A 67,285-nucleotide genomic window follows, 5' to 3' on the forward strand; every position below is an offset into this window, starting at 1 on the left:
TATTGCACATACAACATTTTATAACAGCATAGGTACGGAACTGGAAATACAGTAAATTTGTGTTATATTTCCATGCATACTTTTTGCCATTCATATTGTACATGAGCATAGGAATGGCGGCCATTTTGAATTGAAAATGATCTTTCAATACCAAATGAAACTATATGAAATGAAAATTTTCTTGCAAATGCACATGGAGTAACTCTAGGAACAGAAATGTACAAAGTTTGGTGGAATAATTGGTCACAGAATGCACATTATTGTGATTATCACGGCCAAATTAGCATATTTGGCGGCCATTTTGGATTTTTGCATTTTGCCGAAAATGCTCAAGGTTATGCGAGTGGCATCAATCGGATTTGGAATCAGCACCCTCGAATTGACAAGAAACCATCAAAAAACATTGTATGTATAAAAAAACAAGGTTAGGTGCCTTCTAGCCTGGACTAGTAGCTCCCCTTGTCATGCAAGGTGATTTTTTTAAAGCTTTTGCAATTAGAGAATTCGGATCTGACATGGCGTTCAATTATGTTCTCTTTTCCAAAAAGCGCCCTTAGTTTTATCACGAGAGCGTCTTTCAACTGTCTACCTTCAGGTGATGATCTCCACAGATGGGGAGAGAAATTGAATTCACGTTGTTATTTGTGTGGTAATCATGAAACGCTTTTCCACATATTGAACAATTGTAAAGAGCAAGAGGGCGGTGGTCCGGAATCGCTCCCCTACTGGAAGGCTGTGAAAATCGTCGTTTCTTGCCATCTTCTAGAACTCTCTGCAGATTGTCCTGATCACAATGTGATAATACTGTATATCTCAATCTTTTGCCACACATGGGGAGTAACATCAACCACTGCATGGTATGGAATTTTGATACCGTTTGTACTTCTCCATAACCTCCGAGAACCTGTAATGAGACTCTTGCTACACTGTTGTCCCACATACTACGATTGGTGTTTCCTTTACACGTTCTGTACGGATTTCGCGTTCATTATTGCCATGCATGCACAGACGCTAGTACTGTGTAGGGGATCTACCCATTGTCGGCAAGACCTAGATATGTGCAGCATCAAAACATAATTCGTGAGTTCTTTCAGAAAATTCCATAAATCTACTTTGACTTGGTATTCTCCACGACAGGCGCGCCGGAAGCAGTTTTGGATTGGGGGGGGGGGGCAAATATTGGAGGGGGCTCACGATAGACCATACATATGTTACACAATATATACACATACACACACACACACACACACACACACATATATGTATATATATATATATATATATATATATGTGTGTGTGTGTGTGTGTGTGCGTGTGTATATATATATATATATATATATATATAAAGTGGCGTACGATGGGTCGAAACATTGGGGGTGGGCACCTTGTGGAAAAGTAATTTTGACGGTGTGTATGCTGGTGCATGTGTGCGTGCGCAATAATGGGTCTACAATACATTACGGAATTTGATACATTCAACAACGCAGTCATTGAGCAACATTGTAAGTTTTCCTTACATGGATTATGGAATGACGGTGTGAAACGACAAATTATATACTGTCAGCAACATCAGGAGAATTGCATAACAATAAAATGCGAGCGAGCGGAGCGAGAGAGCTTGAAAATTTTGGCATTTTACAGTCCAAAACTGCCGTTTGTAGCTATATCTTTCGCTTTGGAAATTAAGGGGGGGGCATCGGGCGCAACTGCTGGCAATTACTGGCGGCAACATTAGGAGAATGGCATAACCATTCAATGCGAGCGAGCGAAGCGAGCGAGCTTGAAAATTTTGACATTCTACAGTCCCCAAACTGGCGTTTGTAGCTATATCTTTCGCTTTAGAAATTAATGGGGGCGCATCGGGCGCAACTGCTGGCAATTACTGGCAGCAACATTAGGAGAATGGCATAACCATTCAATGCGAGCGAGCGAAGCGAGCGAGCTTGAAAATTTTGACATTCTACAATCCCCAAACTGGCGTTTGTAGCTGTATCTTTCGCTTTGGAAATTAATGGGGGGCGCATCAGGCGCAACTGCTGGCAATTACTGGCAGCAACATTAGGAGAATGGCATAATGATTCAATGCGAGTAAGCGAAGCGAGCGAGCTTGAAAATTTTGACATTCTACAGTACAAAAACTGCCGTTGTAGCTATATTTTTCGCTTTGGAAATTAAGGGGGAGGCGCACCGGGCTCAACTGCTGGCAATTACTGGCTGCAACGTTAGGAAAATGGCATAACGAATAAATTTGACGATTAATTTTGACATTTTACAGTCCCCAAACTGCCGTTTGTAGCTATATTTTTTTTTTCGCTTTGGAAATTAAGGGGGGCGACCCAGGCACAACTGCTGGCAATTACTGGCAGCAACATCAGGAGAATGGCATAGCGATTGAATGCGAGCGAGCGGAGCGAGCGAGTTTGGAAATTTTGACATTTTACAGTCCAAAAACTGCCGTTTGTAGCTATGTTTTTTCGCGTTTATTCATTTATATACATATCTATCTTATTTCATCTATTTTTATTTATTTGTTTATTCATTCTTTTTTTTTTTTGGGAGGGGGGCTTTTTGGGGGGGCAAAAATGCGTTTTGCCCCCCCACTTTTTGGATTGGGGGGGGGGGGGGCGGCCGCCCCCCCTGCCCCCCCACTTCCGGCGCCTATGCTCCACGATACACCATGGCTTCAAAGAAATTGATTGCATCTATTCTGAAAGAACTATTGGAAAGCACAGAATTTCTTGATGCTATTACTGAACACCTTGCTGAAGCAGTGGAAAGATCAGTGGAAAAGAAACTGGAGGAAATTGTGGAAAGAATAAAAAAACAAGATGAATGCTTGTCGCGACTTGAAAAGTCTTTGAAAAAGACAGACAAGATATGCAGTGACCTGCAAACACAAGTAAATGACTCGTGGCACAAAATCACTGAGCGGTGTGAACTTCTGGAAGCTTCTGTTGTGGACCTCTCAGCGAGTGAAAGCCAAGCAAACAAGAAAATCCAGTCACTCGAGAAAGCTCTGGACTCCAAGTGCAATATGATCAACATGCTTCAAACAACTGTGAATGACCTTGAGCAGTACTCAAGAAGAAATTGCTTAAGGATCTTTGGTGTTCCTCAACGCCCCAACGAAAGTACAGACCAGGTTGTTCTTGATGTTGCCAAAAGGATTGGAGTGGATCTCAGTGTCGCAGACATTGATCGCAGCCACCGAGTCGGCAAGCAACCCACTGGTGATAGGAGCAGAGGAATCATCTTGAAACTTTCCTAATACCGAGCTCGGCAGAAGTTGATACTGCATCGTCGCAAGCTGAAAGGAAGTGGAATCACCATCCACGAAGACCTTACTTCCAGGAATCGCGATCTGCTTCTGGAGGCCCAAGGACATGAGAAAGTGACAACAGCTTGGACTGTAGATGGTCGCGTCTCTGTCCTGATCCCTGCAAGCAATGGAAGATCTACCAAACGACTGATAAAGTGCAAAGACGATCTCACAAAACTATGATTTGAAAAAATGCATAACACTGCAGGTACCTATTCATGTATTTGATCTGTATATTTTTGAGTTTGAAATACACCATGTAGTGTATGTTATGCCATGCTTTTTATACCCCCGCCAAACGAAGTTTGAAGGGGGTATATAGGAATCAGTGGACGGTCGGGCGGGCGGGCGGTAGGGCGGTCGGTCGGGCGGTCGGTCCGTTGCAAATCTTGCGTCGCGAACTACTTCCTCAGTTTTCAACCGATTCCCATAAAACTTGGCACAGATGTGTGCCTTGGGTTGTAGATATGCAAGACGTATTTTTTGACAGTACCCAAAAGTGCGTTGCCATGGTAACGGCATATTATGGGCAAAAATGGTTACAAATCTATCGTCACGAACTCCTCCCACAGTTTTTGATCAATTTTTATGAAATTAGGTACAGATGTTCATCTGAATATGTTAATGTGCAAGACACATATTTCCACAGTGGCAAAAAGTGCGTTGCCATGGTAATGGCATGTTATTGGTAAAATATAGGGCAAAATGCTTCATGGCAAAACTGCTTCATCAGTGTTCTTCCAATTCTCATGGAATTCATATTGAATGTTTGTCTTAGGATATAGGTCAGCATGACACATTTCTTGACAGTGACAAAAAGTATGTTGCCATGGTAACAGCTCACATATTATGAGCCAAAATGATGGAAAATTTTGTGTTGCAAACTACTTCCTCAGTTTTTGCCCAATTTCCATGAAACTTGGTACAGATGTGTGTCTTTGGTTGTAGATGTGCAAGACGCATTTTTCGACAGTACCCGAAAGTACGTTGCCATGGTAACGACATATCAATGGCAGAAGATCAAGGAAAGATCTTACGGATTTAACTACTTCCTCAGTTTTTTGACCAAAGCTTATGAAATGTTGTTTTGACCAAAGCTTATGAAATGTTGTTTGGCGGGGGTATAACCAGTCGCTGTAGCGACATTTCTAGTTTTTTTTTTCTCTCTCTTTCTTTCTTTTCAAAATCTTTCTTCCTCTCCATTTTCCCCCCTCGTTCTATATAGCTTTATACAGATGTAATATATGGCTACAGTGGGCAAAGTATGCTGAGTAGATTTTCTGTGTGTTCCTTTTTTCAACAAACATGCCATGAAATATAATTGTTAATGATCATTAAACTGCCTTCATAGCCTCCCCGTGGCTTTTTTTCTTTTAGATATTTGCTTTGGGTATTTCTTGATATCTATAATGTATCATTGTGAATCCTTGTGACTCATTATTTTTAATCTGTGTGTTTTATGTGTAGTGTATTAGGTAAATGTCTGAATATCAAACTCAAACTTATTTTGATTCTGTCAATAGTGATGTCAGTAATGGTATAGGATTGTCTGAATATTTATCTCCATTTGATAAAAGTGAAGAAAAAGAAGGGTCTGATCAGTCTTTTTACACTTATAACCAGTTCAATACAGATATATCTGATGTTTTTTATCATGAAAATATTTATAGCAGATTTTCAAGCATTCATTTTAACTGTAGGAGTATGCGTAAAAATTTTGATAATTTGCAGTCCACACTTGATATGCTAAGGATGCAGTTTTCCACAATAGCTGTCACAGAAACCTGGCTATATGAGAGTGACTCTTTATTTGATATTGAAAATTATACATTTTTAGCTAAAGGAAGAAGAAATAAACGAGGAGGTGGTGTTGGAATATACATTAATAAAAAATTATCATTTATACCTAGAACAGATTTGGATACTAATGAACCATATATAGAATCATTATTTATTGAATTCAAGACTCAATGTCATAATGTTATAGTAGGTTTGGTTTGGTATGGTTTATTAAATGAAATGTTCTCGCAGCCAAAAGGCTGAATTGCAACATTTGTTCACACAATACATAGTTGATTAAAAAAAGAAAGTATTTACAATTTTCAAATCATTCATCACTATTTAAAGAATAACAATTAACATCATTTACAACATTATTCATTATAAAGTATACATACATTCACTACATTCAACACACTGTACGTGACGAATAAACATAAACTGATTACAAGGGACCCATGCGGTTACTTCCTTTTCTTACATTGTGTTCACATCTTTCCCCTCCCTCTCTCTCACAAACGCACACGCACGCGCAGACACAGGTACACTCATAAACACATACACACAATCATCTCTTCATCACATCCAATAAGTGACTCTCACACACATAAACACATACAGACACTACAAATTCTCATTCTCCCACCACACGGCATTACTGATTATAAGTGTACATTCGTCACACTTAAACTGCGTTTTGATCACATAATGTTTACAAACAGTCAAATGTACAATGTAATAAATGTTTACAAATATTGATCGGAGTACAACAAAATTATAGATTCTGCATCACAAAATAATCTGATGCGGTGTGATATCATAAAATATACCTAATATACTCTCATATACTCTCATAATATATCTCCGGGAATTAAAAACAGTATCAAATGAACAAATTCAAATTATCAACAGTTACCACTGAAAAAAAAAAAGATGGCTGCGCAAACCTGTTGAAAGGTTGTATGTTTTCCAAGTAAAGTAATATTCGTTGGATATTACGTAACAAAAAGAAAATTGTGGCTGCCGGGGTAAATGAAAAGGAAAGGAAAAAAAAAACATTACCAATAAAAATGTATACATATATTATAAGATTACAAAAATAGTTATGTATTGGTCAATCTCAACATAACAAAAATATTGCACTGCTGTAAATCTTCCAAGTATTGTAAGTATTCTCTATCAAAGAGTTTCATAATGTTACAGGCGGTACAGAAAGAGGGGGGGGAGAGGGGTGGGAAAGCAAGAAAGAGAGATGAGGATAGAAATAAAGAGAAAGAGGAAGAGACAGGGTTGTGTTTTTTCCAAGTAAACTGATATTCGTAGAATATTGCTATAAAAATTGTGGCTGCCAGGGGAGGTAAAAAGAGAGGAAAAAAACATTTCCAGTAAAAATGTATACTTATACATATACTGTAAAATTACGGAAATAATCGTATATTAGTCATTCTCAACATATCAAAAATATTACATTGGTATAAATCTTCCAGGTAATGTGGCATTAATTCTCTATCAAAGAGTCTCACAATGTTGCAGGCGGTATAGAAGAGGAGGGGAGAGGGGTGGGAGAGCAAGAAAGAGAGAGGGGGAAAGAGAAGGAAGGAGAAAGAGGAAGAGATAGGGGTGAGGGGAGAGAGAGAGAGAGAGAGAGATGGAGAGGAAGAGTACACCGTAATACTTTGTGTGTAGTGCTTATAAGAGAAAATACATGAACGTTAAACTGTTGACCTTGCCAGACCGCACCCATATTCAACATTATTCAAACTTATCCGGCGTCATATCTGGTATGAGTTTGATGATCATGATAACCTTTGTTATTGATTCACATAAATCGTGCATTGATCGTTCTCACAAAGTAAGGCATCGCACTGTTTTTCAGTCTTTCAGTTCTACATCTGTATTCCCTCAATCTCTCACTGCGCCTAAGGCGTCTTTTAGAGCTCTGCATTTCAGGAAACCAGTCTCTGAAGTGTTTGAAGAGAGACAGAGCGAAATTCAAGCATAGATCCTCACGTCGTTGGTACAGGGTTGTGAGTCCGCTTTGCTGCAGAGCAGAATCATAGTTCAGGTATGTATCTCCCAGGATGATTCGGAGTGCTCTTTTCTGTACCCGCTCAAGTTCTGCACTCTGCTGGGCGGTGATGGAAGAATGCCAGACAGGTACACAGTACTCCAACAAGGAGCGGACATAGCATGTGTAGATGGTCATGAGATCCTCGGTGGAGGCACGGAAACGTTTTAGCGTGCGGATGACGTAGAACTTTCGAGAGGCTCTCTTGGTGATGTCTTGGATGTGACTCTGCCATCGGAGGTCCCTCTGAAGTATCACACCAAGTAGCTTAAGCTCCTCCACCTCTTCCAGAGTGGCATCGTTCAGCTTATACTCCGATGGTGTTGGTGGTGGCACGTCTCGTGTAAATGAGATACGCATTGCTTTACACTTAGATGGGTTTACACTGAGGCTATTAACAGAACACCAATCTTGGAACTCGTTCAGGACACCCTGCATGGCGCTTTCCTCGTTCACGCGAAGGCTCTCAACAAATGTCAGGTCGTCGACGTATTTCCACCTACTGACAGACAGGGTAGACAAGAGAGCGTCATTGATGATAGCGAGGAAGACGAGCGGCCCGAGTCTTGTCCCTTGCGGTACACCTCCAGAAGGAGTCTATGGTGCGGACAGGGCACCATTGTATCTGGTCATCTGCTGTCTTCCGTCAAGGAAACTGCTAATCCAAGGGATGAGTGATGGACGGGCACCCATGACGTACAGTTTGTTTAATGCGATGTTATGATTAATGAGGTCGAACGCTTTCGAAAAGTCTGTAACTACCAAGGTGGAGATAGTTTTCAGTTTATCCGCATGACTGTACAGCTGATGTAGGAGGTGCACTAGATAGTGAGTCGTGGACATGCCTTGTCTACTTCCAAACTGCTGTGTGTCGATACTTGCTCGAATGTCGTTAAGCAGGACACGATAGACAAACAACTCCGCAACTTTGGCAAAGTGATCCGTCAAGGCTATTGGCCGGAGTCTTTCTATCGTAGGCAGGGTTTCTTTAGGTATTGGCACAACAATGGATCTCTTCCACTGACATGGAACTTCTCCTTCCAGCAAGGACGTGTTGATGATGTCACAAAGTGGCGAGGACAACTCAACGGCAAACTCACGAATGAGCTTCGCAGGCACTCCGTCGGGGCCACAGCTTTTACCAACTTTTATTTTCTTCAGTTCTGAGTACACGTTCCAAGGCTGGACTTGGGGAATTGTAGAGGGATCAAAAGGCCTGAATGTCGGTAGCTCATGGTTGGCAAGTGTTGGAGTGTCTGCTGAGATGTCGATGAAGTGCTTGTTGATAGCATCGGCGATCGATTTGCTATCTCCCGCATCAATTCCAGGGACACGAATCTCACTGATCGGTGAACAATTAGTCGTTGCGATTTTCACAAACCTGTACCACGCGCTCGGATTCTGTGTCTTGAGTCTTTGAATCCGATTCTTGTAGTGGTCCTCTTTTGCGACCTTGATTTCCCTCTGGATTTTGTTTCTCAGACGAGACCAGTCTTTGCTATGGGTGCGGAAAGCAACTTGTCTGCTCTTGATAAGTTGCTTTATCCTCGGGGTAATCCAGGGTTTGTCTTTACAGTGGGTTTTGGATTCTCTGCTTGGGAGGTACTGTTGAATTGCATCAACGAGATCTTTGTAGAAATTACTAACCAATTCCCAAACTGCCGCAAGTCTGACTCCTTCATCGGTCGAACTGTTTTGCGATAGCTTCGATTGATGTGCTGGACGTGGTACTCCTTGGGCTGCCAAACAACACCTGTGTGGTCACTGTTGCCAATTGGAGTGGTCAGTTGCACAGAAGAGTAAAGACCTTGCAGATTGGTGACGATTTTGTCGAGTATGGCGTCTTTCCTCGTAGGCCTGTCAACTACCTGCTTCAACTTATGGCTATCGACAAGCGGCTTCAAGTTCAGCCGGTTGACGTCACCTAGTATGATGATTCCCGCATCTTGGTGTCTCGCCAAAATATCATCAAGGGAGCAAATAATGTGCTGGATCAGCGAGTCTTCATTTGCATTATTGGGCGGCGAGTAGACGGATGCTACTATGATGGAGGACACAGAGCGAGGCAGGCGTTGAGGGCGCAGTTGCACCCAAACAATTTCAAGTTCAGGTGGTACGTGGACGTGATCAATGTGCCTTGGTTCCATATTGCTTTTTACGTAAAGGGCAACACCTCCACCACGTTTTCCGATTCTGTTCTTTTTGAACAAAACATAGCCAGGAATTCCAAAAGCTCCCTCCGGATAGTCATCATGGAACCATGTTTCGCTCACTGAAACTAGGTCAAAGCTCTGGTCTCGAACTGTGGTACTAAATTCATCGAATTTGTTTTTCAAGGACTGTGCATTGACCATGTACACTAAGGGCAATGTTATTTTCGTTCTTTCTTTCGTAATCTTTGTGACCTCTCTTTGTCTATCTTCACTTTCGATCGATGTTTGGCGTGACGAAGTTATTCTAACTGGTATTATATATCGGCCACCAAACCAATGTGTAAATTCTTTTTTAGAATCAATGGATAATATTCTGCATGTTATTAATGCTGAAAATAAATCTGTGTATTTGTTAGGTGATTTTAATTTGAATTTATTGGAGATATCTGTTTGTCATCATGTAACTAATTTTTTAGATTTATGCATGTCAAATAGTTTATACCCTTTGATTCATATTCCAACACGTGTTACACCCCAGTCAGCAACATTACTTGACAACGTCTTTACCAACGTTCTCGATCAAGAAGTTGCAGGTGTACTCTTAGCAGATCTATGTAAGTGATCATTTTCCTGTTTTTTCTGTGAGCAACATCTTATTGAAAAATAATAATGATTCAGATATTTTTTTTACACGTGATATTAATTCTATGAATTGTGAGAAATTTGTTCAAGCGGTTAGCAACACGTGTTGGAATATTACACATGATAACTCAAATGATGCTTATAATGATTTATTGAAAAGTTGACCAAAATATATTATGATTGCTTTCCTGTCAAGCGTGTTACAAATAAGAAAAAGTATATGCATAAGCCGTGGTTTAACACATCATTACGTAAACTTTGTAACAAAAAATGTATATTGTACAGGAAGTATGTTAAAAATCCAACTGAGTACAAATGTTTTAGGTATAAGCAATACAGAAATATGGTATCAAAAGAAATAAAGAAGGCTAAGATTTTGCATTTTAGAAACAAATTTGAATCAGCTACAGATAGTATGAAAAAAGTGTGGAATATAGTTAATGATATGCTTGGTACAAGAAAGAAGTCAAATGCCCTCCCTAATGTATTAAAGTGCAATAGTAAAACTGTAACTGGGCAAGATGATATATGTTCTGCTTTTAATCAGTTTTTTATTGATATTGGGCCCAAACTTGCCTCATCTTGTAAACGAGTTGGTAATTATATGAGTAATATTAAAAGAAATGCAAGTAGTATTTTCTTTGAGCCTTGTTCTCCTGATGAAATAATCCGGATTGTTAGTAATATTCAAAATGGTAAAAGTCCTGGGCATGATGAAATTGGTGTTCTGCCTATTAAAAAAGTTATTCATATTCTTTGTATTCCTTTATGTGAAATTTGTAATTTATCTATGTCAACTGGTGAAGTTCCTGATAATTTAAAAATTGCAAAAGTTATACCCATTCATAAAAATGAATCTAAGGACGATATATCAAATTATCGCCCTATATCTATTCTTCCTTTATTTTCAAAAGTTTTTGAAAGATATGTTTTTAATCGAGTAATAGATTTTTTAGAAAAGTGTAATATTATAACTGGCAATCAATTTGGGTTTAGGCCAAAGTATTGTGTATCTTATGCATTAGTTGACTTTCTTTACAAAATATTGAATGCATTGGAAAAACAAGAAATAACAATTGGATTATTTTTAGATCTTAGTAAGGCTTTTGATTCCCGTGATCATCATATTCTTCTAGATAAACTTTATTGTTATGGTATGAGAGGTGTTGTATACAAATGGTTTCAAAGTTATTTGGATAATCGTAAACAATATGTATCAATTAATGGTTATACCTCTAATCAAAAGACAATTAAGTGTGGTGTTCCACAGGGGTCTATATTAGGCCCTTTGTTATTCATTCTGTATATGAATGATATGTGATGTGTCTGATCATTTAAAGTTTATTTTATATGCAGATGACACCAGTGTGTTCATGTCCAATTCTGATATACAAATATTACAGTAACAATTTGCAAGTGAATTAAAAAAGCTAGTTTATTGGTTAGATATAAATAAGCTTGTTCTTAATATATGAATAAAACAAATTTTATGTTATTTTCAAACAAAAAAGTACACAATGATTTTGTTTATATTAAAATCAATGATGTTTTTATTAAACGTGTTCCATATGTTAAGTTTTTGGGTGTAATAATTGATGAAAAATTGTCTTGGAACCAGCACACTGATGTTGTCTGCAACAAACTTTCAAAAAATATTGGTTTATTGTATAGATTTCATTCGTATCCAAAAGAAGTTTTATTAATTCTCTAATTCTGCCTTATTTGAATTATTGTGTACAAATCTGGGCAAACTGTAGTGAACAAAATATGTTGAGGCTTTTAAAATTACAAAAGAAAGCAATCAGAATTGTATCACATAGCGATTACTGTGCTCATACAATGCCAATATTTGATCGCCTGAAAATTCTTAATATTTATAATATGTATATATCAAAGTGCAATATTTATGTTTTCATGTTCTCATAATATGCTTCCTGGAGTATTAACTAATTACTTTAAGCTCAATAGCCAGGTGCATACATGTATAACAAGAAACTTTTTTAATTATCACTTGCCATTTGTAAGATTAAGCTCGTATCAAAAGTCAATATTTTATAATGGACCGAAAATATGGAATGAGTTACCAGAGGAAATAAAGTTAAGTCAGACTTTTACGATTTGTAAAACCCATCTAAAAGCAGTATTTAAGTGACAGACAATCTTTAGAATAAATGTATCATAGAAAATATTTTTGATAAGACTATACATATACTTTTTGTTTAATGTGTTTGTGTGTCTATGTTTTGTTTTTTTGTTTTTTTTTTGTTTTTTTTGTTTTTTTTTTGCGCTGCTGTTTGTAACTTTGTAATATATATGATATTCGTTTGGTACATGTTAAAGGACTTGGCTTCATATAAGGCACCGCCTTCCTGTCAAGTTCCTAATGCTTCATGATTTCTTATGTTGACGTTTATATTTTGTATCCGTTGCAGTCATATCAGTTATTTTATACAAATTTGATGACATGAATTTAAATGTAAGGCCAAAAAAAAAAAATTGTTGCATTGGCGTAACATGAGATTTTCAAATAGGGTCGGTCGGGCGGATTTTTTTTTTTTTTTTTTTTTTTTTTTTTTGCTACCTGCATTTTACGTGTAAAACTCGTGCTCAGCTCAGTAAACAGTTACAACTGCTGCACCGAATGTGCTGTGTTCATCTATTCTACAAATCATTTATGAGGCCGATATTACTGGAATTATACCCTTTCACAGAATTTAAAGATGTTGAAATCCCTATCCTGAATGTTTTCACTTCATATTTTACTATTTTGACTTAGATAAGATTGATGCAAATTGACCCATATGTACGATCTTTTCATCGCACACGGCGATCTCTATTACAGTCCCACATATACAGATTCGTGTAAGTTCTCCACACAAGAAACCTATGGCAAAACTGTGCACAATACATCGCAGTCTGAATGCTACGTATACACTGAATAAATCTTGTTAGAGTACGTGTCCGTGTTGGAAACAGATGACGTACTGATCAAGGAAGGCTTATGCGAGGCGCTAGATCTCTCCCTCGTACATCCGATATCCCCAGAGCTGTTTCCACTTCCGGGTTTGTGCGATCGCGATCGCAATCAACAAGATATTTGATATCGATAGCAAACAAAAATAATAAAAAAACATGGGGTCGGCGGAATTTTTAGGGTCGGGCGGGTTACGCCAATGCAACAATTTTTTTTTTTTTTTTGGCCTAATGTATTTGTACTTATATGTAGTGTATTTTCTCTGTTTGTTTGTATGGTTTTTATGGAGTATTGAATAAATAAATCCAAATCTAAATCCAAAAAGCGTTGGAACAAGAGCAATATAATTACAGGCATGACAGCATATTGAATGATGTGAAGAATTCTATCAGCGATAACATTACTTGTACTGGAAATTTGGATTTGTATGCAGATTTAGATGGTCATCGCGTGAATGGTGGCACCATACCCCCTGATGTTGTGGTTACAGCAGAACGCCCCAATATTGTGATAGTGAACAAGAGAGATAAGCAAGTTGTAATTGCAGAGTTGACAGTTCCATTTGAGCCCAATATCACAGATGCAAATAAAAGAAAAGAAGAAAAATATGCACCCCTTCAAGCAGACATTGAATCCCATGGTTACAAGTGTGATCTCATTTGCTTCGCAATTGGCTCCCGGGGACTAGTTACGAAAGAAAACAAAAAGAAAATCTGTTCCATACTAAGATTCGCAGACAAACAAGCAAAAACGAAACCCCACATCCAGGCCCTGTCCAAAATATCTATTGTTTCCTCTTATGCCATCTATAATGCACGTAAAGAACCCACCTGGAATGTTAAAGCTTTACTTACACTGTGAAGTTGAAAACAAGTATTGGCGTTCGATTTATCATGAGTATAATTATAATGTATGGCGGTTGATGATTTTAGATAGGATGATTGTATATTCATATATATTATTAGTAAAGTTTTTTTTTTTGAGTGTTAAGATTTTATGTTTCTAATTTGAGACTTAGTCCATTATCAGTATATGATATGTTAGATGCGATGTTATAGGATTTGGTATTGTTAATTGTAGTTATTTTTATTGAGAAAGTTAAAGTAGAGTTTTTGGAGAAGAAGTTACGAAGGTGTAAAGTGAATTAATGGTAATGGAGTAAAAAGGTATCAGAAAAGCAGGGGAAGGCAGAGAGAGAGAGAGAAGAGAGAGAGAGGGAGGGAGAGAGAGAAGGTTTTATGAGAACGATTTATGTAAAACGTGAAGAAATGAAAATAATAGAATGAGATGAAGTTTTATTATTTGGATAATAAGGTATGTTTTGAAATGAAATATATGTATTGCATATTTTAATTCATTTGTGTATAAATGTATCTTTGGTAAATTTGTTTGTGAGTACGCAACTGTAACTGAGTGTGTTTTTTTTTTACAATGTATGATGTATTTACATGTTTTTCTGTATTGTCCTTTGTCTTTGCCTTGTGCCTCCTGTTCAATCCAGGAGACAACCTAGGCTTTTCATGTTACATTGATATAATAAAGAATGCTGAACAACGACCAATTTTGCCCATGATTGAGGGGCTATTAACTTCTAAATTTAATTACGAAGTTAATTACACACTTAATTACGACCTTAGAAGAAGACCCAAGAAGATTCCTTTCACAGAAATCATACAACAAACGGAACCCAAGCTCAGGTACCTGAACAAAGCTGCTACCAAACAACATTCTACTCCTTGTTAAAGAAGCTCTCTCCATAGCCAAAACCACCATTTGCTACATTTCGGACAGTCAATCTGCTTAAAACATCAAGTTCTACCACAGTTATTCTTATGAACTAGATCTCTCTCTCTCTATCTTAACTAGCTCTCTTGCTCAGCTATTTTCACTCCACTATCTTCCTTCTCATTCACTACAGTCTGTTCTCCACCTATCTTTTCCTTTCTTCTTTATGTCTTTCTTCCTTTCAACCCAATGATCCTTTTCAGGACCACCTGAATATTTGACTGTTTCTTCACAGGTTAATATCTCATTCTTCCCCTCCCTCAGGACTACACCTTAACTTTATATACTCTCTATCTTCACGAATAGATTTAGGCAGTGTGGTAAGATTGATAGCATCTCATTCGGCAACAGTCTGATACAGACTGGTGACTCTTCCAGGAACCTTGTTGAGAAACTCAATACGCATTTGACATTGTCAACTCATGTGAATCAAATTTGCCAAATGACCTTGTTTGTCTTGCACAAGATTGAGATGATTCGTCTATTCCTTTCTAAACAGTTGACAGAGAGACGGTGCTGCTGTAGGCTAGTGCCTGGTGACAACCGAGAGGTTCATGAATGATAGCAGCACCAGGATCTGGCCAAAATTCCTTGCAAGATCAAAGCTCACAATACCCTTGCTGTGCCTTTGCCGGAGCGAGGGTTCAGTTCATGGCAGTTATCCCTTATGTTGCCGAGTTTGTGAATGAGTTTTTCTTCAAAGTAGTTTACTGAAAGAAGCGTTTTTTTTTTAAGTTCATTGTACCTAAGGTAGGCCCTACATTGTCAGCCAGATGGTGCATGGCGATCGTCGGCTGTCTGTTCGAATGATGTCAAATGAGCTGGCCGTGAACCTTGCATGCATCGATTCTTCTGGTCATCACTCAGGAGTTTTGGCACCATCTTTGCGCAGATTTTCTGCATGTCTAGATCTTCAGTGAGAATCTTCTAGACGCTGTCCTGATTCATGCCCAGCTCATTTGCCATCATTCAAACAGTCAGCCAACAATCGCCATGCACCATCTGCCTGACATGGTCAATGTTGACCTCAGTCCTGGTCATTAAGGGCCTCGCGCTCATGGGGATAACATGTGCATGACATCGTCTCATCTCCGTACACTTGCTGCAGCAATCTTCAGCTTCTGACAGAGTTTTCCCCAAACGTACCAGAAACTTTGTTTCTCTGTGCTCACTGCTGAACGACCTGAAACAGAAGAAATGTATATAAAATTATGTTGTGAAAAATCTGATTGCTGCAGAGAGCTAAGATCCCAGTTAGATAGATTTCTTTGAAGGTAATACATTGTACCTTTTAAGGCCCTGTCACACAGCCCAAAAGTCACGCGAGAAATTTCAGCCTTACGCGATGCATGCGCCATTTGCAAATTTCAAGAGTTTGTCTGACATGGAACCTTCGTAGTTGTCCTCCGTTGTGCACCAGATCGGCGCTTTACACGGTTCCAGGTTTTGAGCAGCCCAAAACTCGGTTTCGCGTAAGAGTTTACACAGTATTGCGCTGTTTTATGTAATTTTTGCGTAGTTTGCGTAGTTCTTACGTGGACAATGCGCGAAATATGCATGGAATATCAGTCACCATTCGCGAAAATGTTGTATCACATTCATGCGCGATTCATGCGCAGTTTATTAGTGATAATGCGCAGATATGTGTGGTTTTCAGTGGACCTCAGTCATCATGCACAACCATGTATTCGCCCTATTTGGGGCCTTTGCGTGCCTATGCGCTGAAAGTGTGTGGTTTGTTAGTGATTTTTGCATTATCTTTATGTAGATCTTGTGCAATTCATTGGTGATTTTCATCGCATAAATCAACGAAAATTCTCGACGGACAAGCATGCACACCAAATTTCATGCGTGATTCATGCATTTACGTGACTTTTGGGCTGAGTGACCGAGCCCTTAGTTCGAAGTTTGGGTTTGAAATAACTCATTTATGACACCTGTCCTGGAACTTTCCTGACACCACTCATATGCCAAGTATTTCTAATCCATTAGTGACAAAATAATTATACTGCCAGTGTGTTACATATGTTCTTCAATCTGCTACTCTCTCCGTAGGGATGCCTGGAACGGCTTGAAAGACATGAGCAAGAGAGAAGCCATGAAAGAATACATTACCTCCATGAATGAAGTTGACCTAGACTGGATGATAAAAGTCAAGGGTCAGAAGTCATCTCTAGGACTAGGAGTTGGAGTTAGTACTATGGTGCCAGATCTGGAAGAAAAACTAAGGTAAGACGTAACTACAGAACAGTTGTTGCGGAACATAAAGAGTAACCATGGGTTAGACTTTGGTAAGAGTAAGTGTACAAGGAAAATTCAAAGAGTATAGTCAGATTGTGTATGTGCAAAAAGTGTACTGGTATCAAAAGCAGATACCACCGAGAACACAAATCAGCTGCATTTACACCATGTTCCCGGCGGCCACAGCAGCCCTATTTGCCCGAAACATAGTGTGCCGTGTGTAGATGAGGCATTCTCCTGTTTTTTCTCCTCTGCATTCTAGTCTTGTTCGTTCCAGTCCTCACCCCAGTGAATATGTAGCTAACAGATGCTGTTCTCGCAGCGTCTGGTCAGGCTAGACTATCATTATTTTCCGTCACATCCCACTACGAACTGCCTCCAAGTTTTGTTGTGGCTCATGTGCCGTCGCATTTCATTGCATTCGCCCCCATTTTATCAAGGCATACAAGTTTTCTTATTAGCACTTGGACTGCTGTGGCAAATGTTTTTACAGTGTAAAAATTTGACACAGCATCCACGGCAGTTACGGCCTGTAACATTTGCCCATCCTGTCCCACCACGTTGTCACATGTCCATCCCATTTTGTCCGCGGTTGCCTGAAACAGGACTGCCGTGGCTGCCAAGAGCATGGTGTAAACATAGCATTATGTGGTGAGATTATTGTCAGGCCATCAAGGGAGCATAAATGCTCTAACTATGGCCAGATCCTGTGTCTATATGTACCTTGCAGAGAACAAAATACAGGTTTTCCTACCCAATTTCTTCAGAGTTGCTTTCAATTCAACGATGAGATCATTCAGTTTCAAGCAAATTTGAATGATCACGTAGATTGAAATTACTCAATGTATGCTGTTAAACACGATATTTTCGCGGCATGAAATTTTCGCAAATTGGAGCCAACGGCCTTTTTCGCAGCATGAAATTTTCGCGAATCGCCTCTAACATTCAATGCGTATAGTTAGGAAAGGTCTTTCATGTGCATTTTAATTACACGAATCTTGGCTCCTGCAAAATTCCTGAAATTAAAATGCACACAAACCTTGGTTGTTTTACAGTTGTTCATTCAATTTAATTCATCAGCATGCAATTTCATGATTTTCTAACAAGAACATGAAAAATATTATGTTCATATTTAAAATGCACATGAAATGCATTCAAATTCGCTCCAGCACTTCCCTGGTGAATGGTATACAGTACCATTCAGAGATATTAAACATGAATAATATTTCAAGATATTGCAAATAGAGTTCAAGTCAGCCCCAGTTCCCAATTATTAACATACATATTTTGTCGCTGTGGCGACAAGACCTCATTCGCCATTTCTAACCCAATTTCGATTCCATTTGCTTTATGTGATGGCACTAGGTGAGGGCTTCAAAACTTCAACACAGAATTTTGACCTTTGACTTCTTTGACCTTTGGCCTTGATTTTTGACCTGTATTGTACATTTTGCCACAAAATGCTATTCCTTCGCCATTTCTAACCCGATTTCGATTCTATTTGCTTTATGTGATGGCACTAGGTGAGGGCTTCAAAACTTCTACACAGAATTTTGACTTCTTTGACCTTTGACCTTGATTTTTGACCTATATTGTACATTTTGCTACAAAATGCTACTTCCAGCTGTGACATATATTACGCACCGCGTAATTTCTACTTTTCCTTGTTATTTTTTTAGGTAATGTTTCTGACATTCATTTGCTGGTATATCCCAAATTCAAATATGTTGTACTGTGAATATTTCCCTTTCAGGCCCATATCATTGTTTTGAAATTTAACGACGTCATCATACTGGAAATTGTGATTAAAGACACAGACTCAAAATCAGCCAAATTTACGTGTTATGTCTATGGGAGGTGATTTTTCTCACAACCATGCATTGACTTGACAACGTTCTAGCACCTGTATCTCAGTTGATTTTACTCTATGTCTTCTAAAATTTAAGTATATTGTGGCTGACACAATAAGGAGAGTTTTAAATCATGCATTTTATTTTTTCCAAATATCCACATCATGTTGACAATTCTGTAGTTTAAAACTGAAAATGAAAAAGGAATCTGGACGAAACGATTCCCAATTTATCTTTGGGCAAGTCCAAGATAAGGTCCCCTGAGAAGGCAAAATTTCATCTTTTGCTCAATATTGACATGTTTGGTATCATTTTGAAGCTTATGAAATGAAGTTTTGATTTCCATGGAGGAAAAAATGATATTATGTAAATTTATGCAAATTTCAAGGGCTTCATTTGCATAAATGTGAAATACAGCGTTACGTATGGGACATTTATAAAAATTCATATTTATTCAAAGGAAAGCAAATGATGTTTGATTAATATGTGGACATAAGAAGTTCATCAAGTAGTTTAACTTGGTATGAAAATTTAGGGATTATGCAAATGATTATGCAAATTAGCTCATGTCCTATCATGAGATGTCCCATACGTAACAAATTGAGGTCATTTTTTTTAGGTTTTTTTCTGAAATTGCTATTAAGGTTATTTGAATGCCCTTTTGGAAAGTTCTAATTTATTGTTTAGAGAAGATAAATACCATAGAAAGAAGAAAAAATAGTAGACGTATGGGACAAATGCGTTTACGTATGGGACATCCTCATACATATTGCATGTGAATGCATGTAGCTAGCTGGGAGGGTCCTCTCAGTACACAAATGGTCAATCATCCTGAAGAAAGCATCCCAATTTTTGCAGCTACTTTTGAGTTATAGACACTTGAAAACAATACATGAACTTGACTGAACAATTTTCAGAAAGGGGGAGGGGGGAGATGGCAAAAATACACAATGAAAATCAGCATTAAAGGGATGGTATAGTTTTTTGTAGAAATGGGGATTCAGTTTTTCAACATTTTACAAGATGATTGGAAAACCAATTATATGAATTATTAAAGAGCATACAAAATCTCAGAGTAGTGGAATTCAAAGTTTATTTGATGGAGAATCCAATTTGAAATGGCTGAGATATCAAAAAAAACAAACAAATACAAAGTAAAATGAAGTGGTCCTAATAATAAATGTGACCCACCTTTTGTTAGGACTCCACGTTTCTGGATATCTCAGCCATTTCAAAACAGATTTTTGTCATGTTAACTTTGAATTCCTCTTGGAATTGTATGCTATTTAAATATTTCATAAAAGAAGTGCTAATTATCTTGTAAAAGTTGAAATCAGAATTCCCATCTGAACCAGAACTATACAGTCCCTTTAAGTAGAGACCTCTGATTTAAAGGGTACTGAAACAGAATGTTATACACAAGCAGTTTGAAAAATTGCAGTTCAACTACTAGTATATTGGGTAGTGTTCACCACTCAATGTAGAGCTCTAGCTACGTTGTAGCTGCATTGTATAACACATGTATGTGATATTAATGAAGATGTTACTTCAAATTAGTGTTTTTTGTACCATTTTTTTTTATTGCAAGTGACAAACAAATTGTCCTTATTCAGTTTTCAGTAGTAGCCATGACAAAAATCATGGGTGTACATACTGAGATGTGACTCAAATTAATGACCTGATTGCTAGACAATCTACACGATTACTGGGGTTCCACGCAGCAGGTATTGCATCTTTATTAAAATTAATATTTCTTGTGTCAAGTTGTTTTTTATTGAAACTGAATGGCAAACTGTCCTTCATCAATGGAAGTAAACACTTTACTATTCAATTTTTAGTAGTCACTATCCTGATAAAAATACAGGGCATACATACTCAGGTTGGTCATAAAAATTAAAAAAATATAGAATATTATTAAAGATTATGTTTGTAAATGTTTGGGGAATATTGTTCCCTTGATAATCTGGATCAGTATTTGAGTGATTTCAACTGATTCTACCTCAATAATTATGCAAAAATTTGTTTGTGGGTATTTTGCAAAATTATTTTGCAAAATACCCATAAACATGGTTCTCCACACACTATAACGAATGGGGGACAAAGGGCAGGGGCTATGTCGTCCTTTCACCAGGTCTCGTTACAAAACCAAATCTCGCGTGAGTTCTTGCGTTACCTATAGTTATGTTAACGAAACATTGTTAATTTGCGCTAGGGATCGTTACTCATCGTTACCACAAACGTTACTTTTCCCGATCGTTAGTTTGCGTTACTAACGATTCAGGTGAAACCGCTTGCGTTTTGAAACGTTAATGTTCATTAACGCAAAGTTTCCTTTGGTATATACAGTATGTAAACAAAAACTGGCGTCTGGTGATTTTGACAGTGATTTATTACACAATAAAATCTTATTCGACTTAGGCACAGTGAATTCAATGGTTTTTCCGTGAAAGTGTTCTTGGAATTTCATCGACTTAGGCGAGTATTCGACTTACAAAATTCGACTTGTGAGTGAATTAATACACGTAAGTCAATGGGGAAAAATCAGGACTTTTTAAAATCATTGACTTGCACGATTATTCGACATATGTGACGTTGACTTAGGCGAGTTTAACTGTAATTACGTTCATATGAAGGAGTCAGTGAAAGAATAGAAACACTAATGCATTCTTTCTCTCTCTATGCATTTTCTCTTTTTATTTTCAGTGACAATCAGAAATCAATATATGACTGGTGCAAAGAAGGTCAAGTTGACCAGGTGCAAATATTGCTGTCAACTGAGGGTACGGTCATCAATCAACCTGACACTGAAGGTCTTACCTTACTCCACTGGGCATGTGACAGGGGCTACCTTGACATTGTCAAACTCCTCCTCAAATGTGGTGCTAATCTAAATGCAGCTGATTCTGATGGCCAGACACCACTACATTATGGTAGGTTGAGAGCTTTGCAACCCAGTATGGTCATGTTTACATTCATTTCCTTGCTAATTGCACCTATTCAGATAAATTTGGTGTGCTTACAGGTAAGCCGGGCCTAGCAAATGACTACAGCACCTGACAAGCAAGACCAGGCTTGAGGCTGGTAAGCATATCAAGATTGGAAAAACTGTAGCATAAGCTTAATTAGAAAGATTAAATGAGAAGTAACCATATAAAGTTTGAGATCTATTTTAATGAAGAATTTGATGGGAGGTGTAATATAAGATCCCACTGACATATGTGCCAACAATATTCAAAGCAACAGTGTGCTCATCACTGTAACAAACTAAACTTTAAAGATTGAGTACTTAATGAAGTTTGAGTTATATCAGGGAGGGAGAGGAGAATGTGTTATACATTTCCTCAAATTATTCATTGAAATAAATCTCAACTTTGAACAGGGAGTTCTTGTTTAAATCTTTCTACTTTAATTTTCCACCCAGAATAATATGACACTTCAAAGACACTGGGGGCACATTGGTTTACAAAACTAGAAAAGCACTCTGTGAATGCAAACCTCTGCAAAGCAGCTAGTTTCCACCCATGCATACATGCTGAAAATTTTCCAGTTTCCCAATATAGAAGCATTTTGTTTACATCATCAGTGTAGCGCCTCGCCCAAGCAGAGCACACAGTTAAGAGCACGTATGCAAACCCCAGTCGAAATGAAATAGTGTGTATTAGATGGAAAATAGACAAAAAAGACAAAAAAGAAATATATATATATATTCTCTTACTTTTTTCTTGCTTTAAAAAGATAGTTCAGAAATATAATGGAAAGAGTGATGAAAATATATATTTTACCTTGTTTGTCTTGGAAAATAAAAATACAAAAAATAGAGATGAAAAATAGTTGAAAAATAAACCAAGCAAAGATTATTCTCATGTCCAAAATAGGGGGAAAAATAGCCCAGAAGTACCCTGAAAATGAAAAATAGCAAAATCATATATTTCAACATTTCTTTCTGGAAAATAAAAATAGGAAAAATAGAGAAAAAATAGAAAGAAAATAGTTAGAATTACCTTGGAAATCATGGTAAGATATTGGAAAATATATTTTTAAGCTATTTTTCAGATCTCCAAAAATAGTGGAAGAATAGAGAGAAAAAAGGGTAAATGTTTTTCCTCACAATTTCTTCTCTCAAAAAAAAAAGTATCAAGGGAAATAGTGAAAATAAATATTGGAAATAAAAAAAGGTTAAATATACATATATGTAATTTTTTTAAATATAGCAAAAAGTAAAATATTGGGCTGTCATGTGTATCAACTTCCTCTGAACATGCAGAAGCCAAAGATAGCCCAAATTGCTGAGTGTTTTTCCAGTCAAAGTAGACTTATGTGGAGTTGACTGCACTGTTATTAGAATTTAAAACAAGAAAGTACTTACGGATAAAAATAGTAAAGTACAATTGTACATTGAAAAGTTATTTTTAACAGCTGTTGTGAAAATACAAGGTGCCATACAAATATCACATTTCCCAGGAGTTGCAAAATGTAGGTTTAAACAAATCAAAGAAGACAGTGTACTGAAACTCAGTCAACAAGTAAAACAAAGAATACACATTTGTTCACTTTACTGTAACAATTAAGAAGTAGGTTTATTGTGCAGCATGGGTCCTGTAGGTACGGCTTATTGCGAGTCACATGATTTAAAGATAAAATAACAACACCTTCAAAGTTCTAGCTGAATAATGAATACAGTGTACATTTTCAGCTCACCTGAGCTATTCAATCGCTCTTCGTCCGGCGTCGGTCGTGCATAAACTTTTTACATTTTCATCTTCTTCTTGAAAACCCCAAGACTGATTTTCACCAAACTTGGCAGATAGAATCCCTAGGGCATTAGGATCTGAATTTGTTAAAATGGGCCCCGAACCCCCTAAAATTAATGAGTCTTTAAAAATCTTCTTCTCTAGAACCAGAAGTGATAGAGCTAAGTTGATACTATGAGTTAGTATATTAATGACTATAGTTCCAAGTTTGTCCGTGGCGGAATCAGGGGTGCCCCCCCCCCCCCCCCTTGGGACCCAGGGAGGGGGGTGGGGAGGGGTCCTAATGGAGCCTAAATTGTACATTTTCATCTTCTTCTTGAGAACCCCATGACCCATTTTCACCAAACTTGGCAGGTGGCTTCCCTAGGGGTGTAGGATCTCAATTTCTTCAAATGGGCACCGTGTCCCACCTTAAGGGCCCCAAGGGACCCAAACCTTCCAAAATTAAGGAATCTTTAAAAATCTTCTTCTCTAGAACCGGAAGTGAAAGAGCTAAGTTAATACTATGAGTTAGTACATTAATGACTGTAGTTTCAAGTTTGTTCATGGCGGAATCAGGGGTGCCCCCCTTGGGACCCAGGGAGGGGGGTGGTGAGTGGTCCTAATGGAGCCTAAATTGTACATGTTCATCTTCTTGAGAACCCCATGACCCATTTTCACCAAACTTAGAAGGTAGCTTCCCTAGGGGTGTAGGATCTTAATTTGTTCAAATGGGCACCGTGTTCCACCTTAAGGCCCCAAGGGACTGAAACCTCCCAAAATTAAGGAATCTTTAAAAATCTTCTCTAGAATCAGAAGTGATAGAGCTAAGTTGATACTATGAGTTAGTACATTAATGACTAGTTTCAAGTTTGTTCATGGCGGAATCAGGGGTGCCCCCCCGCCTGGACCCAGGGGAGGGGGGGTGGGGAGAGGTCCTAAAGGCACCTAAATTGTACATTTTCATCTTCTTCTTGAGAACCCCGTGACCGATTTTATTTCGGAAGTCTCGAAAGAGACTACGATGCATAAAGACTAATAATAGGAGAGCCCGCACGCGCGTCCAGCAATACGTTCGCGTTCGTTCCAGCCGACAGGAGGTTCTCCTGCATAGCTCCGCGGTTTGAAATTTTTCCATAAATTCATCGCCGGAATTTTCCTTCTCGCGAGAAATTTTGCTTCGCCGGTCATCCGGAACCTACTGAGAAGTGTTTTGACGCATCTTTCGAGCCTAAACGTTACGGTGGTTCGATAAATATGAGCTCGAAAGAGCAGCACGATCCATCCTTCGCTTTACGTGCTACACGTGGACAGGAGGTCTGTGCCACGAAGTCAGAGTTACCACCACCAGCGCCTCCCTCCGGCGATGCCGGTACGGCACACGTACAGAAGAATGTGAGCATCGGAAAGGCTCAAGATTCAGGGAAGAAGACGATGAAGAAAATTCCCAAAAAAGCTCCTCATACGGTATCAAAAGCCCCTTCCGAGGATCGGGCGTCTACCTCCGGGGACGTTAGTTCTCGTCTAGACAAACTTGAAAATCTCCTCGCCGAAGTGGTGAAACACCTTCCCCAATCGCATGATAAAACCACTAGCCGTGCTGCTTTGGTACATACAGGCGCGTCTACATCGAAATCTACAGCGGAGGAATTTTCCCGCTTGCCTACTAACGTCCGCCATTTTGTTGGGGACGATTTTGATACGTCTATGTCTGAAGACGCATAGCGTGATGGACCGTTCGATTTTGACGAAGGGGTGGAAGAGGTTCCCCCTGCTGCACAGCTACCACAGTTGGCAGCCAAGTATGCTATCCCCCTCGGGATTGGGGAGGCAGTTGACGAGGAAATCGCAAAATCGGTGAACTACTTTATTGGCAACAAACTAGAAGATAAAGCCATTGAGGAAACGGTTGAAAAATACCCCCCACCGAGCAACTGCCCCCACCTCGATACACCTAAAGTGAACGCTCCCATTTGGGAACACTTGCAGTCCGTCACGCGTAATCGTGATTTGAAACTACAGAGAGTGCAGAAATGTCTGACTCGCGGTATTGGGGCTCTTCTTCGCTCTCTCGACGCGCGAGATATCTCCGAGTCTCAGCAAGACGCACTTGCTCTATTGAGTAATGCGCACTTTGAACTGAATTGCGTGCGAAAGGAGCTGATTAAGCCGGACATCAACTCGGAATACGTGCATCTCTGTAAGCCCTCTACACCAGTCACGCAGCTGTTGTTTGGTGATGATCTCACAAGACAGATGAAAGATCTAAAAGAACAACATAAGGCCTCTGCTGGGGTCATGAGGACCCAGCAGAAACATACTTCTCGTCCGAGCGGCTCTTTCCATCCGTACAGACGGCCCTTCAACAGCGGAGCTCGCCGGCAGGCTCGCGATGCGGGCTGGACGGGCTCGCGTAGCGCTGCAGCCTCACGCTTCGTGCATGGAACAGCAAATCGTCCTTTTTTAGACCAGCGCTACCAGGGGAAGTCGCGACCTCCCCCACAGCAACGGCCACAGAGCAGAGCTCATCCACAGGCCAGAAGCAAGACTCCCCACAACAAGTAACCCAACAGCCCGCCTCTGAAGAGGTAGGAGATATAGATTCAACATATTGCTCATTTGACATGTCAGTAACTGACCATGATGCATTTCTACCTTATCTAGAAGAACGGTATTCTAGATCTACTCCTCAATTTACTAGATCTATAGAATCTAGACCTACCACTTCATGTGTAAATGACCATCCAGTTGGAGGTCGACTGAGGCTTCATGCATGTAATTGGGAGAAGTTAACTTCAGATCCCACAGTACTACAAGCTGTGAATGGCTATAAACTTGAATTCAAGCCTGAATGTTTTCCACCTGAAAGGGTTAATCCTTTGGTTCAGTTCAAAGTAAAGAATGAAGATTTGGCCAATATCCAAGCTGAAATTGATTCACTGGCAGCCAAGAATGTTATTGAACCTTGTTCACATGAAGTGGGGGAGTTCATCTCGAACATTTTTACCCGCCCTAAGAAGAATGGCAGCCTTCGGGTCATTCTTGACCTCTCAGAGTTGAACAAAAGCCTAGTCTATCAGCATTTCAAAATGGATTCCATCCATACAGCAACGCAATTTATTACACCAGATTGCTTGCTAGCCTCAGTCGACCTTCAGGATGCTTACTATTCAGTACCAGTTGATCCGCAGGATAGGAAATACCTGCGATTTGTGTGGCAGGGCAAACTTTGGCAATATTGCGCACTGCCAAACGGGCTTAGTACAGCACCGCGTTTGTTCACAAAGCTTCTCAAACCAGTTTTTGCTCATCTGAGAAGAGCAGGTCACATGGTAGTGGGATACCTTGATGATACTATCATTATTGGGAAGACTGAGGCTAGCACTCAAAGAGCAGTCGATGCTACGACTGATCTCCTCGAAGACTTGGGGTTTCTTGTCCATCAGACTAAATCAGTGTTAAAACCCACTAAAGAAATCACCTTTTTGGGATTTGTCCTTAACTCTGTGAACATGACAGTTACTCTTCCTGAATCTAAGAAGGAAGATATCACTGCTGAGTGCACAAGTCTGTTGCATGCCACAGAATCCTCTATCCGAGAAGTGGCTAGAGTAATAGGGAAACTGATTGCTACCTTTCCTGCAGCCCAATATGGGCCCCTCTACTACAAAATCTTGGAAAAAGAGAAGATTTTGGCATTGAAGGCCAATAAAGGTCATTTTGATAGGAAAATGAGCTTGTCTAGTAGAGCCAAACAGGAACTTAAGTGGTGGATTGATCACATACAGTACACCTCTAATCCTATCGACAGACCCAGGCATACAATAGAATTGCGCACTGATGCGAGTGGGTCTGGTTGGGGAGCAACAGACATGTGCACAAACATAGGGGGACGATGGAATGAAGTGGAAAGAGAAAAGGCTGTTAACAATGAGATAAATTATCTAGAAACCCTTGCAGCAGGATTGGCATTGAAGTCCTTTTGCTCTAACCTGAGAAATGTTCATGTTCTCATTAGAATGGATAATACAACTGCAGTCTCATATATCAACAATATGGGGGGCTTCAGATCCCAGGAATGCAACAATTTGGCACATGATATTTGGGAATGGTGTATTGAAAGACAGATTTGGATCACAGCCGCCTACTTGCCAGGACGGCTCAATACCACAGCAGACTTCATGTCAAGGAAGTTTAATGATCGAACAGAGTGGATGCTTAACAAAGCCCAATTTACTGAAGTGGTAGAACATTTCGGCCTCCCTGAAATCGATCTTTTCGCTTCCAGACTTAATGCACAGCTACCCAGGTATATCACTTGGCAGCCTGATCCTTCGGCAGAGAATGTAGATGCATTTACAGTGGATTGGGGTCCATTATGGTTCTATGCTTTCCCTCCCTTCTGCCTTATCCCTAAATGTCTGCAAAAGATAAGGGCAGATAAAGCCACAGGGTTGTTAATAGTACCAAACTGGCCTACACAATCATGGTTCCCAGCACTTCAGGACATGCTGACTGAAAAACCACTTGTCCTATGTAGACATGCACAACTTCTTGTTCAACCTGTGTCTTTTATGCCCCACCCCTTACACAAACATTTGGATTTGCTCTGTTGCAGGCTTTCAGCCAACCCTTCAGGTCGCAGGGATTGAGTGCAGGGACCGTCAAGGTCATTGTAGCTTCTTGGAGGAAATCTACACGACAGCAATATCATAGCTTCATCAGCAAATGGAAAGTTTTCTGCACTGCCAACAACATTAACTATCTCCAGACCTCATCGGAATGGGCACTAGAATTTCTTTCCGACTTGTTCCATAAGGGAGCCAGCTACGGTACTATAAACTCTGCTAGAAGTGCACTGGCTTCTTTTCTGACACTCACAGACAGTTCGTTTTCCATAAGCACTCATCCTCTAATAACTAGATTTGTGAAGGGAGTCTTTCACTTACGACCCCCCAGACCACGCTACACGGAGGTGTGGGACGTTAGAACTGTCCTCAACTATCTGAGGAGGAAATCACCTGCAGGCGAATTGGGTTTGAAAGAGCTAACGTTGAAAGTGACAATGTTATTAGCGCTTCTCTCAGCACAGCGGGTGCAGACATTGAATGCTTTGAGAATAGACAAGATGACATTCAAAGACAACTCTGTCAATTTCGTCATTGATGACTTGTTAAAGCACCACAGACCTGGTAATACAGGCCAAGTCGTTAACCTAAGAGCGTACCCTCCAGACAGACGAGTTTGCATTGTACGATACCTTCGAGAGTATCTGAGAAGGACTCAGATCATTAGGAAGGACCAAAAGTATCTGTTAATAAGTTTTTGTAAACCGTATCACAGGGTTTCTACCCAAACTTTGTCACCATGGATTAAGACAGTTATGACAGAAGCTGGGATTGACATCAGCATGTTCTCGGCACACTCCACGAGAGCAGCCTCAGCGTCTGCTGCCCAGAGGAAAGATCTGCCTGTACATGAGATTTTGGCACAGGCAGGCTGGAGTAACGAGAAGACATTTCAAACATATTACGCGAAACCCCTCAGGAATGAGAATAGGGGTTTCAGCCATGCAGTATTATCGTAAAAGGTAAAGCCATACATTGTACCCCTTGTGGTAATTATGGTCATTGGCACAGTTCTGTGTGGCCAAAAAATGTGACTACCAGCTTCAAAGTCTCCTATTATTACTCTTTATGCATCGTAGTCTCTTTCGAGACTTCCGAAATAAAATAGAAAATTTAAATGAGAACTTACCTGTTTGAAATTTAAATTGTATTTTATGAGGAAGGCGAAGGAAGAGACTACAGTCCCTCCTCTCCCACCCTTCTTCATAATCTCAGGTAGTTCTCAATAGCAGTAGGATGACTGCTGGTATTGGTATTCACATTTTTCGGAGCTACTAATATTGCTGGACGCGCGTGCGGGCTCTCCTATTATTACTCTTTATGCATCGTAGTCTCTTCCTTCGCCTTCCTCATAAAATACAATTTAAATTTCAAACAGGTAAGTTCTCATTTAAATTTTCTATTTTCATCAAACTTGGCAGATAGCATCCCTTAGGGGTTAGGATCTGAATTTGTTAAAATGGGCCCCGAACCCCCAAAAATTAAGGAATCTTGAAAAAATCTTCTTCTCTAGAACCAGAAGTGATAGAGCTAAGTTGATACTATGAGTTAGTACATTAATGATTATAGTTCCAAGTTGGTCCGTGGCGGAATCAGGGATGCCCCTCCCCCCCCCCCCCCCCCCCCGGGACCCAGGGGAGGTGGGTGGGGAGGGGTCCTAATGGAGCTTAAATTGCACATTTTCATCTTCTTGAGAACCCCATGACCGATTTTCACCAAACTTGGAAGGTAGCTTCCCTAGGGGTGTAGGATCTCAATTCGTTCAAATGGGCAACTGTGTCCTACCTTAAGGGCCCCAAGGGACCAAACCTCCAAAATTAAGGAATCTTTTAAAATCTTTTCTAGAATCAGTAGTGATAGAGCTAAGTTAATACTATGAGTAAGTACATTAGATGACTGTAGTTTCGAAGTTTGTTTGATAGCAGATCCAGGGGTGCCCCCCTTGCTGTGCGGGCAGGGGGGAGGGTGTGGGGAGGTCAAATTGAGGCCTAAATTGTACATTTTCATCTTCTTGAAAACCTCATGATGGATGTTCACCAAACTTGGTAGGTAGCATCCCTAGGGGGTTAGGATCTCAATTTGTTAAAATGGGGACTATGCTCTATCTATGAGAGAGCCATGAGAATTGTTTTTGTTGAAGATTTGTTAATTCTTGCAATGAATAGAACATTTATTCGGGTCTAGGGCAATTACCCCCTGGGCAATTACCCCGCACCCTTCCCCTGGCCCTAATCCTAATCCTAATCCTGAACCTAATCCTATCCCTAACTCAACTCCTAACCCTAACCCTAACCCTAACCCTAACCCTAATCGTTACTCTAAGCTTACCACTAACCAGGTATTTAGCCGGGGGGGGGGTAATTGCCCTCTCGGGGTAATTGCCCCGGATACGCATTTATTCATCACCTTATATTACTGTCATCTAATAGCACTAGCGTGTTACAAAAAACATGTCCCCACTTTTGATCCTTAATAGCTCAAAACTGGTTGGCATCCATTCGTCTCGAGAAACGATGGCGTAGCACTAGCTAGGCAAGAAGTTTGCACTGCCTTGAGTGGCTGTAAAGCCCCACTCTTGAGTGGCAATCCTTAGAGCACTTGCAGCAGATGAGTCTGTTGGGGCCAATACTAAGACTGCCCGTGCCTTTCTCTTAGCTCTCCTGTCGGTCTGCTGTACTATGCATCAGATAACACTGTCAAGTAATAGCTGAATAGTGTACAATTTAGTTGGAGATGATTTGAATATGAGAGCATGAATTTTTTTCTTTAAATCCATGATTAATTTTTAATGTTAAGGTCCAGATTTTGGTGAAATTCGAACCCTCTGTTCTAAATTGAACTTTACACATGAACCAATGATGTGTATTGAGTGTGTGCTTACAATAGACATGAATACCACGAATACACCTTTTTCAAAGATCTGCTGACGAGGGGGTGCGTTTAATAAGATTTTTTTTTTCTGGCCACAAACAGTGTTTTGAAACACTGTTTCTGGCCAAACAGTGTTTCTAGCAAGAAAAAAAAATCTTTTAAACGCTAGCCGTAACTTACCGTAAAACATTGTTTCTGTAGAAACAGTGTGTTTAAAAATCTTATAAATGCGACCCCGATCTCAAACACTGTTTAAATGACGTCACAATGTCTTGCGCGCGCCCTTTTTGACCTTTTGCTGAAGAACAAACTGCAGCGAGAAGATGAGTTGCGTAATGGACACAGTCTGAGCGAGAGCCCCAACACATTCAGGGTAAAAATCTTATAAATGCTCTCCTGACAAAATCGTGTTTCAAATCAGTGTTCCAAATCAGTGTTTCAAAACAGTGATTCTCGGCATGCAAAATCTTATAAATGCAGCTTAGGTTTTTGGACTCTTGCTCCAAGGACATGCATGCTTTATGAATAATTTATGATGGATTGCCCTGGGCACTGCTAGTCTGAATTCATGGTAAAGGGTAAAATGCATGCACATGAAAAAAACAAAAGCACAAGTTTTCATGTGCTTGCATACACTATATTTCACTAGCTATGTTAGTGGAATTTCTCATGAATATGTAATAGAGCATTCCTATCCTGCCATTGTTCACCACACACTCCATACCCACCAATTGACCCCTGTGCAAATTAACATTTTGTACAGAGGGTTGAAAACGGTAGAGCAAGAATCCAAACTCTCAGCTATAGTATAGGCTACTGTCTGAAAGTCTGACTCTCTGAGCCAATACAGTGCACTCCCATTTTAACGAAGTCCACTGACCGGCAGTTTTGTTTTGTTAGTCCGTTCCCTTCCGCAATTCTCTAAATACCTTCAATATCTCCAAACGAGATTCTTTTTGCCCCGTCGACAGAGAATGGACAGGTTGGTAATCCACCTGTGCGAAAGCAATCGAGAGTGGTGCATTCAACCCCTCCCCCACGGTCAACTACATGTGCCCTTGGACGATAGAAATATCGATCGTATGCGATGTGTGAATAGAGCGTGCGCTGATGGGCTCACAGACTCTTGTTCTACACAAATCAGGCACCAGAATGCAATGACTGGGGTCAGCGAACACAAATATCTACAGTACTTTGATCAGCTTTGATCGCTAGTGTACATGTTCATACGAGTTCTTGTAGCAGAGAAAGGGCAAACTAAATCAGAATAAAGGTACAGAAATACTGTGATGTATAGAAATTCTCCCAACAGAAAAAGAACACGTGCTGACAATAAACTTTTCATCAAACCCATTTTAGGGGACTTTATAACACAAAGAAGCATGAATTTTGGCCACGAAAGCAGGTACTCCTGTCTTCATCTTGGGAACCTGGTATACCAGGTTCCCGTTTTATCAGTTGCTCAGTTACCAAACAATAAACAAGAAAATGCACAGAGACAATGACTTGATGAGGCTGTAGCCTGAATTTTTACTTTGTTGTAACCGAAATGCCGTCTTAACTGTGTTTGTTTATATAATGGGAGTCACTTTGTTACTAGTATGAGTGTAGGGAGGTTTATAGCCTGCTATTAGTGCCATTATTCCTTTCTGCAAATCAAATGGTTTCCAATTTGGCATCAGATTTTCAAAGATCATGTAGAACCTAGTCGTGACTACCAGTTATGAGTTATATCTAACCTTAGAAGAATCCCTACTGCAACTACAATAGATCTAGCTCTAGAACCTATGCATGCATATAAAAGTATTTGACATCTTGATGAATTATAGTAACACTCTGCAGACTCTACTGTTGGGCCTTGACTATCAATGGCACTAGATGCCTAGATCTAAACTGTATCTTTCAGTTTCACATTGCTAATTAGAATAGAACATTTCTATGGGTATGTTGTGGAGATTCTAGATGTCAAATACCATATAATTTACACTGTCTGCAGGTCTAGAGTCCTTAAAAAAAATTCTTTTTGTCAGTGGGCTGATATGTAGAGCCAAACCCAAAGTAAAAGGTTCACTGTGTCATGCAAAGCATTTTGATCCCTGTACTTGTCTAACATTAGTTATATGCCCTGATCATCAGAGCATTGCGTGGTCAGGCCAATGAGAGCTATAGATCTGCAGATCGAGAACTCAAAGTGGGACAATCACTGCAAATCTCACTGCTAAGTAATAGCAAAGTCTAGGTTCTACTAATGTATTAAAAGATGACTTGACCGACCTTCCTCATAGAGTCCTGAAGGAGCCGTTCTTTTTTCTTTGGCACCTTTTGCTTGCCATTTCTCAAAATAAACATTATTAGATCATACTGTAGAGATCAAGAGAGCGTTGTATGTCCGTACAGCCATATGTGTAGTTTAAAATGAACAGTGTAAATCAAATAACAGCGCGCGATGTGTACGGTTGCGGTCTAACAGGTCAGCCAGTACAAGATTAGGTTCAATCAGCGGACAACAACAACAACAACAACACAAGCACAGACATCTTACACTTATATATTATAATATGATCATAATAATATGTTGTCATCGATTTTGGGTTCTACATCCAAAAAATATATGTTTAATTATTACGACTATTATCAATAATTTTGTATCAATATTTTTTTTATCCTCCATACATTTTCCAAAAGACTTTCTCTATGATCTTTGGTACAAACGAGCCTCATATCAATAACCCCGATCACCCATTCATTGTACACAACCATGCTGATCACATTCATTATACAGTTTTTCTATTGTTGTGTGTCACTTCAATGCGGCACTCCAGAAGTTGTGGGGAACGAGCATGCAGTGACTTACTACCTGCTTTAATATTTTCGTGAGTTTGTGATCCCCTTCAAGGTTTTACATGCTTTATTCCATAGTGAATAGATGTCACCTTTTAGGACTGCTGTAAATCAACCAAGTGAAGCCGCATTATGCTTGCAATGGTAAGATTAACACACAGTTGGTTGCCAGCAGCATTTGATGGATGGCCGTCATGACTTGCATATACTATAACGGCCATCAAAGTATGACTATTTCACATCAATTTTTTATTTGATTTGATTTGATTTGATTTGATTTGATTTTTATTCTCTGTATGCCATTTTTTTTTCAAATACACTCAATTTTCTGCAATTTCATTAACAAAGTACAAAATACCGGTAGTATACTTTATACAATTTTCATCATTTTCATCAATTATGCAATACATCTGTAGTATAATTACATGAGTAAACATGTTAATAATTTGCATACAGAACGATTGCCAATAATAAGCACAGCGCTTGACTGTTTGGCAACCGATAACAAATAACATTATAGTGAAGAAAAACAAGAGGGTCCAACATGATGCTCGTGGAATACGGGTTAGGGAGAGGGAGAGAGAGAGAGAGAGAGAGAGAAGAAGAAGGAAGGGGAGGAGATGATAAAAACCTCCGGATACTAGTCTATCGCCAGATCAACTCGACATACCTCTATACCTAGACACATACATACATGCACATACTGTATTTATACTAATAAATTACAGTGATGTATTCACATAATAAGTGTTGCTTTTGTCTTGTAAAGTTACATTGAATGAGAAAGAGAGAAAAAGAGAGGAAGACAAAAAGCAATCATCTACATACACAGCATAAATTTCTACGTGCCCTTTCAGGGCATGACGTTATAGTGAACCATGATTCGCCCGACATAACATGAATTATGAACAACAGAGAAGGAATGAATCCCAGTGGATCAGAGGAGGACAGTATACTGCAGGTGCATCCGCACGTGCAGAGACTCGGAGAGAAAGAAACATAATAGATACAACAATGAACAAAGAATGAGTCATCAAGTGTTTCTACAGAAGGTATCACCGGTACTGTGAAATCAACATTTTCTTTACTGCTTTTTTAAATGAATGAATAGACTTAATGTTACGTAATTCAAGTGGAAGTCTATTCCAGATATCTGGGCCAGTATGTCTTACTGATTTGTGTGCTAGGAGTGTTTTAGGGTTACTCAAGTGTACATCCATTGCTTGCCTTGTAGGATAAGAATGGATTTCTGAGTTCAGCTGGAACATATCAATAAATGAAGAGGGTAATAAGTCAGTATTAAAGCGGAACATCAAAAGTGCATTTTGTAAAGTGTGGATGTCGTTCACCTTTAAGATCTTAAAGCAGAAGAAAAGGGGATCCGTGTGATCATTATAACCAGCATTTGCACATATACGAATAACTTTCTTTTGCAATTTTAATATAGTATTGTTAGCAGACACCGAGTTTGCCCATATCATATTACAATAAGAAATGTATGGTAGGATGAGTGCATTATAAAGCATAATCAAGATATCAAAAGATAAACAATGTCTGAGTTTACATAATATTCCAACATTACGAGCAATAGGAGGTGAAATATATTTCACATGATCATTCCAAGTAAGAGTTTCATTAATTACAATTCCAAGAAATTTAGTGGATGTTGTCCTCTCAAGAGGAATGCCATCTATTTTTAGAATACATTCAGTGTCACTACAAATCACTTTCCTTGGATGTTTGAAGTGCATATAATTTGTTTTCTTTAGATTCAAAGATAAGATATTACTTTTGAACCACTGAGACAATTTTGGTAATTCATTATTTAAAGATCTAATAAGACATTGAAAATCTGAATTTGAAAGAAATACATTGGTATCATCAGCAAAAATAACGTACTGTAATAAACTTGATGCATTAGGTAAATCATTAACATATAACAAAAACAATAATGGCCCAAGAATGGACCCTTGTGGTACACCGCATTTGATCAACAATGTATCCGAATTACAGAAATCAAAACATGTGAATTGCTTTCGATCATTTAAATAACTAGCGATCAGTTTCAGAGCAGTTCCTCTTATACCATAAAAATGTAGCTTTGATAGCAAAATAGAATGGTCAAGAGTATCAAATGCCTTGCTTAAGTCCATAAAGACACCAATAACATGCTTTCGGTCAGCTAAGGCATTTGATACTCGATCATACAATTGTGCAAGCGCCAGGTCAGTTGAATGTGATTTTCTGAACCCATACTGATCAGGATTCAAAATATTGTATTTGGTTAGAAAACTGTCCAATCTATTATATATAATTCTTTCAAGTATTTTAGAAAAGGTAGGTAATAAAGAAATGGGTCGGTAATTACTAATATTCGAAGAATCATCTTTTTTATACACAGGAATAACTTTGGCTATCTTGAAAGGAGTAGGAAATACTCCAGATAATAAAGAAAGATTGAAGATATGAGAGAGGGGGATAATAATCGATCCAATGATCTGTTTCAGCAAAACACTGCTGATTTCATCACAACCAGTAGAATGTGTTGATTTCAAAGATGACGTTATATGCATAATTTCTATATAATCAGTAGGCTTTAAAAAAAGTGAATGATTACACGCATTATGAAGATATTGATGAAAATTGGTTCCATGGCTATCAACTTTCTTGGCCTGATTGGGACCAATTTTTACAAAAAACTCATTAAAAGCATTAACTATATTTTGTGGAGATTTAACACAATGATCATTAAGATTGAATATTTTGGGAATAATTTTCTGCTTATTATTCCCTAATATTTCTTTCACAATTTTCCATGTGGTAGACATTTTTCCTTGTGCATTCACAAATTGATTTTTATAATACAATCTACGCGACGTTCGTATTATTGTTGTCAGTTTATTTCTATACCGTTTATATTCATATACATTTTCATCAGAGTGATCATTTAATTGCAACTTATATAATTCATTTCTCTTTGATATCGATTGCAAAATACCTCTTGTAATCCATGGATTTCTTATTTTTTTACTTCCTGTTTGTTTATTTCGCAATGGGATATTCTTATCAAAATGATAATAAAATTTATTCCAAAATAATTCATATGCTTTATCCACATCATCACAAGCAAGTACGTCATCCCAGTTTTCTGAAGATAAAGCATCATTCAGGCGGTTAATATTTTGGGTTGTAAACCTACGTAATTTTCCCTTATTTGTTTTCTTGGAATATCTTTGTACATCAAATAAGATACAAAAAATGGGGAGATGATCCGAAATCTCACTATAAAGAATACCGGATTGACTTTGCGCTACATTTGTATTTATGAATATATTATCAATTAAAGATAATGATTGCGCACTAATCCTTGTCGGTTTATCGATAGCACAATGAAAAAAATTAGACTGAAGTATTGTGCAAAGTCTTTGTGAGTTATTGTTTTCAGATAATAAATCAATATTAAAATCACCCATTACACATGCTTTCTTATTACTGGTATTGATTTTAGATAATATAATTTCAAAATCATCAAGAAATAAGTCAACACTTGCATCTGGCGGTCGGTAAATAACTATTATAATAACAATTATATTCTTTTCATTTGGTATTTCAATTTCAACGGATAAAATCTCAGCATTAGAGTTTACAAAGGATAAATTATGCCTTACAGTACATGAGTATTTATTTGCAACGTACAGTGCTACGCCGCCTCCACGACGGTTTGCTCTATCAGAGCGAATCAAAGAGTAACCATCAATATCTAATATCGGTGGAGATTTGTCATTCAACCAAGTTTCACTTACACCAATAAATGAGAAATCAAAGTTGAGAGATGACAACAAATTGGTTACATTATCATAATTTCTGGGCAAGCTGCGAGCGTTGATATGTAGAAAACTTAAAACGGAGTTAGATTGGGCATGTTGGCACTGTGAAGCAGTGTACATACGGGTGTTTAATTCTTCGGGCAAAAAATATTTACAGTTTATTACATATGATATATCAGTTTCTTCTTCAAAATTCATTCAAAGTTATTGGTACAATATCCAAACATGATGCAGAGTGAGATACACAAGGCTGAGCGATTGGCATGATTGGCGAGAGAAATGGCATGGAAGCAGAGGAAAGAGAGGGGACGAGCATCATGGGGAAACTTACGGACTACGATTACTACGAATACAAAAACAGTGAACATAAACAGAGAGTACAATAAGCCGATCCTCTCCGATCAGCATTACATTAGTTCATATTTACAGGGAGAGACAGATAGAGAGAGAGAGGGGGGGGGAGAGAATAATAGTGAGATGGGGAGAAGGAAGAACATGTGAGAGAAGAATGGCACAATTCAGAGTATGTCAATCTGTCACTTACGAATACTGTGCTAAGAGAACGTGTTATGTAACGGACAGCTCCCTCCATGGATGCACAAACAAAAGAATAAGAACGTGGTCAATGTAGACATTGTAGACTGCACTGCCAAATGAAGCAAAATGGCATCCTTAAAGGTGCAATAAACAAATCAGAATACATGCGGAAGACCACCAGAATTACGCCATTTTCCTGCGAAGAAACGGAGTTTCGTCCCCTGGGCGTAGAGATGCTGGACTTGTTTCGACCACCTTCTTTTCTCATCTAGGTCAGCCCTGGTGAGGTCGTCCGTGATGTAGAAGTTCTCCTTGTCAAGCTTTTTTCGCGCATTTTTCATGATGTCCACCTTCTCTCTGTAGGACAACACTTTCACCAAAATGTGCCTTAGCTTCTCTCCTCTCTTTCCATCTCGATGAGCTCGCTCTACCTTGATATCCATCTTGAAATGCTGCTTGATGACTTTCTCGACAATGTCGACGCAGTCTTCGCGCTCATCTCTTGCAGCCTCCTCTATCCCAACGATTCTAAAGTTGTTCCGACGTGAAAATCGCTCGGCCTTGTTTGCTTCAGCGTTGTGGCGTGCAATTTCTCCTCTCATTTTTTCCATGTCACACTCCATTTTTCCTAATTTCTTTTCCAGAGCAACGTTTTTCTTTTCCAGTTCGTCCACACGCTGGCCTTCAAATTCAATGGCTCGCTCTACCCTCTTGATGCTTTCGAGAAGCGAGTCCACTGCCTTTTGAATCATATGTTCAAATTTGAGTGATGCCTCCTTAAAGTACGCAGCAAGCGTTGCCGTGGTGAGCACGGCGTCAGGGGCAGTGGGTTCCGTCCCGGCAGCTGGGGGTGCAGAGGTGGCACCAATGGGTAGGCCCAAGTTGGAGTCTTCCATGTCGCTGTCAGTCTCGTCTTTTTTACTCCTTTTACCAAGTTGCCTCTTGGGTCTGCAGCTCATATTCCTCGTAGGTTGTGTGCTGCAGATTCAGATGTAGAAGTTGTCTAGGAGCTCGTCAAGGATAGAGGCGTATGCTGCTTAAAACTTCCTGTCTGATACGGAGAGGATCGTATAACGTGCTGAACTAGTACAACGCCATCTTTTTGTAACATCATTAAACTAGAAAAGCACTTTGAGAGTGCAGATGTCTGCGCCAAGCAGCTACTTTCCACTGATGATATTGCTCCTCCATAGGGATCAGTGATTTCCACACGTACGTATGCATGCTGAAAAATCACCCGATTTCCCAATATAGAAGCCTTTACTACGTCATAAACCCTAAAGCTGCACGGTGCACCTCGCTTTGGTAATAACTAGAGCATGCACTTAAAGGTACTAGCCCACATTTGCAAACCCACGAAAATCAAAACTGCATAAAACAGGTCCAATATGACTTCAAGTACAAGTTATAACAGTAACATACCTCACCTGTTGCTCTTTGTCTATACCATTCGATAAAAGAGAGAAAATCATCGTTTTAAAATCAATTTTCAAACCGGGTCAACCCGACCCAAAATCGAATTACGAGCGCGGGCTAGCTACGTACTAACTGCGACCAGCCCCAACGTGCAGCGTTGGGGCTGTGCCGTTTTCGCATTCAGATCGAGGAGTTGTACAAAACGGGTGCCGTTTCGGCGCTATATTTCCTTAATTTTTTCAACAAAAACTACTAGGAATACTTACATGGGTCGATTAAACCTAAATGATTAATTTCGGCGACTGTTTGATGCATTTCATTGCTTATGATGCAGAAAATGTTGTCTTATAACGCGAATATCTTCAGCTCACCGATGCTCACTGAAACTCACAATCACTTGCACAGGCGCACAGCATGCATGCAGTGCAGTGCATTGAGAGCATGCGTAATGCGTACTAATGGATATAGCAGCAAGTCTCTCCACTGTTGCACTAGGGCAGGCCGCTTATTACTCCTAAAAAAATGTCGAAAATTTTGCAATTTCTAGATAAATGGGTGAGAAAAACAAAGTAGAAAAGGTAATGTATTAATTGTCACTGTGTTTATGATAGAAATTTAGCCATGCTTTATTTATGAAGTCAGCTGCAAGGTAGCCGCCAGGACTGCGCCTTGCGGCGCGGTCTCCGGGGCTAGCTACTAGTAACTTACACATGTATCGCATGCAAGTAGTACGTACGTGGACCGGAGCTAGCGAGCGTTATACGCATGCATACGGTGCATTTTCATTTATTTTTATGAAAGTAATGGACTAATTGGAACGAAATTTTGCACAGGTGTTACTGCAATCATACCCAAACTCCATGCTAACTATGAGATCAATTGCTGCAGGTTTACAAATGTGGGCTAGTACCTTTAAGTGTGCGTATGAAAACCTCAAAAGTGCGCAGCTTGAACTCTAAAGTTCATTGACCCTATCTGCCAAAATATTGAAAATCCTTCATAAAATCCATAAAAAAATTCTGGATTACTACCAAAATTTAATCATCTGTTACTTGTGTCAATCTCAACCTTTCGTGCAAGTTTCACTCCAATCTGTGCACAACTTTTGAGTTATTTTGCACACGACCAAGCAAACAAACCAATGATAATGAAAACATATCAAGAAGCCATCTGCGTGCACCTGGTCCAAAGTGTTTGATCTGTTCCACAAGGACATCATCAAGACCTGCAGCCTTTTTGTTTTTCATAGACTTCATTGCAGATTCCAGTTCACTCATTGTGAATGGCCTTGTGAAACCTGTGGCGTCTTGTGAGGATGCATTAGCAGCTTTAGGAAGTTTAGCCCTCTGAGGACTTTGATTTGGATTTCCCAGTCTGTTCAAGAGGAGTTGGTGCGCAACCTCGTCAGCGGTGACTTGTGGCCTTGGCTGCGGCTTTGTGTAATCATTTCCTAGGATGCAGATGGTTTTCCTGGCTTTCCTGCTACTATGAGTCATATCTGTGCTTTCAATGAGCTCTTACCATTTCTTCTGTGATGGAATTAGCTAAGGCTTCACCAAGCTCAATGGTGTCATCACTAAAATGGTCATCCTCAAAACGCAAGATGTAGTCATCATATAATGCCTTAGAGTCATCAGTCAAGCCCTGGATGTACTTTGTGCGGCAGCCACGAGGAATGTTATGGTGTGATGATGATTTTACCAGGGGTAGCAGGAAGATCTAGAATAGCAGAGTCTAGGTCATCAGAGAAGCCCTTCCAGCCGGCTTTCTTGAGATTGAAACGTCGCCTGGGTTGTACCCCCGCCTCCATCGTGAGCTGTTGAAAGAAGGAGGGAGCTTGGCATCATGAATGAGACACAGTTGGTTGGAGTCTGCCCAGCTCTCGACTAGCTCACCATCTTCATTAGTTTCAGCATGACCCCAATTGACATGATTGGCTGTTAAAGTCTCCTGTGACAACATGATGCGACCGCTGGTGACATCAGAAAGAATGTCAAATATGATGGAAGGAAATTTATACACCGAACTGACAGATATTCCCTTGGTGTTGAAGGTAATGATTTCAGTGTCATCCGTATCAGAAATATATATCTTGTCAGCATACAGCCCATTGCGTACGAATACTTCACTTCCATACTAGTCGTGTGGCCTCTCAGCAATGAGGGTCATACCCGAGATGCGAGGACATTCCCGTGAAGGTCCGCGATGCGTCTCTTGGAGACAGAGGATATCACAACTATGCTTGGTGCATAGATCTGCCAAAAGATCTTGTTTGGCGCCAGTTAGTCCTTGGATGTTCAATGATATTATACTCAAGGCCGGCCCTGACAAGGGCTTATGCTTGCGACATTGGGCATCATCGACAGTTCTAAGGTCTTGTTGAGTCATGATAATGATGTGGGATAATTGTTGATAGCGTAGTGTAGTTGAAGGATTCGCAAATGGAAAACACCTGACAGGGACCGCGATGTGAACGCTTCTTCAGTGGCCCCCACCCACTACTGTCAATCTGGAAATTTTCACAGTATGTTGATTTTTACCAATTTTGCGCTATTTTTGCCCAGTGCGATGTGAACGCTTCTTCAGTGGCCCCCATCCACTACTGTCAATGTGGAAATTTTCACAGTATGTTGATTTTCACCAATTATGCGCTCTTTTTGGCCAGTGCGAATTCAAATAAGTGAGAATATGTCTTCACCATTTTCTATGCACATTTTGAACGGGTTGAATTGTGCGCTTTGTCAATGATACTGCTACATAGTACAGGCAGGTTTACCTGTGACTGTACAAGAGTACAAGAGTGTGTAGATATCTGTGCAGTAATGTTATGCGTGTGTGTCCTCGTACATACTGCATTGAGCGTATGCATAGAGTGACGCTTGATATATAATGCTACATGAAGCACTTCCATTTGCGCAAAACACTTAAAGAACTTTGAGCGCTTCTTACCTTTGTGTAGGCCTACACACCATGCATTCCAATTTGAATGTATGCGTGTACATGGTAAGTATATTAGTATGTGATCAAATATGTGTACCGGTACTTGTGTATCTTGTTTATCATGTACAAAATGATCATGGGAAATTATTGAATATATTACATTTCATCTTTTGACAGCAAAATATTGTGATAGAGGATGTAATGTTTTATGTTCCACACGGGGTGCCTCAGGGGTCACGCCCTGGCCCCCTTCTTTTTACACTTCATACAAGTAATCTATAGCTGATCAAGGGTATTCAAAGTCGTTTTCCAAATGTTTTATGTCATTGATATGCTGACGACACACAGTTGTATAGTTTATTCAGTCCTGATGGTGAACAACACATTGAAAGTATTTCAAACTTAGAATCCTGTACCAGTATATGTTATGTCTGTTCTGGGATGTCCAAACATAAGTTAATGCTTAAGGATGGGAAGACCGAGTTTCTTGTTGTTGGGACACCAAGACAAGTAGCAAAGCTGGATATTAAGAAGATATCAGTTGGAGATTTGGAAGTAAAACCATCAAGCTCTGTGAAAAACCTGGGTGTATGGCTTGATTCTCGTTTAAACATGGAGAAGCATATATCGACCACATGTAAGTCTGCTTTTTATATGTTGCATAACTTGCGTCACATTCATAGATATTTGAGCCAGGAAGACGCTGAAACTCTCATTCACGCATTTATTAGCAGTAGGCTTGATTGTTGTAATTGGCTATTGTTTGGCTTGCCAGATTCACAGATAACCAAGCTTCAGCATGTTCAGAATGCATGTGTGAGACTTGTGTCCAGTTCGTCTAAATCTTCACATATTACACCCGTTTTGATGAAGTTACATTGGTAGCCAGTAAGGCAGAGAATTGCTTTTAACCCGTTTCACACTGAATTCTAAAATCCCCATAGAATTAATACACAGGCCGCCACGTTCCGGTATGGAACAGGTTAAGATTTTACATACATCAGGACTGTAAATCGCTCAAGACAAGTGATATGTTCAGATGAAACATAGACTGCTTGGAATGGATGATCCACCAAGTGAAGGAATTCTTGTGTCACTTCAGGATAAGATTTCCAGACCCCCCATGTACTTTTCTGCCCTTTTCCAAAGAAGCAAGACGAGGTATCACAACCTGTGTAAGCATGAAACAGAGGCAGCGCTCGTGACTTGTCATCTCCAAGATTTTGCAAAATGTTATTGATGTTGTATTGACAGAAGTTCTTTCCCATACCAAATACCACCCAAATGTCAATGTCAGGATGTGCAATGAACAATGATCAAAACTGGCCGATGAGAATAACAAGAATGTCTGTATCCCCTGTTCAGATTACAATCTTCTTTGACCCTCCACTGCATGCTGAAGATGAACTGCGATTTGTGTATCTGCTTCTTCATGTGTGCAATCACTAAAGTACCTGAAATGTCATTAAAGAGAAAAAAAGAAAGACTTTGAATTCTCTACTCTGCCCATGGACCCATAGATACATGTGTCTTAAAGTTTCATGGATAATAATACTTCAAGATTAATGATATCTTATGATGCAATTCCCAAACTTCCCTTTCATCAAGCTTTTGTGTGAATGCATTGGTTGTAATTACACAAAATATATCTTAATCTTATGATTATCAATCTTATAATTATCAGAGTTAGCATAAGTCTAAATCAGAAGCACATAAAGAATAATGTACCTGAGGTTATATATAGCTCCTTGTCTTTAGGACACTCTAGTTCAGCCACTGTCTGTGTCAGGAATGCGAACAGCTCTTCTTTGTTTAATGCTGTCTTGGAGGAAGTATTTCCAGGTGACTGGCATTTTGGTCGTGGGTGCTACTTTTCTGCGCAATCTACTTCCATGTTTCTGCCGAGTAGATTCCTAGATGCTGCAGGCTAAATATAGGTCCCATACCAAGTCTAGTCATTTGATCCCTTTCAATTCACAGTCCAGAATGGGCTTGAACACTGTTCTTGCATAGTCATCAAATGTAGACACAGATGATGTTGGCAACCCATGAATTGGAGCTGCACCATCAAAAATCTTACAGTCTATGTGTGCCGGAGGCTCTCCTTGTCCATTTGTGTCCAGACGTGGTAGTAATTTGGACTTGCTTGATGTCAAGCGCAGTTTCCCACTATTTGATAGAAATGGTGGGTATACCTGATTCTTGTGGCTTAGGAATCTCTGGGTCACCATCACGCAGCTGGTTTGTGATGTACATATGACCAAAGAGGCTCACATCATTCTGAAGAGATGTAATTTTTGCAGTTTTGTGATTCCTGTGTGTCTTCATTGGTGTCTTGAAAAGCAGAAGATCATTTTTTTTGATTGGTGCATGGATGGTTTTGGTTTCTTCAATGAACATTTCCCGCTTGTACGCTTAATACTGATTGGAACCAAGTTCTTTGATATGCTGTATTGTCTCTACCACTGATTTATCAGCACATACCCAAGAGTGCAAGACCAACAATTCAGAATGATCCTCAAGGAAAGAGGTGATTGCTGAGATGCATGATATGCAGCTTATGAGATCACTTTACCTTTCTCATGTGTTTGTCTGTCAAGGAGTTCAGAGGCATGCTGAATCCATTTCCTTCTTTTTCTCTTGCTTTTTGAAGCTTTCCATCTACAGTTGTCATGGTAAGCTGTGGAACATTGGCAGATGATGCTTTGAGATGGACTGATTCAACTATGCTATTCGAATCAAGCAGTTGAGGTTTCTCATTTGGATTTGCAGAAAGAAACCACTGTGATACCCGCCTACGTCCAGGATGATATTGTGTTGGAAATTGGATGACACGTATGCATCTTCCATAGAACAATCCTTTAGCTGTAGTGGATGACAGATTATGATCAATTTTATCTAGTGCCCCAACTGTAAAAATGCCTTTCCTTAGAATGGATGGGCACACACTGTTTTTTAGTTGTAAACTGCTTGCACATTGCAACTGACAATATCTTCTCCAACTGTAGAATTCCGTCATATGAGCAACGTCCTCGCCAGGCGTTTTACGCGTGGCGGGCGCGCCACGCGTGAATTGTGGCAGCCAATTTTGCGCCACGCGTGAATTGTGGCGACCAATTTTGCGCCACGCGTAAATTTGGACTACCACGCGTAATCTTCAGAGTTTTTGTTATCTTCCTTTCCCATTTTTTCATGTTTCCCATTTAAAAAAAAATAAATCTTTTGCAGTTTCCTTCGAACGCATGCTCGACAGTTACTTGCTCGGCGCTCGCTTTAGCGGCAAGATCGTCGATCGTGTGCGATGTACCCGCATCGCACGCGGTCGACCTATTACTGATTCCACTTTGCTTGCCAGCATACGCAGGTGCACAAGTGAGCGCACCACGTTCACCGAGATTCCGGTGCAGAAAATTTACGGGCGCTTCTCTCCGATCACTGTGAGTTGCATGCCACTGTTACTACACGTGAACGCGCGCAATCCCCGGAGCAGCAGATCGCAGATCGAGCCATGTGCGAGTGATCCAGCAAGCAAAGCTTCCAATGTTTGGAAGCACAAACTAGTATTGTACTCAGCAGCTCTAAAATTTGTATTTTTTTATTTCATACGTTTCAACCTCCTTTTTTTCGGTTGTTTGTCTTTTATTTTTGGAAATGGAACAGCGTTATCAAACAATCGGCTCCGTAAGATGCTAAAATCAATGTCGGATGACCTCTTTGTCGTTCAGAAATGAATAACAATAATATTCAACTCCGTACGATAATAAAACACATGTATGATGTTTGCTCTCATGTTCGAAAGTAGATAGCAATAACATTCAGCTCCGGAAGATGCTAAAACTAGAAATATCACTTAAGGTGATTAATACCCCCGCCCCGTGACGACAGTCTTACCCAAGGAATGATCTTTCCTTGATCTTCTGCCATTTAAATGCCGTTACCATGGCAACGCAGCTTCCGACACGTCTGAAAAATATGTCTTGCACATCTTCCCACCAAGGCTATTGTGTGTGCCACATTTCATAAGCTTTTGTCAAAAACTGAGGAAGTAGTTCAATCCACAAGATCTTTCCTTGATCTTCCACCATTAATATGCCGTTACCATGGCAACGCAGCTTCCGACATGTCCAAAAAATATGTCTTGCACATCTTCCCACCAAGACCAATGTGTGTGCCACATTTCATGAGCTTCAGTCGAATACAGAGGAAGTAGTTCAATCCGCAAGATCTTTCCTTGATCTTCTGCCATTTATATGCTGTTACCATGGCAACGCAGCTTCCGACACGTCCGAAAAATATGTCTTCCACATCTTCCCACCAAGATCAAGGTGTGTGCCACATTTCATAAGCTTTGGTCAAAAAACTGAGGAAGTAGTTAAATCCGCAAGATCTTTCCTTGATCTTCTGCCATTAATATGCCGTTACCATGGCAACCTACTTTCGGGTACTGTCAAAAAATGCGTCTTGCACATCTACAACCAAAGGCACACATCTGTACCAAGTTTCATGGAAATTGGGCACAAACTGAGGAAGTAGTTTGCAACACAAAATTTTCCATCATTTTGGCTCATAATATGTGAGCTGTTACCATGGCAACATACTTTTTGTCACTGTCAAGAAATGTGTCATGCTGACCTATATCCTAAGACAAACATTCAATATGAATTCCATGAGAATTGGAAGAACACTGATGAAGCAGTTTTGCCATGAAGCATTTTGCCCTATATTTTACCAATAACATGCCGTTACCATGGCAACGCACTTTTTGCCACTGCTGAAATATGTGTCTTGCACATTAACATATTCAGATGAACATCTGTACCTAATTTCATAAAAATTGATCAAAAACTGTGGGAGGAGTTCGCGACGCAAGATTTGTACCCATTTTTGCCCATAATATGCCGTTACCATGGCAACGTACTTTTGGGTACTGTCAAAAAATACGTCTTGCACATCTACAACCCAAGGCACACATCTGTGCCAAGTTTTATGGGAATCGGTTGAAAACTGAGGAAGTAGTTCGCGACGCAAGATTTGCAACGGACCGACCGCCCGACCGCCCGACCGACCGCCCGACCGCCCGACCGACCGCCCGACCGTCCGCTGATTCCTATATACCCCCTTCAAACTTCGTTTGGCGGGGGTATAATAAATGTCGCATGTTTGCTTTGACGTTCGGAAATGAATAACAATAATATTTAACTCCGTACGATGATAAAATAAATGCCGGATGTTTGCTTTTACGTTCGAAAGTAAATAGCAATAACATTCAGCTCCGGAAGATGCTAAAATAAATGTCGAATGATCCCTTTGACTTTCGGAAATGAATAGCAATAATATTTAACAGTTTACTCCGTATGATGATTAAATAAATGTCGGATGTTTTACTTTCGAAAGTAAATAGCAATAACATTCGGATCCGGATATGATGCCAAAATAAATGTCAGATGACTGCTTTTACGTTTGGAAGTGAATAGCAGTAACATTTGGCTCTGTAGGATGCTTAAATAATTGTCAGATGATTCATTTCACTTTCGGATGCGGGCAACAGTAACATTCGGCTCCGTACGATGATGAAATAAAATAATGTCGGATGTTTACTTTTAAATTTGGAAATGAATATAACGGAAATATTCTGCTCCGTACATGCTAAGATAAATAACAGATTGTTGCTTTTACATTTGGAAATGATTAACGGTATCAATCGGCTCAGTTAGACGATAAAATAAATAAGGGATGTTTCCTTTCACGTTTGGAACTGAATAGGGATAACATTCTGCTCTGTAAGATGCTAAAATGAATGTCGGTTGTTTGCTTTTACATTTGAAAATGATTAACGGTATAACATTCGGCTCTGTAAGGTGCTAAAATACTTGTAAATGTTGGATGATTGCTTTTACAATCAGAAATGAATAACGGTAACTTTCGGCTATTTACAATGCTAAAACAAATGTCGGATGTTTACATTTTAATGTCTACAAAATAATGCTCCCACTTTCTCATTTCAAACGTAAGTTTTGACCACCTAAATAGGCATCAACTTTTATAACAATCTATAAACCTATGTTGAATCTTAGAACTCAGAATAAGCCATGCGTTTTTATATATAGGCTTTTTTTTAATTTGATTTGATTTTAAACATCATCATTGTCCCAAGTATTCCAGTTTCTTTTCCCATGATTGAAATCAGATTGTCTGCCATAACGATGATTGCTAAATGTCTCGCTGTGTGTCGATGTGCCGATGTGCGAAACACGTGCCATGTGCTCTTGCCTTGTTTGAGGCTACTTCAAGTTCAATGAATCGAATGCGCCGCAGCTGCGCTTTATGGCTTGATTGCGGTAACAGTTTACATTCGATACGAAGAAATCGTCATGTCTTGTACGAGCAAAAACAAAACCAAACAAAAGCAAGCAAGCAAACAAACAGACAAGACATAACAAAACGAGAAACAAACGAATGTTGATAGCCAAATCATCTCCGTATATAGTGGACCGTCACAGTTCACAGGTGAAATTCTTTCAAGCTTTGAAAAGTAATACGCAGTCTTAATGAGCCTGAAATTGTCTAATCGGGTAGTGGCTGCATATCACATACTCGTAGTGAATTTCTGTCTGCAATCGAGACGTGTCCTTTCATAATTACTGTCTTTCTGTGATTCAATAAATCGAGTGATTAATCAATCCCTTTCTATAGTTCAGGAACATCTAAAATAATCAAGTATACACTATTATCCCGGATTATGATCGACTGTTCGATGTTTCTACTATAGGCCAAAAGAAAGACTAAATTAATAGAATCATGATCCTTGTAATGATTCCTTTAATTCTATTCTCGAGCTAGTTCTTCGATCGATATTTCCAGGCTATTTACACTCTGTTTATTAACAGAATTCTAGTGCGCGCATTCTTTCGTCTGGCACCTGCGTCTGGCACCTGGTTTTGTGGAAATTTCTGCAAAAGGGGGGTGGGGGTGGGAGGATGTCAAGCGTCTTCGATCCCAAGAGAATGCATGTTTATCTTTCGCTTCTATTTGTTGTCGTATTTCCCCACGGTGGCTATTCTTTGCTAGCAATTAGCAGTTAGATTCAACTTTACGAAGGTTGCTAGCACGTGGTTCTTTTTGTTGTGAGGGAGACATGTACATAATTTTTATTTTCATCATTCATTGGAGGGGAAATACAGCAAAAGAGGGAGACATGAAATAAGACGAAGACGTATATGCATGTTCTCCTAAATTGCGTGATCTTTGAAGTATATTATAATATAATGGAAAAATAGACGAAAGAATAAAATGTGATGCAAACCTTCACTTTATTACTTGATAAGTACTAACAATTATAAACGAAATCATGATTTCGTTCGGACTCTATAAATGCCACATTTTAGTGACATAAAGCGTTGATATAGTGTGATGTCACGGACTCTGCGATCAGTTTGTTCCACTCATCCTTTCTTCTTTTAAATTATTTTCTCTTTTTTTTTCTCTTAAATTTCGCGATTCTTGAATGATAAAATAAAATGAACTCTAGATAAGTCACATTCTCAGCGACGCAAGAAAGCTTTGATAAAACGCAGCTTTCAGATGACGGGATGCCGGGCTTCTGTTATCTTGTTGCACCGATATTTTCTTCTTATTCCATTTTTCTTCAAATCAGTGAAATCCTTGAAATAAAAAAAAAGAACTTAATATAGCGCAAAAGAAAGTATGAAAGCAATGCAAACTCTCACTTCATTGAGTGATAAGTATCCACAATATTGTCATAAAAGAATAGATAATTTCGGAGATTTTTTGAAGTCACATTTAGTGCGAGGACGCTGACTCTGCGCTCAGTTTGTTCCACTAATACTTGCTTCTTTTAATCTTTTCTTAGTCACGTGATAAATATCAACAATCATGTCATGAAAGAAAAGAATTTCGGACACTTAAGTCACTTCACAGAGACGTTTAGTTAAACTAAATGCAGAGTTGATAGAGCATGGATGCTGCTTCATTACGACAGTTGCACTATTTTTTTCTTCTTCATCATCTTCGTTTTCTTTCCACATTCTTCTAAATAGCGTGATTTTTTAAGAACAGAACAAAAAAAATGAGACGAAAGGAAATAGTGAAAAGATGCAAACCTTCACTTTAGTTACATGATGAATAACAACAATTATGTCATTGTATGATGAAAGAAAACATAATTTCGGACACTGGAAGTCACATTTTCAGCACCGCAAAGTTAAGCTAACGCAGCTTTGATACCGCGATGCCGTTTTGTTATACTTGCATCAATATTTTCTTCTTTTTCTTTTCTTTTTCAAAACTTCTTCCTTTGCTCATTTTTTCTTCTTAATCGTGTGAGACTTGAAATAGAGAAAGAAACGCACAAAAATAAAGGATGAAAGCGATGCAAACTTGCACTTTATTACGTGACAAGTATCAACAATATTGCATTAAAGGAAAGATAATTACTAAGACTTTTAGTCACATTTTCAGCAACGCAAAGTTAACGTAAACGCAGCTTTTATGGTGGGTTGACGCTTCGTTATAGGCTAGTAGCACCAATATTTTCTTCCTTTTTCTTTTTTTCTTCAAATCAGTGCAATCCTTAAAATGAAAAAGAAACGCAAAATAAAGTGTAAAAAATTGATGCAAACCGATACTTTACTAAGTTATATACGTATCCACTATTGTCATAAAAGAAAAGATGATTTCGCAGACTATAAGTCACATTTTCAGCGACGCGGAGCTAAGCTTAACGCAGTGATGCAGGTATACCATGTCTGAAATAAATGAATAAAAAAATCAATCATCTTACCGTTATTCAGAGTTCTAAGATTTAGCAAATAGGCTTATAGATTACTATAAAAGTTAATGCCTATATTTAGGTGATCAAAACTTACGTTTGAAATGAGAAATTGGGATCATTTGCAGACCTTTGTAAACATCCGACATTTCTTTTAGCATTGTAAAGAGCCGAAAGTTTCTGTTATTCATTTGTGATTGTAGAAGCAATCATCCAACATTTACTAATATTTTAGCACCTTACGGAGCCGAATAATACCGTAAATGATTTTTAAATTTAAAAGCAAACAACCGACATTCATTTTAGCATCTTACGGAGCTTCATGAATGTTAAATCCTTATCTATTCAGTTCCGAACGTGAAAGCAAAAACACATCCGCTATCTATTTTAGCATCTAACTGAGCCGATTGATACCGTTAATCATTTCCAAGTGTAAAAGCAATTACAATCTGTTATTTATTTTAGCATCGTACGGAGCAGAATATTAACGTTTTTCATTTCCAAATTTAAAAGCAAACATCCGACATTATTTTATTATCGTACTGAGCCGAATGTTACTGCTGTCCACTTCCAAAAGTGAAATGAATCATCTGGAAATTATTTTAGCATCGTACGGAGCCGAATGTTATACTATTTTTTATTTTTGAACGTCAAGGCAGATATCAGATATTTACTTTATTATCAAACGCAGCTGAACGTTACTGTTATTCATTTCGAAATTTAAAAGCAAACATCAGACAGTTATTTTAGCATCGTACAGAGTTGAATATTACTGATATTCACTTCCGAACGTAAAAGCACTCATCTGATATTTATTTTAGCTTCTTCCGGAGCTAAATTTTATTGTTATTTATACCTTCGAACGTAAAAACAAATTTCCGGCATTCATTTTATCATCGTACGGAGTTGAATACTATTGTTATTCATTTCCGAACGTCAAAGCAAACATCAAACATTAAATTTACCACCGAACGCAACTAAATGTTACTGTTATTCGTTCCGAAATTTAAAAGCAAACATCCGACAGTTATCTTTGCATCGTATGGAGCCGATTGTTACCGCTGTTCATTTCCGAACGTAAAAGCACTCATCTGACATTTATTTTACCATCTTCCGGAGCTGAAAGTTATTGTTATTTACTTTCTAACATAAAAGCAAACATCAGACGTTTATTTCATCATCGTACGGAGTTGAATAGTATTGTTATTCATTTCCGAACGTCAAAGGGATCATTCGATATTTATTTTAGTATCTTCCGGAGCTAAATGTTATTGTTATTTACTTTCGAACGTAAAAACAAACTTCCAGCATTCATTTTATCATCGTACGGAGTTGAATACTGCAAAAGTGTATTGTAATTCATTTCCGAATTTCAAAGCAAACATCAAACATTAAATTTACCATCGAACGCAACTAAAATGTTACTGTTATTCATTTCGAAATTTAAACGCAAACATCCGACAGTTATCTTAGCATCGTATGGAGCCGATTGTTACCGCTGTTCATTTCCAAAAGCAAAGGCAAACATCCGACATTTATCTTATTATCGTACGGAGCCGAATGTTATACTGTTTTTGATTTTTCAATGTCAAGGCAGACATCAGATATTTACTTTATCATCAAACGCAGCTGAACGTTACTGTTATTCATTTCGAAATTTAAAAGCAAACATCCGACAGTTATTTCAGCATCGTATGGAGCAGAATATTACTGCTATTCACTTCCGAACGTAAAACACTCATCTGACATTTATTTTAGCTTCTTCCGGAGCTAAATTTTATTGTTATTTATACCTTCGAACGTAAAAACAAATTTCCGGCATTCATTTTATCATCGTACGGAGTTGAATACTATTGTTATTCATTTCCGAACGTCAAAGCAAACATCAAACATTAAATTTACCACCGAACGCAACTAAATATTACTGTATTCATTTAGAAATTTAAAAGCAAACATCCGACAGTTATCTTTGCATTGTATGGAGCCGATTGTTACCGCTGTTCATTTCCGAACGTAAAAGCACTCATCTGACATTTATTTTACCATCTTCCGGAGCTGAAAGTTATTGTTATTTACTTTCGAACATAAATGCAAACAACAGACGTTTATTTCATCATCGTACGGAGTTGAAAAGAATTGTTATTCATTTCCGAACGTCAAAGGGATCATGCGATATTTATTTTAGTATCTTCCGGAGCTAAATGTTATTGTTATTTACTTTCGAACGTAAGAACAAACTGCCGGCATTCATTTTATCATCGTTCGGAGTTGAATACTATTGCTATTCATTTCCGAATGTCAAAGCAAACATCAAACATAAAATTTACCATCGAACGCAACTAAATGTTACTGTTATTCATTTCGAAATTTAAAAGCAAACATCCGACAGTTATCTTGGCATCGTATGGAGCCGATTGTTACCGCTTTTCATTTCCAAAAGCAAAGGCAAACATCCGACTTTTTTGGTGACCCCGGGGAACCGTTAGTGTCGAGCCCAGCATATTATATAAAATCTGTTACAAACGGAGGGATGCTTTCGGACACTTTTAGTACCATTTTTTTAGCTACGAAGCTGTAACGTTATAACGCAGAGTCGACAGTGCGATATCGCACCAATTTTGTCCCTTTTTCTCTCTCTTTCTGTTTTGTTTTGTTTTTGCATGCTTCTCGCGCACGCGCATGTCGGTGTGTAAGCGCCGTTTCTTCTCCCGACGACCCGACCACGTGTTCAGTTTGAGCCACCACGCGTAAATATTTCAAACTACCTGACGGCACTTTTCCGCCACGCGTACTTCATTTTCTGGCGAGGACGCTGCAGAAGGTACGGGGGAATACTTTTACCCATAATATATGTCAGTGACGAGTCGAGGAAATGTGCACTTTTTTCAAAAAGTAAAATTTTGTGAAATTCTCTTTATATTTTCCTTTATTATCGTTGTACGCATGTGACATCATACACTCTAGTAGTCTTCTCATTCAGCAGTGACTGCGCAGATACTTCAAAAATTCATAACTTTGAACGGATTGTCCGATATTCCCCAAACTTTCACTGATGTGGTCTACAAATATTGCTGCATTCACTCAATCCACATGTATATGAAGGTGGACTTGTCCTTTCAGCTGAAAGAAAGCATGTTGTATCAACACATTCTGGCCATGATTAATATTAACTTTCAAAGCAGTAGCATTACCCCTTAAAAAGTTATTAGCTTCTAAAGTGAAGAGTGTGCAGAGGATTTCAAGAAATGAAAGGGGCCCCTAAGACATACCTGATCATTCTACTCTCCTCCAAAAAAGGGTTGTAGAAAAACTGGAGAAAACATACTATCACATTCACGTTATGATCCCAAACCAAAGATTAATGTAGAAGAAGGATAGCTCTCTCAGAAAATATGAAAAACTCAAGATTGAGTCGGTTGACCTATTTCACCTTTTTCGAGTCCTAACATAAAATCAAGGAGTGCAACTTTTTGTTTGTTTTGTGATGCATGGTCACATTTTATAATACAAGTCTAAAAAAAAAAAACTACATTAGTTTGACTTCATAGGTTGAAGTAAATGTGCAATATTGTGCACTGTAACGCCATCTATTTTCTGTGTAGGGCCTACTTGTTCAAGCCTGGAAAACACTAGTGAAAAATCTGTGAGAAAGCCGAATGAGCGAGTGCTCAAGTTTGTATACTTTTTCACATTGATATGTTCAAATAAAAACTTGTCATATATAGGCTGACTTGCTCACTTTTACCAGCCTACTGATCAACGGCGTAGCCAGGATTTGATCTTGGGGGAGCAGGTAGTCTGCAAGGGAGCGAAGCAACTGAGCCCGAGCAAGCGGAGCGAGTGGGGGGGGGGAGGGTGTGGGAGGGTGGTGTCCCCCCTCCCACGGTGAGAACTTTTTGGATTTTGATGTTGTAAATGGTGCAATTTGATGCAATTTTTTTGTGTGTTTTATCGACTTGAAAGAGTCTCACTTGTTTAAGGTAGCAATATATTTTGATGTAGATTATCATTGAACAATTTGTCTATATAAAAAGTTATCATTTAATTAAACTTCTTGATCTTACAATGAATATCATGAACGCTGTCTGTTCAGCAATCAAACAGAAAAAGCGTGCACACGAGGATGTAGATAAGGGACATTTCTCCTCCAACACGAAGGTGATTCTGCATTTTCAGACCTGAAATTCAGCGATCTGGTGCAAACTTTTGGTGCAATACTTAGATTTTTTTCCAGTGCCAAATAATAATGGAAATAGATAGGGCTTTCTCAGGGAAGTGTTAAAATCACAGAATTTAGCTCTTATTCCGAATGTGCATCATGTGTATATGTGCAAAGTCTAGTGAGTTAGAGCTTAGGGGGAGGGTATGGGAGGGGGATTCCCCTCCCGCTCAACGGAGCTTTTGCGTTTTTAGAATTGCAATAAAGTGGAATAGGTAATAGAAAGAAATAATTCGGAAAATTGTCATTCCCCAAAGTGTACTAAGTCTATAGTGGGTACCAAGCAATGGAAGGGTGGCAAGATACCTCTTTCATATTCAAGAGAGCTTTTTTTTTCAGTTTTAGAACTGAAATTCACAAGTCTGGCACACACTTTTGTTGGGAATATCTGGAAATTTGTCAATCAGAAGAGCAAGTGTAGCAGCTGTGGAAGGAGATTCTGTATAATTTTCTGAATGCAGGTTAAACGTTTTGGTGGCACACATTTTGGGGCATATATGGAAAACTGTTTATGTTCAAAGTGTAGCCACAGTCTACTTGTATGCACGGGGGGGGGGGGGTCGAGTGTCATCACCACCCTTCCTGTACAATGGAGCTGTTGCCTTTTTTAGGTTGAAATTGAGATATCTCGTACACGCATATTTCTGGTGGAATATTTTGGAAATTATTTAAAAAAAAAACTGATCTGGGGGAACTGAGGGAGAAAAGAGTTGATTAAAAGGGGATATTCTCCTTGTACATGAGGGAACTTTGAGTTTTCGGGAATATGAGTGATAAGTCTTGTGCACTCAGAATGATTCAGAATTTTAGTGAAATATTGAAAGAAAAAAAAATAATGATCCTACAAATGTACTTGATGAAAGGTTGAAAGGGAGAGACCCGCTTCATGTACATGCATACAGTATACACACAATTTTTTCTCCTCCTCCCAAATCCGCTGGTCCAAATCTTGGGGGGGGACTGCCCCATCGCCTTGGCTATGCCAGTGCTACTGATAGTACCCACACATGATAGCTTATGTATGTACCAAATGAAAAAGGTTTCTTGCACTCAAACGTCTTGGATTCTTGTTTGAATTCAACTTTCACTTTGGCTTTAAGCATTGAATCTGCACATTTTATGAAATAAATTGGATAGCGGGATATTCCTATAAACAGTTCTGCAAACCTATATACTGGCAAACACTATTCTTTATAATCGTATACCAGGAGATGGAGATGAGATTCAAATTATAAATTGCCTGTGTAAGCAGTTTAGAATGGATTGGCTAGATAATGTCTACTATAAGTTATGCAGCTTACAAAGATTGCATTTGCCTGTCACATCTGGTGCATGATGTATAGTCACTGATCAATCAAGTGAACAGAAGTGAATGTGATACAATGTAACACATTTTTGTTATACAGATATATAGTATCATCCTTGTTTGCTCTATGGCAGTGAATGATATTTTGCATGCTTTGCTGCTGTGAAGGATAGGGAAACAATATTATCCTCAGCCATAATGCGATGTAGTGTTTATTGTTAAAAAAAAGAAAGAAACACTCCTCAAAATTAGTTGCTCCAGATGCTTATTACTTATTATATAAACCGGTTGGGGAGGGTGCTTGAACACCCCTGAATACCTGATTGTCATGTGGAGGGGTTGGGGATGTTTAAACACCCCAACACCACCTTAATTGTTAAGTACTGGTATGATCTTCGGGATATTGTGTTTGCTTACATTCCCACTGTAATACGAGCAAACTTAACTTGATCCCTTGATTTGACAGATAGACTGAGCAAAGTTATATTTGCTCAAAGGAATTTTTTTTTGTCCAAAATGAATATAAACCGGACATTTCACAACAAAGAGGTGAAGTTTTCAATTTGTTCAGAAGTTGTTTCATAATTTGATGTCTCATTGAATTTGTAAAGGTTTCATTCATTCATTGATACTTTGCAATACAGTTATTCTATCATTCAATATCATTTGGCTTTCCAGCATGCACCTGTGAGCATCTCTCTATAGTGGATATCCTGGTTAAGAGTGGAGCAGATGTCAATGCAAAGGACTTGGATGGCTGCAAACCTACTGACAACACATTGAAGAAAGACATTCACAAACTTATAACAGAGAGTGTATCTGATGTCAGTTAGAAAACAGCCAAACCGGCTTGCTGTGCGTATTGACCTTCCTGTATGAAGTACCATGGCTGATTTTGTACATTTAATGCCATAACATTAACAAAAACCAACGTGACTGTGTTCTCACCAGGTCACATGAGAAGAACAGTGGGCATTACTCATAATACTGTCCCAGCTATGTATTGAAAATGCATGAATTCAGATCAAGTTTTGCAGAGTTGGTTGTGTATTACTTTGTTAAATTCATAGTTGAAATGTATCAATTACTGTACAATTAAAAACATTACAAAGAATCTCCTCTCTGAAATGTGTAAAATCCAAGACATTTGGTGAAAACAGCTTTTGGAAAAATGGCACCATCATTATGGAACAATCTCCCTCTCAGCATTGGATAAATTACCGTAAAGATTTCAATTAATTCAAATCTGTGTTGAATGCTCATCTTTTCGATAATTGTAGTATTTATGTAAACATAGAAATGTGTGGGTGATTTTGTTTCCAGGTATACACGCATAGAGACTATCCTATGGTATTATGCATTTAAGAACTGATGATGATGATTATTATTATTATTATTATCATTATTATTAAATTTGAAATCTTGCAAGCCTGATTATGATTCATATGGAGACATTTTTTGGAAATACACAACTTTACTCTCATGACCTTGGTAGAGAAGACAGGTAATGTCACGCATCATGGATCACCTGTTGTTTTTGTTAGGTGATACGCTGACCTATTGTGTTTGTCAAAATCCTCCCTTTTTTTTTACTTTAGAACTGGCAAAAGGTGTGAATGCTCTATCTCAACAGTAACATGACCAGTTGACATGAAATTTTGCATGTTGATTTGATATGATGATATCCACTGGATCCTACTTTATTTGAGATTAGTTATGTGTGATGTCGTGTAGGCGCCATTTTGTAATTTTGACAGAGCATCAATCATATATCTTCTGAAATAAATGTCATTTTTATAATTTTCACTGGGCATGAAGTTCAACTGACTGCTCATATTCCTGCACAATGCTCTTATCTGCCAGGCTATCAAGACAAGCGTACATAGGCATCAAAATTTTAAATTGCCCAAAATCACTTCCTAACCGATTTTCTGCATGTACGCATCCGTCCTCCCAGTTTCACACAGCAACATGCAAATGCAATTTTTAGCTCACTTTGCGATCATTCATCGTCCGGCGTCTGGTGTGTGTAAACTTTATACCTTTTCATCATCTTGTAAACCCCATGATGGATTTTCACATTCAGCCATCATATTCAGTCATGCTTTTATTGCGAAGAAGTACGAGTCTGTGATTTTTTTACGAGTATTTCGTAAATGAATACCTTTTTTAGATGAATAGAACGGAAATTCACCAGATTCGTCTTTTTGTCTGCTTCATCTCTGTTTGTTTCACTTTTTCTTAATCAGATACTGTTACTCAAGCCAATGGTATTTGCGGACATCAATAGATAGTCATGGCGTGTGTTAACTCCATTTTGTAGGTTTTGTCGAATTGGGCATTCTGTTGACATTCAGCCAAAAAATAAAAGAAAAGATTTGATCAACTTTCAGAAGCATCTGAAGACTTGGTACAAGATATTCCAATGAAGTACGAAGTAGCAAAATATTAATATGTGAACTCTAAAAGTAAATGACTTTTAAGTACCACTGAAACAAAGAAAAATTGTCAAATTCACCTTCTCACCTACTTTCTGTCGCTATATATTTCTTTCACCCTTTCTTCAGTCAAGTAATGTACCAAATTACGCTTGTACCTCAACTGCAATTGAGAACATGAGTAAAGTGAAGTGGGAGTGTGAAGGCTCAATTTTGATTGATTTGTGGAAATTGACATTTTTTTCACACTCAGTACTAGGAGTTATTTCGTGAAACTCGCACAACCATGTTGATTCGTTACACCAATGGTGCTTTTATTGCAAAGAAAAAGTCTGTGATTTTCTCCGTTAAGTAAACAACTTTTTGAGATGCATGAAATGGAAATTCCCAATTCGTCTTTGTGTGTGTGTGTGTGTGTGTGTGTGTGTGTTGTTGTTGTTGTTTTTTTGTGCTTTGACTAAATGGGCAATTTTGTTCAGGTTCAGTCAAGGAAATGATTTCGTCACCCTTCCACTAGCCTTTGACAGTTTCAGCCCATGAGTCATACAGCTCATAAGTCATACAGCCACAAGTTCGACACTGAGGAAATAAAGCCCACAAGTTCGACATCAAGTAAAATAAGCCCATGAGTTATACATGTAGCCCAGGAAAAGGAGAGTTGCTAGGGGATTACTCTCCCTCACCCCCTGAACTATTCAAAATCTTTAATTGTGTTTGCATATTTGAGTGTTTGTGAAAAAATAAACAAAATTGAGAAAACATGCCATAAGATGTTTCAACATTAATTTCGAAAATACCAAAACACCCTTGTTTCTTTTTCTGCAAAACATATACCGGTATACACCTGCTTACAATAAATAAAATGAAATAAAATGATGTGGATATTCCGATCAACCAACAGAATAATACCCAGGTGTGAAATGAAGTTTTACAAGAAAATATTTCACAAGATGGTCAATGTTGCAGTGCACCCCGGCTGTACATGATCTGGAGGGGGAGTAGTCATCTGCATAGATGCTGATTTAGTATACAAAATGTAATTTCACAGAAAATCATATAATTGTCTATTAAGGTAGCTTTAAGGATTCGGAATAAGAAGATGCATCCATGAAAACAGCTGTTCTATTTCACAAAAAATGCACCGTTTTGAGGAGAATGATTCTATAAACACAAGCCACAAATCGAGGTGATTCGCTGGGATATAAAATGTTTTCATCCTTGGAATGTCATACACTATAGATCAAGAAAAAAAAGAACTCTAAGCAGGCAGATATAAGCAGGAGGATAGGATATCTAATAAGGCCTACTGAACTATCGAAATGAGAAAGAAAAAGGGGCAAAAAAAATTACATCCTATTAAATATAGCACGTTGGCATCTAAAATTAAACCATTCATCGTTCTTGTCCTCTTATTTTTTCTGACATTTTTGGGGGGTCCCAACGAAGAGGACAATTTTATTTAAAAAGAATAAAGAAAATTTGTAACAATGTCGCTCCCCGTAGCTTGACAGAATTGCCCTCTAAAAGCCACACGTGTAGACATACATACTTCATGTCGTTGATATGTAGATGGTGTTGTTCAATTAGTTACAATCTCTCGCTGGATAGCGTGACGAAACTTCACCCGCCAGTATGTAATTTTCCCCTTCATGGAACACCCTGTACAGGTACATATTTGTAATTGACATGTAGATGACACTGTTCATCCTGTCGGTCTCATGAGCCTTCTTAGTCTAGTGTCGGTCTCGTGGGCTTTCTTTACTTAGTGTCGGTCTCGTGAGCCTTTTGTGCATAGTGTCAATCTCATGGGCTGTATGACTCAGCCGTTTAACTCATGGGCTGTGTGACTCATGGACCTATTTTCGATGTCGGTCTTGTGGACCGTATGACTCGTGGGTGTCGGTCTCGTGGGATGACCCCGGAATTTTTACCAAATTTGGTCCAAGTGTAAAGTATGACGGGGCAATTACTTGATTAGATTTTGGGTGAAGGCTAAAGGTCAAGGTCAAGGTGAAATCATGAAACTGAATCCATTTACGTGATAACTCTAGACTGGATCAAGCAAATTTCACCAAACTTTGTCCAAGGATGACATATGATTGGGCAATTAAATAAGTAGTTTTTTTAGTGAAATTGGCAAGAGGTCAAAGGTCGAACGGTCAAGGTCAAATGCTTAAAATTTTACTATTATCCCCATATCTATGCAATGCCTGAAGGTATTTTCTTGAAACTTAGTGTAGACATGTACTACTGAATACATATTCTCCAGAATTTCAGGTCATGAGTTCAAAGGTCACAGGTCAGATGAAATTGTTCAAGTTTCACTTTTTTTCTATATTTGGCAAATGGTTCAAGGTATCTTCATGTAACTTGGTACATATGCATGTACTGACTGGCAGGGATTATTTAGGGAATTTGGGGGTCATGGGTCAAAGGCCAAAGGTCAACCCCTCTAAATGTCCATATTTCCCTCTTTTCTTTGCAAGCCTGCAGGAATTTTCTTAGAAATACATGTATTACCTAATGGAGATTCTCTGGGAAATTCCTTGCCAGAAAGTCAAAGGTCAAAAGTTAAGGGGGCAAAGGCCAGGCTAAAATGCAAAAATGTTTATACTGAAATTACACTTTTTCTTCATATGTTCCTTGAAAATTAATAAATGCATAAAACTTACAAAAGGGTGAAAAGTCCAGTAAAAAACCCCAAATACATGTACCTGCACTCTTAGAAAATATAGCAAACCTAGTACAAGGAAAGTGAACATTCAACACATTTGTGACAAACCTGTCCTTTCACTATTTTGCCAGTTACGTGAAACTGTCATCATACATTGTGAAGTCATTGTACTATACACCAATTGGGAGAACCATGCTTTATGGCGGATGCATACAGTCAGACCGCAGCACCCGATAATTCGCTCGTATTTATTTAACTCGTATGCAAGCCCGCTCTAGGCTTGCATACGTAATGAGCTGCGGAAGGGGATTTTGTCCTTTGGCTTTCGGCAACAAAAATGCACCTTCTATTCACAAATTTGGTAGCAAATTCAAGGAAAATATGTAAACTATCGTCACATGTTACTCAAAATATTGTAAATGAAAAGTATCATAGCGTGATTTGAGCTTGAAAAGTGATGAAAAAAGTAATTCGTGCAGTACACGTTCAAGACGTCAAAAGAATTCCGAATTCACTTTGCACACAGTGTATCACAATGAAAATGAATTATTTGGTAGTCTATCTCTTAATCTTTCTATACATGTAAACATCTTGACAATTTTTTGCTTAAACCGGTCAGGAACCAGTAAAATATACATCGATGTCAATGCTGATCAGCTTGAAACCGTAAAATCTCAAGAGTAAGCTCTCTCATTGGACAGCGCTTGCATTACGTCATTACGCTGCTACATAACGGTTTGATGCCACTTGTGGTTTCTTGGCACGCGTGTAGTTCAAGCCAAGTTCAAGTGCTGAATGCAAGCACTGTCCAATGAGAGAGCTCTTTCGCTGCTACATAACGGTTTGATGCCACTTGCGGTTTCTTGGCACGCGTGTAGTTCAAGCCAAGTTCAAGTGCTGAATGCAAGCACTGTCCAATGAGAGCGCTCTTTCGCGCCACTGTACACTTTGTGTGGAGCATACTTCCAGCTTAGGAGTGAATTTTACAGACATTTCAAAACAGAAAAACTAATATAAATCATGCTTGCATCTCCTTGACTCCAATATATGATGAGTATCTAAGTTTCCTCTCTACAAAAAAGCCAAAATCAGAAACAACAGTCTCTTAAACCAGTCAGGAACCAAAAACAAACTTTAGATGACAAAATCTTCTGTGAAAAGCAGGTAAAATTTACGCAAATTCAACTGATTGTCGTCAAGATAAGATCCGATGTTATACGCAAATTTAGTATCAAAATAAAGATCAGAGTCTGCAGAACAATTTACCATGACTTGTGGCCATGATGAATGTATGTACAAGTCGGTACACTGAAAACCATAGCCCTGTCAAACTCTCACAAAATCTCGCACGACGAGACACCTTTCGAACGCAAAGATCGTCAACGAGAGTGCTGAATAAATCTTGCCGGATCGGCTCATTAGCATACGTTCTGCGGTCTGACTGCATACCAGTCGCCATAGCGACATTTCTAGTTTATATGATTTATTATATATTTTTATTAAACACATAATACCCTTTGTTATCTAAAGGGTGTTTAATTCTACTAAATTTTTATTTTAATCAGTGGTATATTCTTATTTTAATAAACATAAACCTATTGAAGTTATATGCCTTATCTGCATCTGATTAGGGAAAAAATCACCCCAATGAGATTCAACATCAATTCAATTCAATTTCAGTTTTATTAAAAAAACACCAAATAAAAGTCCGAAAACTAACCGTATGTGGTTTACATCAAACTTTACCGTAGGAAGACGTAAAGAAAAAATAAAAAGACAAACTGACACAACTGCTTCATATTGACAACCCCTCCCCCGAAATAAACAATAATACCACACTATATTTACATTATCATAACAATTGATACCATCAACTTTAACAACAAAGAAAAGGCATATACAGAAAATGAATTGCACACACCCCAAGATAGTACAATGTACATAATACGATAAAATTCATAATATAATTCACACATTAAAAATCTTTAAACATTTTCAAATTCATGAATAAGTATTGGATTAAAAAACAACTGAAAATGAATAGAGTAATACACAGATATTTAGATTAATTTCATCCAACTGCAAATAAAGTTACGAGAGAAAATAAAGCCCAGCATAATGCGAACATCGTGTGCGATGACACCAACAAAAAAAAAATCAAGGCTATCAGTATACGAAAAGAGAGTGAAAAAACAAAACAAAACAAGGATAGGAAAGATCAAGGGAATTAAAAGGGAGATATTATTATAGGTATTCGAGAAGAGGTGTGGATAAAATAAAGAGGACAACCATAAAGTAGAGAGAGAGTGGGAGAGAAGAGACTAACAAAGATTGATGAAAAGGGGGGGGAACAAAGCGGAGCAGAGAAAAATAAGTACTCATGAACAGGTGTGAATAAGTATTCGCAGACAGGTGTGAAAGCGAACAAAATGAGAGGGTAGCAGTAACATAGATCGAGAGGGAACAGAGAAATCAATGAGACAGGGCAAAAGAAAAAGGAGCAGAGAGGAAAAACAATACTAAAGAGCTCAGAAAAATCTTTCAAATTGATTGCAGAAAAAATACCATCAGCAACACCAACTAGCTACACATACGAAATACACATACGAAGCGCCACATGTGCAATTAGAAAGAAAACTAGATTTGAGAATTTGTCAAGACTGACAAATTAGATGATCCGATGTATCTTAAAATGCAGTGTTATGAGCCCCGACCACGACTCAGATAACCTTATCTGCTACACGGAAAAACTGAGGGCACATTGACGATAGCCTAGAGTCTCAGCTACAACATATTAAAATCTGGGGGAAATCTTTGAAGGATAAGTGAGCTAGTGCTCGATAAAGACAGTCATGTCAACTTTCATATCTAGAAAAATTCCCTCCCATAGAGATAACAGGTCATAACGAAGATACAGAAAGTAGTATGACCTTTGACCCTGTAAGGAGTTGATTTAAATCTAATTTAAATACCCTCCAGTCTGGGAGGAAGTGAATTTGCATATGAATTTAGTCGGGTTGGAGGCATCCCACATGCAGGTGTTTGACAGCTATTGTTTCCCGGCATAGTTAAGTTTGCAGCAGCCAGCGTATATATAGGCAGGCTCACAAGAAGTGAACCTGCCACACCCTGTCTTGCCACCAGACAGACCAGATGCTGCAGAGCCTTGTCTAGCAGTGATGCCACAACTGGGGTGTCCAAGGCCCAACTGTAAGTTTCAGTTTGTCTTATTTATAATTCTGTAGTATGGATAATGGTTTGAGTTTGCTCAGATAGTAATTGTTATTGTATAGTTATATTTCTGGCGGTAAGCCGTATTCTATAATTATTGATACCAGGACAGTTTAGAAGCCTCTCCTTATTGTCTGCAGTTGTGATATGAATACAGTTCAAGTTAATTCAAGAAAGTTGATATAGGGTTTTTTGTTTGTATTCAAGTTTGATGTGAGGAGGACTGAAGATAATTGTCAGGTAAAAGAGCAATTTTCGTTATCAAAAATGAAGTCTGAAGTATAGTGTGTCTGTGTTATAATAATTATGCGGAATTATGTCCCCGCGTAGTGAATTGTAGTGATGATGATGTTGTGGATTTAACGGTCTGCTGTATATTTTGAGATTAGGGTACATTTGACAGGCCCTTGTGATATTTCTGTATTTGTTATATGAATGGTTAAAGCAGGCCGTTTGAGTGTATATAGAATGCCCTTGTTGTGTTGGTGACGGCAACAAGATAAAGGTATTAGAAGTGGATAATTATTGTAATGTAATGTATAGTTGTGTATTATTTCCAGAGAGGCACTCGCAGTAAAAGTAGGACTGGTACACATCAAAGTTCTTCGTTCTGAAGAGAGCTATTGCTCCTTTATTGAAATGCCAAAGGGGCAAATAAGTTAAGTCTAACTTTACGCCCACATCCAAGGTATGTTAACGACGAACAGGCAAAAGGTACAATGTACATAGCCGGTGTATAGAGAAGGGAGCAACTCAAGAGAGCGGTCTTTTCTCAATGACCGTCTGACAAGCTCTCTTATATGAATGTCCAGTCTGCATGGTCAGCGTGCTTCTTGACACGGGTCATCAGCAATTTGGGAAGAGGAGTGGGTGTGGTACTTGGACCAATCATATCAGGGGGAAGTCATTTTTGGAGGGAAAGTTAGCTTGGGGGAGGGGTCATGTGTTAGATGGGACTGGCCTGGATGTTTGGAGCCAGTGGGGGAGCCGGATGAACCTTGAAGCTGAGTGGGTCATAATTGGTCTGAATGAGAGCACCTGTTCGGGGAAGGGAAGGTTTGCAGACTGGGAGAAATTATACAAGATGGTCATTAAAAGGAGGGTGACTTTAAAGGTGGGATGGGCTCAGGAGTACTGAGCTAGTTTTATACAGAATGTATAAAACTGAACTGAACTGAAATGCATGTAGACATTATTAAAATGTCCTAAATACACATTAGGGGAAGTGTGGGAGAGTTGAGCCACTGGGAGAGTTGATCCAGGCCACCTCACAGCTTCATAGTGACTGACAGCAGTCAGTTGCTGCCATTTCTTGTTCATGCCTATGATTAACTATATACCAGTGTATGAGGCAGCGACGTTGGACGAAGCATGACAAAATAGTTGAAGAAAAACCATTTTTGGTCACCAAAAGTGAATGTCCACTTGTCAGATATGTGGTTTTCTCTCACACCTATGGTAGAGGATAAGTGCGAATCAGTTGGAGTAGCAGATAGTCTGTATATCATTTGTTTCTTTCAGCAAATTTCAACATGTTTGGTGTGGTCACTTTCGTAGGTTTTGAGGGTTAGTTTAAATGGCGACTGTGGGGAGAGTTGTGCCAACGTGTCGAGGGAGAGTTGTGCCATGGCTAAACCCTGTATTCCAATGGCTCAGCCCTCAAGTGGCTCAACCCTCCCTTCAAGTGGCTCAATGAGTGTCATTTTTTGGTCAAAGAAACGGGTCTGCAATTGGATGAGGTGAGGAATATTGGAAAGGTATGTGGTGTTCTCGCCAGGGGTGACGCCCTACAGGCGGTTTCTTCTTCCTAACACCAACAGTTGACTTACTACGCAAATCCAATCAGGGTGCATCTAGAAATCCTGATCATGTGATCGTAGGTGGACCCCAACAACATCCACATTATCCATCCGATGACCCGTAAGTCAAACAGACGCCCCGCCCCGCAAAATATTTTTGTTGAAGTGTCACCCCCAAGTTGTTTGTGCTAGGTGTCTTATTGGGCTATCGTAATATGCCTGAATAGTT

At 38.9% G+C, this 67,285-nt stretch overlaps 1 protein-coding gene and 1 pseudogene across 1 annotated transcript; one reads left to right on the forward strand and one right to left on the reverse strand.

The window, feature by feature from the left end:
* The first annotated feature begins 16,671 nt into the window (after nucleotides 1-16,671).
* On the forward strand, nucleotides 16,672-60,687 carry LOC139715254 (acyl-CoA-binding domain-containing protein 6-like). The gene is made up of 3 exons (XM_071626836.1): nucleotides 16,672-16,949; nucleotides 21,515-21,741; nucleotides 57,593-60,687. The coding sequence occupies exons 1-3, from the start codon at nucleotides 16,801-16,803 to the stop codon at nucleotides 57,745-57,747; spliced, it is 531 nt and encodes a 176-aa protein (XP_071482937.1). The 5' UTR covers nucleotides 16,672-16,800; the 3' UTR covers nucleotides 57,748-60,687.
* LOC139715253 (uncharacterized) lies at nucleotides 41,404-44,857 on the reverse strand (annotated as a pseudogene).
* Nucleotides 60,688-67,285: the final 6,598 nt, after the last annotated feature.

Source organism: Diadema antillarum, unplaced genomic scaffold (assembly GCF_040938485.1).
Source record: "Diadema antillarum isolate AM-2024a unplaced genomic scaffold, OU_Dant_1.0 seq00003212_RagTag, whole genome shotgun sequence".
Taxonomy (NCBI): Eukaryota; Metazoa; Echinodermata; class Echinoidea; order Diadematoida; family Diadematidae; genus Diadema; species Diadema antillarum.

Bases quoted from the DNA above. Each gene is read 5' to 3' on its own strand.
- LOC139715254 (XM_071626836.1), top strand. From the start codon at position 16,801: ATGAGCAAGAGAGAAGCCATGAAAGAATACATTACCTCCATGAATGAA. The intron at 16,950-21,514 runs GTAAGACGTAAC...TTTTATTTTCAG, and splicing joins GATCTGGAAGAAAAACTAAG to TGACAATCAGAAATCAATAT. The intron at 21,742-57,592 runs GTAGGTTGAGAG...TTGGCTTTCCAG, and splicing joins CCAGACACCACTACATTATG to CATGCACCTGTGAGCATCTC.